This window comes from Salvelinus fontinalis, chromosome 4 (genome assembly GCF_029448725.1).
Source record: "Salvelinus fontinalis isolate EN_2023a chromosome 4, ASM2944872v1, whole genome shotgun sequence".
NCBI lineage: Eukaryota > Metazoa > Chordata > Actinopteri > Salmoniformes > Salmonidae > Salvelinus > Salvelinus fontinalis.
The window spans coordinates 29,634,456-29,706,544 of NC_074668.1; the positions used below are offsets into that span (position 1 = coordinate 29,634,456).

The following is a 72,089-nucleotide window of genomic DNA, read 5'->3' on the forward strand; positions in this document are numbered from 1 at the left end:
TTGGATAGAAACGTAGTTCACACCCCAGATTTTGAAGTCAAAACAGTCGCTACAGTCCAATAGTTTTCTTTGCAGCCTCGTTTGAATGTCGCGATTGCGCACATTTGTACGGAATAGGGTGAGTTTACGTGAACGCCAAAAGACAGCTATCTAGCCAAAAGATTAGACACAATAATGTATATAAACCCTAGATTGTAAATGCTATGTATTGGCCATTGAGAGGCTTTGAAGCCACCGGTTGGCTACATTGGCACTCCCCAGTATGCACTGTACTCCATATGAATACATTGAATTCCACAGTATTTCAATTGAAAGTTTCAAGGACAAAAGTACATGTATTTAAGTATTTTTGTTGTTGTAATGACGACAGTAATCAAAAAAATATATACTTTAAATGAATGTTTAGTGCACATAATATAATGTAACGACCCTGGGTCGCACGCGGATATCGACTCTGCAGCTCGAGCATGCTTTTGGGGCGCTGGAATTCGGGCTAGTAGGTCGAGGGTTCGCGGCCTACACCCTGCTTGTTTCATTACAATAATTTTAAAGTATGCATGTAGTTGTATGAATAAATGTGGCTAACACGAATGTAGATGTTAAGAGAATGCATTTCTACAGCTTCCAAAATATTTTTAATAACGTCAGTTAGTGCCAAGATGGAGGCACGGAGGCTTCAACACAGCGCCCCCTAACAGTCATCTAGTGTAAATAAATAATTGGTTAGACATAATTACACCATCAGCAACAATAACTGGCGACAAATATTTTCAACTTAGTTTATCCACTGACCACCACATTTAGGAGGATAGCTAAGTACTTAAATGTAGTTAGCGAGTTTACTGGCCAGGCAGTACACACTAACTAATCGCGGACGCATTACCTATTCTTTGATACATTTGGGTTAACTTTCTTACATAAAGCAACACATAAAAATAACAATTAGTGTGCTCGTTCTTTTAATGATCGGACAGTTGAGCTAAAATAGATTGGTAGGTAGCTGGTGAGGCTTTTATTTCCAAATTAATTTGGTGATCAAGCTGAAGCTGTGTTTCACAATTGGTCAGTGTGGCGTCATGCACTCAAGTAGGCTCAACCAATCACCCAATCACCCTATGTCGAGACTCATGACTATTCATACTCCCTACCCCGCCTTCTTACGTATCTTCAAGCCCTCCAGGAAGTGTTAAAGAAAATAGTATGGAATATCTTCCTTTTCGACCAATAGCGTATAAGCCTGTTTCCATTCCGGTCAATGGAGCTTCACTAAAATACATTAAGTGGGCGGACTATAGCACAGCAGCTGCACAAAACGCAGATTTGTAAAATGTAGGTGTTAACTGCCTCGTTCGCTTAAACTGGCCGTGGTGTTATGTGACGTCAATCCATCTGTTTACGGTATTCGGGAAAAAGCACAATTTAGATGTTGCGGAACGAATTTAGAGTCACGCGCCAGTGCTTTGACAGGCAGTGTGTGAATGTCAGTTTCATTACTAGTTACCCGAGTAGATATTCGCTCTTCTGAACAATTGATTTTGTGTCATGTCGAGCACAAACTGATAAGATAGGAGGCTAAATGCCAGACGTTGGAAAGTGTGTCATTAATTGAAGGTACAGTATACTACTTCTTAATGTTATTATGCAAATCATAATCATGCTAAAGCTAGTATGCTGGTGTCAGGAAGCACACCAAATTTAGCAAGTGTCTCTCAAACTGAGCTGGGCCACGCTGTTGTAATTTCTCCAACATCTTAACTGTTGCAATTATTGTCATAACGCTTCGTATCATAATCCCGTGTTCATTTTGTTTAGGGTTGACGGTTTCCAGTAAACATCTCAAGTCAACAAGTCAGCTGACGATGGCCAGCAGGGATGCCAGTGAGAACACCCCTCTTTTGGACAGCAGCTCTGTGTACAGGCCTTCGTCAGTGTTCCAGGGCAGAAGACTGGCGTGTGCAACCATTCTGCTTGCAGAATCATTGGAACGAGTTGCATTCTATGGCATCACTTCCAACCTGGTTCTTTTCCTTAACAGTAGCCCATTTTATTGGGAGGGGACTGAGGCCAGCCAGGCCCCCCTGATGTTCATGGGGGTTACATACCTGATCTCACCATTTGGTGGCTGGCTGGCTGATGCATATCTGGGCAAGTTCTGGACCATTGCTGGCAGTTTGATTCTATACTTCCTTGGCATGCTGTTTTTCCCATTTATCACATATGACTACTCCAGGAATGCCCTATGTGGTGAAGAAATTGCATTTCCAGTGCAACCTGCAGAGTGTTTGAGCTCAAACGGTACTCCAAGCAATGTGACCTGCCCCACACGGGCACCTTACTGTGGGCCAGTGATCTACACGGGCCTTGTTCTCATCGCCCTAGGTGTAGGAACAGTAAAGTCTAACATCACTCCATTTGGGGCCGACCAGGTACAGTAAAGCTTATGAATAAGCAAAGCATTCTCTCTCAATTAAGACCTCTTCAGAAGGGCTTCTAAGGTCAAATTAAAACTCAATGACGGCTCAATGTATTGTACTTTACACTGTTGCTAATGCAGTGTTGCTAATGTTATCCCATCTAATGATGTGAGTTTAAGAGAATATATAACAGTCTAATTTATAAAGTCTGAAAGGTTCTGAACATGATCTTACTTTGGTCAACCTTGTATATGGACTGAAATGGTAGTTGTGGAATAGGCTAAATGTTGATCTAGTACGCCTGTCATCTCTCTGCATTTACCATGAGAACTCAATCAGCCAGGCCCCTGCTGGTTTACCCTTTTGTAATTTTCATCATGAAGTTTACATTTGGGTAATGCCATCCATCAGGTCTGGTCAACACACCAGTCATCTAAGGCTGAGAAGACTGCTAGATGAGTAATTGTACATCAATTTAGGAAGTGAAACTCACATCTGTCTCGTTAAGTTTCTCATCAAAATTCCGGATTAGGCCTACCTTTAAGTCCCTTAATGAAAGAGGAAAGCCCATTTCAGTGGGAAATCTCTGATCTAGCTAACCAAGGCTGGCCCATAATGTTTTCAGAGTTGGTGACTGATTAGCATAGATTTCAATCCCATTGTCATTTACCACATGTTTGATGGGTGATTGGTTTAGATTTGTTTCATTTTGATTGCTCAATGTTTCTATGGGATTCACAAAGTAATATTAAGGAAAAAAAGTAAATGCTACTGAGCAGGATTCATAGAAATCTTGTTCACCTGTAAAACATGATTAGATTAGCCTATTCATAAGTTACTAGATATTTTTATTGCTTTTCACAAAGTTACCTCCCCTTCCCATTTTTATTTTTTTTGTCAAGCACGGAATAAAAGGAAGATGTTAACACTGTTTATCACATGGATGTTATGCACTCATTCACTGCCATTGAATGATGAGATATACAATAAAATGTTTAATATAATTAGGGTGTTTATCTTATTAGATAGCAATGTTAGTCCTGAGTTTGATATGATACTACAGTTCTGTTTTGTTTCCTAAAGATGCTCATGGAGAGCAGAATGATGATGATATTATTTGCTATGACAATCCCTTTTGCCTCGCAGGTAAAAGATCGTGGCCCAGAGGCCACTCGCAGGTTCTTCAACTGGTTCTACTGGTGCATCAACCTGGGGGCCATCTTGTCGCTGGGTGGCGTGGCCTACATCCAGCAGAACATCAACTTCCAGTTGGGGTACATCATCCCAGCTGTGTGCCTGGGTGTCTCCTTCCTGGTGTTCCTGCTGGGGCGCACAGTCTTCATCAACAAGCCTGCTGACGGTAGTGCCTTCACTGATATGTTCAAGATCCTGGGTTACGCCTGCTGCACTGCACAGCCCAAAGAGCCCAACCTGCTACGGTAAGAGGGGCCAGGCAGATCACCGCTGTTACTAAAGCCCCGTTTCCATTGGCACATATAATTAGGGCCAAATTCAAGATGGCTCAAATGGAAATCTCAAATTCAAGCTGGGTCGAGGGAAATCCGGGCCAGCACAGCCCAGTTTCACAACTGGTGCCAGCTCGATTAGAATTCTGGCTGGTGACGCCTTTTACTATACAGCCACCAAGCTGATCACTGCTGGATGCTGTCAACATTTTTAGTTAGCTAGCTCATCTGGGCTTGTTGCTGTTAGCTAGCACATGGACAAGCACTACTGCAGTAGTCACACATGATGCAAATTACCACCATAGCTGGATCCTTCATCAATTTTTTCACTACACAAACTTTTATGAGAAAAGTCAGCTCTTGAATTCTAGCTACCCTGTTATGCTAGCAACGGCGCTAACCGTTTACCTAGCTAGCTAATGTCAGCAAGCTACATATATGCCTCTGAGTCTGGCTGGCACTGGCAGGAGTATAAGTAATGTTATTTACTGCGTGGTGAGGGTGAATTAAATTCTTCAAAATCTTGCTAGCTAGTAACATTAGCTAAGCTAGCTGCAGTCACATATTGGTTACCTAGCAAGACGACATCATTTGTAATTTCTGGAGGCAGTGGAAACGAAATAGTTAGCCCAACCTGGGTTTACTTCAAAGTTCCAATGGAAATGTGTCTTTAGTAGTATCAGTATCTATATGTAGGCTAGATAAAAGGTGTGAAAGAGGCTGTGCTCTATCTGATCTCAATGGAAACACAATAATCTTGATTTTGTTGCAAACATGTTCTAATCCACTTTGTAAGTAAAAAAGAAGGCTATGTTGTGACTCTTCTCTAATCCAAGATAGTACCACACCACTAGGTGTTGCTCGTAGCTCTTTATGTTAAACCCTTCTTTGATCCCCAGCCTGTACTTTCTTTTTTGTGGTCTTCTCTGGCATTCATCATCATTCATTCATTGTGGAGGAAGTTATTCTGAAGTGCTGTTGCTTGACTTTGAACCTAAGTAGCACAATCAGTTCAAGAACTTGACATTCAATGTTTTAAATTGGCCAATCCTACAGCGTTTCAAGAATTCCTTATTAAGGCTTTTTCTCAAGAGATGGGGATTATAGGCTTTAGTAGAAAATGCGTCCTTTTGCCAGAAGTGCCATTATTTAAAGGAGAGACATAAACAAAAAAGGCCTGATTTAAGTCTCTTATCTCAGAGTTTAGTTTAATAGTAGCTGCGTTTATGTTTAAGGAATATTTACAGAATTGTACAGCCCCTATCAAAACGTGCAGTAGACACTTTGTACATCTTTTTAAAGTTGTTTAATTGTGTTATTCTTCTCTTGTTAAGGGCTAAGCCAACCATGCTGGATGGAGCTAAGGTGACTTATGGAGGGAGATTCCCTGAGGAGAAAGTGGAGGAGGTGAAAGCACTGCTGAAAATTCTCCCAGTGTTTTTTGCTCTTATCCCATACTGGATTGTGTACTTTCAGGTAAGATATATGTATTAACCTCTTCTCCTTATGGTAACAAAGCAGCTTTAGTTTTCATAGCAACATGACGTAACATCAGCAACGGTGCGTTTGTTCAGTGTTATTGCAGGCAGAATAGCATTACAACTGAAGAAATAGTGATAGTTTGGGGACTTTGAACATGTACACTAGGCCTACGTTGCTACTGTAATTATTTGATTTTCATTGTGCAATAGATGCAGACAACGTATTTCCTCCAGAGCCTACATCTAAGGATTCCTGACACCAGCACAGGCACCAACAGCAGCGCTGGCACCCACCAGGTAAACTCAAACTGAGCCTCGGTTGATTTTTTTCTTATTCTGGAAGGTGTGTTATAAGGCAGCCCCCAGGTGGTAAGGGTAGGCAACACATTGATCCTCAACGCGGGGCCCCTCAAGGGTGCGTGCTTAGTCCCCTCCTGTACTCCCTGTTCACCCACGACTGCATAGCCAAGCATGACTCCAATACCATTAAGTTTGCTGACGACACAACGGTGGTAGGCCTGATCACCAACAACGATGAGACAGCCTATATGGAGGTCAGAGACCAACCTCTCCCTCAATGTGAGCAAGATAAAGGAGCTGATCGTGGACTACAGGAAAAGGAGGGCCAAACATGCCCCCATTCACATTGACGCGGCTGTAGTGGAGCGGGTCGAGAGCTTCAAATTTCTTGGTGTCCACATCACCAACAAACTATCATGATCCAAATGCACCAAGACAGTCGTGAAGAGGGCACGACAACACCTATTCCCCCTCAGGAGACTGAAAAGATTTGGCATGGGCCCTCAGATCTTCAAAGTTCTACAGCATCCTGACCGGTTGCATCACAGCCTGGTTTGGCAACTGCTTGGCATCCGACTTATAGACGGTAGTACGGCCCAATACATTACAGGGGCCAAGCTTCCTGCCATCCGGAATCTCTAGACTAGGCGGTGTCAGAGGAAGACTCAAAAAATTGTCAATGACTCCAGTAGGGCAATTGGTACCGGAGCTCCAAGTCCAGGTCCAAAGCCATAAGACTACTGAACAATTAATCAAATGGCTACCCGGGCTATTTGCTTTTTTTTCTCCACTGCTGCTACTCACTGTTTATCTATGCATCGTCACATTACCCCTACCTACATGTACATATTACCTCGACTAACCTGTACCCCCACACATTGACTCGGTGTTCTCTGTATATAGCCTCGTTATTGTAGTTGTATTGTTACTTTTTTTTAGTTTATTTAGTCAATATTTTCTTAACTGCATTGTTGGTTTAGGGCTTGTAAGTAATCATTTCACATTAAGGTCTACACCTGTTGTATTCGGTGGATGTGGCAAATTTGATTTGACCCGACAAAATGTGAGTAATAGATCTTTCGTTCTCATTGAAAGCACGTCTAAAAAGTGGTAGGTTCTATGTACAGTATTTCTATGCTACTTAAGTTTTTGCGTCTTTTACTTTCGGTTTTGTACAGCTTCAAATAGCTGAATATACAATATTTTTTTGTATTTTTCACAGCGGTTTAGATGGTACAATGATTCTCTACAGTACTTGCTTGTTTTGTCACACAAACTGAAATTAGGCGAACTGTTTCGAATTTTAGCAACCAGGAAATGGCAGAGCAGTTTTCTGTATAGTACATCTTTAAATATTGATAATTTATTTGACTGAGACACGCTCCGACAGAAAGACGCAGATAAAGCATCCGATCGAGCGGAACAGCGTCTCTGTCTCAGTATGTGTAGCCCATGTATCTGATGCTGTCTTGTAAAAAAGATTATGGCATGCCATACTCTTCTTGGCCAGACAGTATCAGATACATGGGCATCATATGGTAAGACAGAGGGTTGCCGTTTCGGTTGCTCAGATGCTTTCTCCGGTCAGATATTTTCAACCATGCGAATTGAAGGAAAGTTGGCGGGTGCACAGTGTACTTTTTGATTGTCCAGAATAATTCCTGCAATCATGCGGAAGTAACCTACGTTTTGAAAATACGTCACGTCCAATAGGATTAACCTTACTGGGGTATGTGGGGCGGTAGCGTCCCACCTCGTCAACAGCCAGTGAAACTGCAGGGCGCTAAATTCAAAACAAATCCCATAATTAAAATTCCTCAAACATACAAGTATTTTACACCATTTTAAAGATACACTTGTTGTAAATCCAGCCAAAGTGTCCGATTTCAAAAAGGTTTTACGACAAAAGCACACCAAACGATTATGTTAGGTTAGAGCCAAGTCACAGAAAAAAGACAGCCATTTTTCCAGCCAAAGAGAGATAAAATGAATCACTAACATTTGATCTTCATCAATGACACTCATAGGACTTCATGTTACACAATACATGTATGTTTTGTTCAGTAAAGTTAATATTTATATCCAAAAATCTGAGTTTAGGCGGGATGCTACTGTCTCACTTGGAAAAAAGCCAGAGAAAATGCAGAGCGCCAAATTCAAAATAATTTCTATAAAAATCAAACTTTCATTAAATCACACATGAAAGATACCAAATTAAAGTTACACTGGTTATGAATCCAACTAACATGTCAGAATTCAAATAGGCTTTTTTTGCGAAAGCAAACGATGCTATTATCTGAGGAAAGCACCATTTGTAAACAAAGAGAGAGGAGCGTATTTCAACCCTGCAGGCGCGACACAAAAAGCAGAAATAAAAATATAATTAATGCCTTTGACGAGCTTCTGTTGTTGGCACTCCAAAATGTCCCATAAACATCACAAATTGTCCTTTTGTTCGATTAATTCTGTCGATTTTATATATCTAAAATGTCCATTTATTTGGTGCGTTTGATCCAGAAAAACACCAGTTCCAAATTGTGAAACGTGACTACAAAATATCTCAAAGGTTACCTGTAAACTTTGCCCAAAAATGTCAAACTACTTTTGTAATACAAATGTAGGTATTTTTTAACGTAAATAATCAATAAAATTGAAGATAGGATGATCTGTGTTCAATACAGGATTAAAACCAACTGTAGCTAGCTTTCTGGTCACGCGCTTCTAACAAACAGGACACTTCGAGTGACCCTCCTTCAAGATGGCCGTACTTCTTCATTACACAAAGGAATTCTCAACCATTTTCTAAAGACTGTTGACATCCAGTGGAAGTGGTAGGAACTGCAAGAAGGTCCCTTTTAGAAATCTGGTTTCCCAATGAAAACTCATTGAAAAGAGAGTGACCTCAAAAAAAAAATCTGAATGGTTTGTCCTCGGGGTTTCGCCTGCTAAATAAGTTCTGTTATACTCACAGACATGATTCAAACCGTTTTAGAAACTTCAGAGTGTTTAATATCCAAATCTACTAATAATATGCATATCTTATCTTCTGGGGATGAGTAGCTGACAGTTTCATTTGGGCATGCTTTTCATCCAAAATTCCGAATGCTGCCCCCTACCCAAGAGAAGTTAAAGCAAATAGAAATTTGCCAAAATGTATATATTTTCTCCTGAAATAAAATCATTCAAAATACTCCATCAGAGAGCTCATAGAGCCACAGAGGATCATGAGCTTATTTTTTTTAAATCACAAGTGCATACAGTGATTTGTCCTTTAAAAGTTGCAGTGTACTACAGCACAGCTTGCATGGTGCGGCAGAATTCTATGGCACGTTATTTAAGTGTCAACCACTGTTACCATTAATGCTAGTTTGACCACCAGAGTGCATCTTTGAGAAGCATTTGATAGCCTTCAATAGTGTCTGTACTAGAGATTTTACAACCTTTTTTTGTAAGAACATAGTGTATGGGACTGATTTTAAGAAATGTTGCCTAATTTGCTTGATATTATGGCGTTTCTATTACAAGAAAAACGAAAAATCCTCGATTTACGTTAGGATGGAACGGAAAATATGGGGCTGTGCAACGTTAGTCAGGAGTAGGCTACAGTACTGGGCTATTTAGCTAAAGAATCCCGTGTCGTGCGGGCACGTGGGAGACCGGGGGTCAATTCCCTGACGGGGAGGAAGGAGTAGGCTGTCCTTTGTAAGTAAGAATTTGTTCTTAACTGACTTGCCTAGTTACACTAAGAGCATAACATTTCTACACCCTAATTGTATAATTGCAGTACCAATACCCAACCAATACCCAAGACCCACACCACTTTTAACAGCACATTACTCAACACTAGTGAGACTCATGTTACCTACGGTAGGCCTACAGTATATGGAAAAATTTGACGTGACTCTCCACCACTAATTACATAGAGGATTCTAAATTTAAAACCAAACGCCGCCTCATGGGTCTCCCGGGGGCGGCCGGCACAGGTATCGAACTTGCATATGTAGCAACGCATTTTGCACTGTGATGCAGCTGCGCCACTCGGGAAGCCCCATCCACAAATTATCAAAATACAGAGAGGTGTTGGTAAAGGTATATTGTCCTGCTAATAGTCCATAATTGGCTATTCTAATACTGTACATGGTGTACAAGTCAGGATAACCAAAACATTTCTTTATTAAAGAAAGAAAGAATGTTGGTACTTATTTATTTTGATCCAAAGCCATGAATGAGTGAGTCACTCAGCTTTATGTAGGTGCCGGGCTATATGACTGTGCCATCAACTTGATAATATAGAACAATATTTTGGAGGTTATTTCGTTTACAATCGCTCACTTTATTTATTTTTTAAAATCTCAATAATGGCCAAAATAATACTTGTGAAGGCCAAAACATTTATTTCTGTTTTTAGAGGGAGAGAAACGCTGGGCCAACTGGGTGTCCCATAGGGCAGCGCACAATCACGGTCGGATGTGATGCATGATAATACTTTTTGTTGTATTTGTTTAGTCTTTTCTGGTGGATTAAACTAAAATTGCAAACAATTAAGGCCAGTTGTGATACAGCCAATCTAACTTAGAAATACATTTGAGGATAGAATTCTCCCCCTACCCTCCTTCTAGGCAAGTCTATTGTCCAGCTACCTGCTAATAGTGACCGTGTGCGTTTGAAAGAGTATTTTCCAGTGAGCATCATTTTGTTTACCTTCATTAGGCAACTTTGTTCCAATATTTCTTTAATTCATTTCTTTAATTCAGTGATATTCGTTATGGATCCATATCTAAATAAACATCGACATTTTGAAAGTGTTTTTATCATAATTTTATTAACGAAAGCATGAAGATGCTGTTTGTTAGGCTACAGCAGAACAGCATAATGGTCCGGACGGCCCTTGCTGTGCCTGGTGAGCAGTTGGTCAAGTTCTGTTGTCAGCAGAGGAATGCAAATGTCAGGTTGAAGCGACGACCTGATGAAACCGCCAGGTATGTTGACTCTGCCTGTCGGAGGTGGTGTTCCAGAGCTCACAGGTGTGCCTGCCATGGATTGTGACTTCATCTCGATCCTCGCCCTCTTCAACGTGTCCACTCCCTTCCCCATGGGCTAGGTCCGTCTTCTGTGCGCAGCTCTGAGGCCCATCCCGTGCCTTGAACCTCGCACGCCCACCACTATTTCAGTAGATACAGCTGGAGAACTGCAAGGCAATCCCATTGGATGCCACTCGGGAGCTATGACCAATATGACATATATATATTGTCCTGCTAAGAACAGGGTTATTAATATATTTGTGAATATCCAAGAGCCCTGTATATAATTCAAAATTAATAATAATCATCGCTTTGTTAAAGAAAAAACTATTTGAGATTTCGTTTTCAAATAACATAAAATGAGCGAGGGGGAAAAAGGCCATTCTTGAACATGGGGTGAGACATTGTTACTAATTTATAAATATATCCAGTTTGTTATTTAGAATGATTTATTTCCGTTTTTAGAGGGAGCGAAACCCAAAATCTACAGTCATTTCGTGAATCTCCCGGTCGAGGCTTGCAAGGGTACACGGGCCCCGTGTGGCTCAGTTGGTAGAGCATGGCGCTTGCAACGCCAGGGTTGTGGGTTCGATTCCCACGGGGGGCCAGTACAGAAAAAAATAAAATAAATAAATAAATATGAATGTATGTACTTGTAAGTCGCTCTGGATAAGAGCGTCTGCTAAATTACTTAAATGTAAAATGTAAATGTATTGAACCAGCATCTGTAGCAACACAGCTTGCACTGCAAAGACGTGTCTTAGACCGTTGCGCAACGAAGGCACTGTACAACGTGTCTGTTTGGGAGTATGCTACAGTACAACAGAGACACAGTAGCATCTTGGGAGCCAAAAGCATAATCAGTGCTCTCAACTCCCCCTTGCGCTCGTCTGGAGCAATGAAGTAGTGACGCATGGTACCATACTAAACCACACATTACCTCTAAATCCCTCAGCATAATCTCAACACTTTTAGTGCAGCAACCACTGTAGGCCTATGCTTATTTGGGAAGCCTGCAATTTGGGCTCTGCAAGTGGCAATAGGCCTAGCTGATTATTGAGTTGTGGCTCTCAGTGAAATGTGTGAAGATATAATAAATAAATTATTAGGTGGCTGCTTATTTGTCCTATTTCGTACATGTATTGTACACGTGTGAATTGGAATTGTGTTTTTTGCGTATCCCAACTCCCCCTGAGACGCCCTCGGAGAGTGGTTTCACTGTCAGGGTCTGCCATTATCAATGGCGAACCTGGAGCAATTGTGGTTAAGATTTTTTTTACCTTGTCGGCTTCGGTATTTGAATTAAAGTTTTCGGTTACTGACCCAACGCTCATCGTTAGGCTACCTGCGTCTTGAGTGTCATTTAAAATGTTGAGACAAGAAGAAGGGGAGGATTGTGTGGCGGAGGTATAGGCGTGTCTCTCCATAATACATGCGCTCATCTCTCCAGAATGCCTCAGGTGTCTCCCACCAGTTCTTGCGCTTTCATTATGTGAATTGTTTGTATTTTGATTGTATTCTTTTTTTATGAATTAAAAATTTCCCATTCCATGTGTCACCAGTAGTAAATGTACCGTTAATTCCCGTCAATTGGTTACAATAATGCGTAACACTTTACTTGACACCCAGCATCATAACATATTATGACACGGTCATAACAGCTGACATGACACTGTCATGACACATATATTTAGACCTGTTGTGACAGTTATTTGATGGCCAGTTATGACACCTACATAAGTGACAGCCCAGTTTTCAACAGAATGTTTAACGTTTTTTGTAATTGACCATATTCAATTTATCATTGTACTTGCGCACACATTGATATCACATGCACCTCCTACCCCAATGCTCTGTTGCTGATGACTGGGACAAATGCAGGAGCAGATTTCAGGAGCAGGACAAGACGCCCTCTTTTTGACTGATGACTGATATAAGGGCACGTACAGTTGAAGTTGGAAGTTTACATACACTTAGGTTGCAATCATTAAAACTTGTTTTGCAACCACTCCACAAATTTCTTGTTAACAAACTATAGTTTTGGCAAGTCAGCTAGGACATCTGCTTTGCATGACACAAGTAATTTTTCCAACAACTGTTTACAGACAGATTATTTCACTTATAATTAACTATATCACAATTCCAGTGGGTCAGAAGTTTACATACACTAAGTTGACTGTGCCTTTAAACAGCTTGGAAAATTCCAGAAAATGATGTCATTGTAGACCTCCACAAGTCTGGTTCATCCTTGGGAGCAATTTCCAAATGCCTGAAGGTACCACGTTCATCTGTACAAACAATAGTACGCAAGTATAAACACCATGGGACCACGCAGCCGTCATACCGCTCAGGAAGGAGACGCGTTCACCTAGAGATGAACGTACTTTGGTGCGAAAAGTGCAGATCAATCCCAGAACAACAGCAAAGGACCTTGTGAAGATGCTGGAGGAAACGGGTACAAAAGTATCTATATCCACAGTAAAACGTGTCCTATATCGACATAACCTGAAAGGCCGCTCAGCAAGGAAGAAGCCACTGCTCCAAAACAGCCATAAAAAAGCCAGACTACGGTTTGCAACTGCACATGGGGACAAAGATTGTACTTTTTGGAGAAATGTCCTCTGGTCTGATGAAACAAAAATAAAACTGTTTGGCCACAATGACCATCAATATGTTTGGAGGAAAAAGTGGAGAAAAACAAATTGTGAAAAACAGAGTTTAAATGTATTTGGCTAAGGTGTATGTAAACTTCCGACTTCAACTGTATGTGATAGGCCTATTTGGCTTATATGATTATGATGGTCATAATGCTTCTTGACAGTGTCATAAAGCGTGTTTTCTTAGTCCAAGGGTGTATTCGGAAATTCGATCTGGATTGCCAGAGTGCGCTCTGGGTGTTCGTAAATTCAGAGTGTTGTGAGATTGTCTGTTCGTAAATTGGAGCGTTCAGAGCGCACTGGACGCTCTGGCCGAGGAGTAGGGTCTATACAAGCTTTCTGACCTCACAACTGCAGTCAAGCACCCAAGCTAACTGGCTAATCTGTTTTTCAAACTAGACACTCTTAATGTACTTGTCCTCTTGCTCAGTTGTGCACCGGGGCCTCCCACTCTTTCTATTCTGGTTAGTGCCAGTTTGCGCTGTACTGTGAAGGGAGTAGTAAACAGCGTTGTACGATATCTTCAGTTTCTTGGCAATTTCTCGCGTGAAATAGCCATCAGTTCTCAGATCAAGAATGGACTGACGAGTTTCAGAAAAAAGTTATTTGTTTCTGGCCATTTTGAGCCTGTAATCGAACCCACAAATGCTGACGCTCCAGATACTCAACTAGTCTAAAGAAGGCCAGTTATATTGCTGCTGCTTTCAGCACAACAGTTTTCAGCTGTGCTAACATAATTGCAGAAGGGTTTTCTAATGATCAATTAACCTTTTAAAAATGATAAACTTGGATTAGCTAACACAACATGCCATTGGAACACAGGAGTGATGGTTGCTGATAATGGGCCTCTGTAAGTCGACAATAGTCATTTACAACATTAACAATGGCTACACTGTATTTATGATCAATTTGATGTTATTTTAATGGACAAAAATGTGCTTTTCATAAAAATCGAATAAAAACATTTCTAAGTGACTTTTGAACGGTAGTGTATACCTAGTTGATATTGGCTGCTAATAACTTTCAGCTCCAAATGCAGGTGTAAAATGCATTTTGAAAATGCATCACCGTTTATGGCTGTAATGACAGGCTACATTTGTGCATAGATTGTGTACATGTGCATTTGCGTGCGCGGGAGTCACACGTTTTCTACCATTCCTTTTTGTGGGTCGCGGTCAAAGTTTGGAAACCACCGGGTTACATGATAGTGGAATGGATTTGGATTATAGTAAATCAAATCAAAATCAAATCAAGTTTATTTATATAGCCCTTCGTACATCAGCTAATATCTCAAAGTGCTGTACAGAAACCCAGCCTAAAACCCCAAACAGCAAGCAATGCAGGTGTAGAAGCACGGTGGCTAGGAAAAACTCCCTAGAAAGGCCAAAACCTAGGAAGAAACCTAGAGAGGAACCAGGCTATGAGGGGTGGCCAGTCCTTTTCTGGCTGTGCCGGGTGGAGATTATAACAGGTAATGGTAGGCTACAGTATTTCTTGTCATCTTCTATTTCGACTGGAATTGTATTGGTCATTGTTGTGAAGCATTTATTCCAGTTCATAATAGTTTTGCAAAATACTCATCAGATTGGGCTGCTTTCCCTTGTTCTTGTAATAATTGCTCAATAAGTCTTGTGGGTGCCCTTTATTTGAATTTTTAGTTCTATCTTTTTTTTTTTGAGCACATACATGCCACCCAAAATGTCTGTGTGTGGCACTGATTACAACAATATCAAAACTTAAGAAACAAATTTTCAAACAAAAGGAAACTTCTTGGTAGGGACACTAAACAATTGACTAAATGTGGGTTTCGACTCTTATGTAGGTGTGATAACTAACCATAAAATAACGCAATATACTGTATCTCACAACAGGTATAAATGTGTCATGAGTGTTGTGACTATTATGACAGGTTGACAGCTGTTATGACTGTGCCATAATGTGTTGTGACACTGGGTGTCAAGTAAAGTGTAACCAAATAATGCATGTATTAATTTGTCGTTTACCGTTCTCATTCTCAGGGTGGAAACGTTTGCGGAGTTCACAACCAGCTACACTTGCGAGAAACAAGTTATGGTTTATTTCATAACCATAATTTACGAGTTTAGTCAATTTTTTTCTTTGTCTTTTGTTTGGAGTGTTCCATGTGAGAAATGAGCATGTCTGGTTTCTCTGTCCTGTTAATGTTGAGGGAGTGCGCATGCCTGTGCACGCATAGAAGTACCTGTCCTGCTGTACGCAAATGTAGGAAAGTGCCCATTTTGGGGATGTGTGATTTCTGATTGTTTTCACTCACCACTTCCAGCACTAATAAGCTGAGCTTCTCAGTAATTGTTTCTGCACCTCGCACAGTATGTCAATGAAGTCTTAAAAAAAAGAAAAGTACATCCATTGTGAATAATAATAGTTTCTCAATCCTCACCGTATTCGTAAAAATACTCTTCCCCCTCGATAATCACCAAGCCTCGTTGTGAAAAGTACACTGGTGTGGGAAAGTCTTAGGGGGCCAGGAATTGGCTAATTGATACAATGTTGCATGTTTGCACCTCTTCCAGATGTACCCAGCTGATTTGATACAATGTTACACTTCATTAGCGATAGACTTAGTTCAAGTCATGATGGATAGAAAGGGAGGCAGACAGGCGAAGTAGAGAGATGGATGTGATTTTTACAGAACGTACATTTTCGTCTACTATTTTTATTTGTTGGCTTTATGTATTTTTTTACACAGTTTACAATGGAAGTTATAGGCCTACTGCTCATTGGCTGACAACATGGTAACGACTGGACCGGAAACGACTACGAGTAATGAGAGCACAGCACAAGAGAACACCACAGCAACTGTCACAAGTTCCGCTGCAACAGCGGGCCACAAACAGATGCAGGTATGTGTCTGTGGTTGGAGGAAAGTTACATCACACCATGGGTTGAGGATCCACCAGGGGAAGAAGGGGTGCTTTCTGCGAAAGCGATCAAATCAGTCGAATGAAGCACAGCAACTGGACGCAAACCACAGTTTGCAGTGCATCAGTACCACTGTCATGGAGGGCGTAAACTCAAGCACCGAAGTAACAACTGAGGTGGATCCAACAACAGGAGTGGAACTCACCCAGCCTCCCAGACCTGCAGTCGAGAGGAGACTACCAGGGCACAGACCGTATGTGAAGTGGCCTGGCGCCAGTGACAAGAAGTTGTGGGAAGCAGTAAATACTGACCTTACCTTGACCCTCGAGAAACTTCGAGGCACAGTGGAGAAGAAGTTGGAGAGGATGGGGGACATCATCTATGAGTACGGGGCAGAAAGCTTTGGAGTGCAAGAGGTAAAAGGCGGGAGAAAGGTTCCAACCCCACCAGTTTCCAGGAGGCAACAAGAAATCAAGCGCCTCGTTCAAGAAAGGAGACCGCTTAAGAAACAGTGGAAGAAGGCCTCGGAAGTGGAAAAGGAGGGCATAGAGGCACTTCAGGCTGACATTAAAACCCGGTTGGCATCCCTCCGTAGAGCAGAGAACCTACGGAAACGCAGAAGGAAGAAAGAACAAACTAGAACTCGATTCTATAAAGATCCCTTCAAGTTCCTTAAAAGTCTCTTCACGAAGGAAAAAAGTGGAGCTCTAAAAACAACAAAGAAAGACCTAGAGGAGCACCTGATAACAACAAACTTTGACTCAAAGCGACATGAACATCTGGCCATCCCATCAGATATCCCACCCATTGAACCCCCGGAACGTCATATTGAGACCAGCCCTCCGACATGGAAAGAGGTGGAAAACACAGTTCGACGGGCAAGAACAGCATCAGCCCCGGGGCCAAATGGAGTCCCGTACAAAGTGTATAGGAACGCACCAGACGTCCTGAGGGTCCTCTGGAGGCTTATGAGAACAGCTTGGCAGAAGAAGATAATACCCAAAGTGTGGCGTAGGGCAGGTGGGGTCCTGATCCCTAAGGAGAAGGATGCAGTGAACATCAGCCAATTCCGCCCAATCTCCTTACTGAATGTCGAGGGTAAAATCTTCTTTAGGGTCATTGCCCAGAGGATGTCCGAGTACCTGCAAAGGAATGCGTACGTCGATACATCTGTACAGAAGGCAGGCATATCAGGGTTCTCTGGCTGCTTGGAACACTCCAGCATGATCTGGCACCAGATCCAAATGGCCAAGGTGGAGAAAAGGGACCTCCACGTAGTCTTCCTCGACCTCGCCAATGCATTTGGCTCTGTGCCCCATGAACTCCTGTGGTCTGCCTTCAGATTTTTCCACATACCGGACACCATCACAATGCTGGTGAAGTCGTACTTCAAGGATCTGCAGTTCTGCTTCACCACCTCAGAGTTCACCACCTCATGGCAGTGCCTGAATGTAGGTATAATGGCGGGATGTAGCATTTCTCCGTTGGCATTCATAATGGCAATGGAGGTTATCATCAGATCCTCAAAATGGGTTGCTGGTGGACAGCGAGTCGACTCTGGTTTCCGCCTCCCTCCACTCAGAGCCTACATGGACGACATTACAACATTGACCACCACTGTCCCATGCACCAGGAGACTGCTCAGAAAACTCGAGGAGAACATCAGCTGGGCCCGTATGAAGATTAAACCATCCAAGTCACGCAGCATCTCGATTGTGAAGGGAGTACTCTCTGACCTGAAATTCTTCATCGCAGATGACCAAATCCCAACAGTATCTGAGCAGCCGGTAAAAAGCCTTGGAAGGTGGTATGATGCAAGCCTGAAGGACAAAGACCAGGTGCAACAGCTGCGCAAAGACATCAGTAGTAGCCTACAGTCCATCGACAACACCCAGCTACCTGGAAAGTTAAAGGCCTGGTGTCTGCAGTTTGGTCTCCTACCCCGGGTGTTGTGGCCCCTAGCAGTGTATGAGGTTCCAATCTCAACAGTGGAGAAGATGGAAAGAGGAGTCACAGGCTACTTAAAGAAGTGGCTCGGAGTTCCACGATGCCTTACCACCATAGGCCTCTATGGAGATGGTGTCCTCAAGCTGCCCCTCACCAGTCTAACAGAGGAATTCAAGTGTGCAAAAACCAGGCTCCAGATGACACTGAATGAATCTCGAGACCCAGTGGTGAGCAACAACGCGCCGACCTTGGCAACTGGGCGCAAATGGAGGCCAGGAAAAGCAGTCCAGGAGGCAACAGCAGCCCTCAGACATGCTGACATTGTGGGTCATGTTCAGCAAGGGAGAGGAGGCCTTGGGCTAACTAGCCGTGCTGCTTGGAGTAAGGCCACTACACCAGAGCGGCGGAAGATGGTAGTGCAGGAAGTACGCCATCAGGAGGAGGCTGCAAGGTGGGCCAAGGCAGTCTCTCTTGCCAAACAGGGACAGTGGACTCGATGGGACAGTGTGGAGAAGAGGATCTGTGGGCCATGGAAGCGAGGCGGTTGAGCTTTTCCATCAGAGCAACATATGACGTCCTTCCAACACCAGTTAATCTTCACCAATGGTATGGTGAAGATCCGGACTGTGCCCTCTGTTCCATGCCAGCCAACCTCAGGCACATTCTCACAGGGTGTAAAACAAGCCTCACCCAAGGACGCTACACTTGGCGTCACAACCAAGTCCTAAAAAACCTTGCGTCCGCCCTGGAGGACAAGCAAGCTGCCACCAACTCCCTACCACCCCCAGCAGCATCACAACCCTTACGGACGACCTTTGTCCGCGAAGGGGCTAAACCACCGAAGAGCGGCTCTACACCATTAGAGCGAGATCAGCTGCGCTTGGCCCGCGACTGGAAAATGCTAGCTGACATTGGCCGGCAACTTGTGTTTCCTCCGGAGATCGCAACCACCACCCTAAGACCTGACATGGTGCACTGGTCCCATTCGCTCAAGAAGGTCTTCATCATTGAGCTCAGAGTACCCTGGGAGGACTCAGTAGATGAGGCTTATGAGCGGAAACATCTGCGCTATGCCGATCTAGCTGCCGAAGCACGGCATCATGGCTGGAACACAGAAGTCCGACCAGTGGAGGTGGGCTGCAGAGGTTTTGTGGCAACATCTACAACCAGACTGCTTAGAGACCTAGGAATTAAGGGCCAGAGCCAGCGTTCGGCAATCAAAGCTGTATCAGAGGCGGCAGAAGGCAGCAGTCAATGGCTCTGGATGAAGAGGAAAGACCCCAGCTGGGCCCCGAAGTGAGAGGGCCAGGAGGTATGCGGTCAACAATGCTTGACTCAGGGAGGAAGACGCCCCTGCCATGCATAGTCCCATGGGATGTTGGCTATCAACAACAAGGCAACTCCTATAACTAATTGGGAATGGGACGCAAGCGTAGGATTGATCACCCTGTCGCTGGCCGCCTTTGGGGAGGGTGTATAGTGTGAAAGGCCGAAACACCTTAGGAACCAAAGGTACACTACTGACGATGCGCTCCCCAAATTTCACCAGTCTCACTGTTCATGAACTCTTGGAAGTGCTTGCACAAAGGATAGTAACATCTCATCCTGTGTTCTTGGAATCTGCTTTGGCCTCTAGGCCAGGGTTCCCCAACTGGCAGCCTGCAGGCTGAATTTGGGGTGGTTTTATTTGGCCCCCAAGTTTTCTGAGCCATTAAAAACAGATAATACTTTTTTGGGGGTGGGGGCCTTCTTGCAGTCTACAAATGATTTGCAATTATGTTCCGGCACCCCAACCATACGCTCTAGAAAAAAGCGGCACGCGGCTGAATCTAGTTGATGATCCCTGCTCTAGATTATCTCCTGAGTTCCATGCATGCACTCATTTATTTAGCTGCCGATGGTTCACTGTATTTCAGTGTCCATATGGCAGAGACTGGTATATAGACACATTAGTTGAATTTGAACTTTTAGATCATTTTAATTCAGATTTTTATGATAAACCAAGTCACAATGATTTTGAGAAACGTGCATTCGAAAATCATAACTGGCACGCAGAGCGGAGAGATAAGACATAAATTGTAAGCTTTGGGAAAGCTTTATTAGTATTTAAAAAAAAAAAAAAACTTTTACCCCTTTTCCAATTGGTAATAGTTAGTCTTGTCCCATCGCTGCAACTCCTGGAGAGGCAAAGGTTGAGAGCCATCCTCTCAACCCTGCCACAGCACAGCACTGCTTCTTGACACACTGCTCGCTTAACCTGGAAGCCAACCGCACCAATGTGTTGGAGGAAACACCGTACAACTGGCGACTGAAGTCAGCTTGCAGGCGCCCAGCCCGCCACAAGGAGTGGCTAGATTGCGATGGGACAAAGATGGGCCGGCCAAACCCTCCCCAATGCTGGGCCAATTGTGCGCCGCCTCATGGGTGTCCTGGTCATGGCTGGCTGTGACACAGCCTGGAATTGAACCCGGGTCTGTAGTGACACCTCAAACACTGCGATGCAGTGCCTTAGAGCACTGCGCCACTCGGGAGGCCATGCCGCCTATGAAGTGATTTGTTTAACAATGACATGACAACATCATGACTGGTTGTTCAGGCCACATTAAAAGGTAATACATTTTTACAGTTAAATTACATGTCTTTACTATAAAACCCATTTAAAAGGTCCCGTTAAAAATGTGCACCCCCTATAGAACACAGCAGGGCCAGCTGATTGCTATCTGAATGTGTGCCAGCATTTGTGCTATGATGATGGTGACTGTTGCTTTGAATAAATTCTAGATAGTCTCACATTTTGGCCAATACTTTAATTTGAAGGTTAAATATTACAGTTGTCTGTCCTGATTCAGAATGGGAAGGATTAGTTTCCCTGTAGAGATGAGCCAGTAGGTCAGTGATAATGCATCAGAGGCAACAGTTGGAAGCAGTCAAGGTTGCTAAAGCCCAGAGGATTAAATCAAAAGTTTGACCTAATCACATAAGCAATCTGGTTTTTATTGTATCTCTTGTGCTTCTGTCAGACATAATGTTCCTGGGTGATGCCTCTTGACTAGACTAGACTAGGCCAGTCCATCTGTTGTAGTGTGTGCCCCCGTTTCTCCCAGGGAGTAGCCTATTTGAGGTGTTTGGCTAATCCACAATAGTATATGCATACTGTATGATTTACAAGGAGAGACAAGCACCTGTTAAAGAGTGGTTTGGTTTGGGTTTGATGCTACTTGATACTTTTAGATTCAGTTGTCTCTCTGGCGTTTGGTAAGGGAAGTGTAGAGTAAAATGTGAACTGAAACACTTGCTCTTTAACCACACATTCTAGCATGCTAAAACATCTATCTTTAAGTCCTAAAAGAGCAAAAGCATTCCACTTATTCAGATTTCCATTTGTATGTCAATACTATCTTTCAAAACAGCTTTCAGGTGAAATTAACATTGCTCAGATAGTGATTTTTATGAAAAGGTCTTAACATTTTCAAGTGTCATTTAAACTGGAAATGTAATTACTTATTTTCATTCTCAGCATGCAATATCTGTTTCCAAAAAAAGGAACTGCTTTCACCCTATTCTAAGCAGTCCTTAAAATGAAAAGGGAAGTGAGATTAGATATCTTTACCATAGCAATGTTGTGCTCCTTAGATTCTGAGGACACATTTGAGCTGTATCTTAGAGTTGTGGTTTTGTTTTTCCAGCAAACTCCTATCAAAGGTCAGGAAAAACCAAAAATATGAATGCGTCATTAGTCTTCCAAAGTGCAGAGACTTCTTGAATAAAAAGCCACATTTTCCAGACTTTTGTGCACCTGTGTTTTTAAGATGTCTTCTCTGCATACTCAGTCCAAGGGAAGAGTAGCTGTTCTCGTCTGGGCTGTTTTTCTGCCTAACATTTACCCATGTTAAAGTGTGCTTACTGGGGCACCTCTGCCTCTCAAACTAGATTCACCCGGGTGCAAATACTTATCCAAAACATGAAAGTGTGCTATGACAAACTCATACCGCAAAGGCACAATGTTTAAATTACCAGCAGTTAGTCTAAGAAATGTAAATTCAGTCGGGCAATAAACAGGACCATCAGATGTTTAGAACTAAAGATGTTTTGGGAGTTCAGGAGGCACTTGACATTTGAATTTCAAAATAAATCAGGCCTATGCAGTTTGCTGTAGCATTGTTTCTCATTCTAGCAGAAATTACTGAGTTGACGGCTACGTTTCGAGATATATAAAAATGTTTTCCCATATTGATTTAATTTATCTAAGAATTTCATGTGAATAATTACGAAGAGTATTCTGTCAATGGACATCTAGATCTATAGCTATATTATAATAATAGTGTGCGCTCCATCTATGGTCATTTGCTAATGCTAATTGCAATTATCTATTTCCCATTACACCCTAACACACTTGCTGCTGGGACATGTTAACAAACCTACAGTACATAGCTTTGAGGAATTCTGAATTATCCTGGTCAATGATTAATTGTTCTTTTGATTGGTAGGATTCATCTTTGTATTTATAATTTAGTGAAATGTAAAGGATACTTTCATAACTATTTTGAATGTAACTTTAACTTCAGTTCAGTTTTAGTTCTGTCCACCTGAGGGCGCCAATACAGTGTTGAGGCCATCAGAACGTCCCCTCTCACCCCTGAAGCACTGGGCTGTAGTGCACTGACACTCTTTCTATTGTTTTTCATGCTTTGCACTTCTTGTACATATTCTCTTGTTTTTTTCCCTCCTCTGAATTCTCGGCAGATCACGTTCCGCTTCCCTGCCGCCTGGCTGACAATGTTCGACGCAGTGCTTATTCTCATGCTGATCCCTCTTAAGGACAAAGTGGTGGATCCCATCCTCAAACGCAGAGGCCTGCTGCCCTCCTCCCTCAAGAGGATCGCAGTGGGGATGTTCTTCGTTATGTGTTCAGCTGTGGCGGCTGGTGAGTGGAGTACACTGAGTGCAACAGCTAACCCTTACTTATTCCGTGGCATGTCTAGAAAGACTTTAATTGTAGTTCATGCTAGTAAATCTTCCATTTAAACCACCCAACATCCTCTTCAAGCCACAATTTCATCATTTCATACTGTTCACCATGATATGTCCCACATTTAAAGTGCCACATGTTAGGGAAAAACCCTGCTCCTTGATCTCGCATCTCTCAATGATCTGTGTTGCGGTTCCTTATTCTGTGGGGGACATTACCGGTAGATGTCAGGACCAATGATATGTATCAACCCTAGATCACTGACAGGGTGCGCTGTTTGAAGCCACTGCACAGCCATTTTGCGCTCTCTTCCATTGTAAAAAAAATATATTGGAAGCTATAGAAATGCATTTATTAATGTCTATTCATTTTTGACAAGTATATTCTATTAGACACCTTAATGCATGCTTGAAAAATTATACGTTGAACAGCGCGACTATAAGCTCAATGTTAAATTCAAATCTCCTTACTATCATATTTGAGCTAATATTTTAAGTGTATATTAAACATGAATATAAAACGTAATAAAAGCATATATTTTTGTACTAAAGTTACTTTCCCTACTACAACAAAGAAATATGTAAATGCATGTAATTTTGTTCTTAACATTTTATTGAAATACTGTAGAATTCCATTAATTCCTATGGAGGACTGCTCCTTCTGGGAAATGCCAATATGGCACTGTCGTTGGCCATTACATAACATCAGCAATCCAGGGTTTATATACATCATTGGTCATGATTCATGCGGCAAACAGGACAAGCAAGCCTATAGAGCCCCACAGTGAAGATGTCATAATACCAGGCACTGTAGATAAAAAAAAAAAAATGTAATCGACCAGCCACTCTGTTTTTTTACCAGGCGAAAAACATTTTTGCTGCTAAAATTACACCAACAAAACACAAAAAACGGATGAGTGTGCTTTGTAATTTTTGTAAAACAATACATGTATTACTAGTAAAAAGTAACTGATGTGGTATATTGATTGATTACATTTGTGACCTGAGTCTTTTAACCAAAGTATCACAGATGAAACAAAAATGTTCACCTGCCCCTTTAAAGGCGGGAGATTACGTGGTAGTGCGACGCTGTTTGTGCCTGTGAGATTCTGACTAATAGCAGCGTTGTATTCTCTTCCCTAGCTGTTGAAATTCAAACATAGAAAAACAACCTAGCTTGTGAACAAAACAATGTGAATAGCCAAGAAACGCAAGGACAGTCTCACTTCAGTAGGCGTTAGTTTCAAGTAAATTAGACCAACTTTTATGCATGTGTTCAGCGCTTCTAAAAATGAATATTTTACTCCATTCTTCACATGTGCACAGCCCCCAGCCAGGTAATGTTGCAGCGTGAGGTGGAATAGGCTATATAGGATTCGTAGTTCTTTGACTGTGCGATTTTTAATTTACCAGCTTTGAAACAAAACTGCGGAAATACTTTGAAAACAGCTACTGCAGCATTTATTTTACTATAAATGTGATCATACATAACAATTTTTATTCACAAATGCGAGTACTATGGAGCCCTGACCACCCGCTAATGTGGATGGTGAAATAGACATCTTACCCATCAATTCCAAAATCATCCCGCAGGTGTTAATTTTTGACCCTGGTTACCCTGAAAAACGATTGTAACCATTTCCCTGTTTGACCACTAGGTTTTATGGGTATTATGACTCATACTGTGGTACTCTGTTGCTTGGCTTTATTATAGCAGTATGTGGATCATGTTTCAACATGTTTAAGGAGGTAAAGGGCAGACAGCCAGGGATCATTTCGCAAAAATCCTAAACATTCATAGACCAGACAACTGGGGGGTGTTTATTAAGTCTTGCAATGAAAACCGTTTACCATTTTAAGAACCAAACGGAAGCAAACAGAGCAAACGAAACAGGGAAGGGACCTACTTAATAGAAACTTGTTTTCGTTGTAAAATGTTTACTGTTTGGAGTAAACGGTTTCTGTTGCATAACGGACTGTGGATTATCTTTTGAAATAAAGTCTAATCAAATTAATTTGAATTGACAGTTTGACATTTCAATTTGGAATAAAACCATTTAAAAAAAAAAATTCTGTGCAGATTGAATAGCATGTATTCAGGCAAAAACATTTTAAGTGAGACGAGCCTGAAGGCAGCGAAAATAGCTTTTCTCAAATCAGTGGCACGCTTGAGAACCAAATGCACATTTTATTTTTCGCTCCAGCATAATGAGCACTTTAAATGTGTTGGTGTCCACTATGACATTTGGGATATTGAATTCCTTCTTCACAGCTGAATGCTGTTAACACCCATTTGTAGAGGATAATTAATATCTAGTGTGGCGTAAATATTTCATTTACAGTAGCATTAAACAACACCCCCACAAACACAGTCCTGGTAGTCATTGCTTTGTTCTTGTAGTTATCACATTTCTATTCTGCTGTATTTCTGTGTGATAGTGGATAGAGGGTTAGTGATCCAGAGGCTTTATCTCGCTGGTACCCCGTGTGGGGATGTCATCAGAGCCTAATGAAAGCCCCAGACAAACAGCCCCTCCTCACCGGAGACAGAGCGGCTTGGCTGGAACCCACTCACTACTGCAGCATCGTCATTAATAAACCACAGCCAACCACAGGCACTCTGCTGGAGGATCTACTTACTAACTTTGTGTGTGTGTGTGTGTGTGTGTGTGTGTGTGTGTGTGTGTGTGTGTGTGTGTGTGTGTGTGTGTGTGTGTGCGTGCGCACAAGGTTTTGTAGGTAGACAAGAAAGATATTTATTTTAGCCTGTCTGATGAGACATAACTTCAACAGCGCCAGTAGAAAAAGTGTTTGTTTTGTTTGCCATTGTAAAGTTATATTAACCACTTTTAATTAGGCTATTCTTTGGAGACAGTGCTGTCTAGATGCTCACTATGTCATTTACTATTGCGAAGAGGAAATGTATTGAGTATATACAGTGAGCTCAAAGTATTGGGACAGTGACAAATGGTTTGTTGTTTTGGCTCTGTACTCCAGCACTTTGGATTTGAATGATACAATGACTGGGATTAAAGTGCAGTGTGTCAGCTTTAATTTAACAGTATTTTCATCCATATTGGGTGAACTGTTTAGAAATTACAGCACTTTTTGTACATAGTCTCCCCATTTTAGGGGGCCAAAAGTATTGGGCCGAATTCACTAATGTGTATTAAAGTAGTCAAAAGTTTAGTATTATGTCCCATATTCCTAGCATGCAATGATTACATCAAGCTTGTGACTTTATGGACTTGTTGGATGCTTTTTCTGTTTGTTTTGGTTGTGTTCGATTATTTTGTGCCCAATAGAAAAGTGGTGTAATTTCTAAACGGTTCACCCGAGACAGATGTGAATACCCTCAAATTAAAGCTGACAGTGTGCACTTTAACCTCAGGGTATTGTATCATTTCAAATCCAAAGTGCTGGAGTACAGAGCCAAAACAACAAAACAATTGTCACTGTCCCACTACATTTGGAGCTCACTATATTTATTTCAGATGTTGGAAGGCTTTTTTCCGGCCTTTTATTTACCATAAGAACATTTTAAAAGGAAATCGCATAACTTGAAAGTAGAGCGAAGAAAAAGCTTGAATATTTCAGAAACAATTTGGTTTATGGCAGCGCACCATCATCTACTGTGGCCATTGGTCACACAGAGGACATGGAAGTGGTGAACTCCTTTACAACTCCTTTACTATACCCTGCATGTTCCCACCTCTTCATACTGCATCACTGTGGTCAGACAGTACTCCCACTGGCGTATCTATGAAATACTCTCTTTTAACGTATATGGCAGCAAATCACAGAGACATTATAGTATATTCATTACTTTTGGAAACACTTATTTATGTCCTGTACTTTTCATTGTCTGTAACATGCTATGTTCCCCTTCGGAGAGGGCTTTTATAATTCTATTGAAGGTTGGTATTCTGTTACTCCTGCTAACCATTATCTTAAAGAAGCCTTCGTCCTCTGCTTCCAGTAACTCATCTCCTAGTGTATAGATGGGGAACACTGTAGGATAACTGACCTCATGATGTAACTGTATAGGGAACACACACCATAGGACACAGACAGATGTGCAGCTGTGCATCAGCCGTAATGGTATCTGTTGCCCCGGGCACAGCTAGCATCAACACTGCCTTGCACACCTGCCATCATTCGTTCACTGGGTTGGCATCTATCGCTATGCCAACTTGCCCTTGTTGAGTTGTGAACCACAACGCTGGCCCTCACCACATGGTGTGGGAAACATGCCAAAGAAGCTTTGACATTGAATTTTGAAGGCCAATGACATTGCCTTTTTTATCACTTTCAACAATCTGTTTAGCTAGTATTGAATATGTTCTATATTAGATGTCCAAAAGTAGCTCTAGTTTTTTTTTAAATAACACCAAGGGATAGGGCTCAAATGCCTTATATGATGTTAAAAAAGCAGTATATGTGTGTGTGTAAGAAGTTGCTCTGGGCAGGGCAGCAACCGCCTTGCTTTGGATGGACAAGCAGTATTATAGCCTAGATAGATTATAAGGCCCCATCCCCTCTCAAATACAGCATTAAGTGTGGGGCGACGATAGGAGGATGTCTCTGGGAGTTATCTAGAAATAGCTGCTGCTTCCATGATAATGGTTATCGAATAAAGCTTTTAGGAATCAGCGGCTGCAGATGACAACTGCTAGGAGTGTTATTGTTGAGTTGATGGCTCTCTCTTCCATTACGCACTTCTGTAATCACTGAGTGTGAGCGTGCAAATGTGATCTTAATGAAGCACTGGTTTTGATTTGACACTTAAGCCCTAATGGATTGTCAGATCCCCCTAACTCCTGCAACAGAATATGTTTGGTTGTCTGTGTCTCTTAATTTAGAACGCTTAGGACTTTTAACAAGTATTCTGTTTTTATGACCGTTGTATTTTGAGGGCAGGCATTTTTCGATCTGCCCTGTTTACAGTGTGAATGCATCTGCCATTTTTATTACTTGTTGGGGCTTGAGAAAGTGGTGCATCTCGGCAAAGAAAGTTTTTAAAAGCTGTATCAGTCCAAGTTAATATCAGCAAAGGGGATAGCCATTGCTTTCTTTCGTAGTGTTTTCTTTTCCCTCAATAGTTATGTAAAAGTATTTAAATATTTTAATAATCCAGAATAGAGAGTTCCGAAAGACGGGAACACGTTTTTGTTTCCATCTGTGTCTTATATATGCAGTGACATAATTCAAACATCTCGACCTAAATACGTTTTGTGCCTCCACCCCTACAGGTATACTGGAGACAAAACGACTTGAGATCATCAAGTCTAATGGCACATTCGACCAGGTCTTTGGCGATGTCATCTACTACGCAGCAGATCTGCCTATATGGTGGCAGGTACCTCAGTATGTGCTCATCGGAATCAGCGAAATCTTTGCCAGCATCGCAGGTGAGTAGAAAGCTGTTCTGTTGCCCAGTGGATATAGAAATGGTTCAAGGATGCTTATTTTGCATATATACCATTATAAAGAGATACAGAGATCTGATAATGACGATGATAATTGTCTAACAGATTTGGTAAACAATTATAATTTGGTCTTACAGTCAATACTAGATTGTAGATGGTTAGCATTCCTATCTTGATTACAGCACTACCATTGTCCAGTAGGCAATAATGGCAGGCTTTGTTAAAGGGCAAGTTGAAGTGCAGTAGTCAATGTAAAAGTAAAGTAGTCTTTAGCGTGCGTTGTGATGAATAGTCTTCCTCTCCTCCAGCCTTTGAACAACCTGACATTGATGTTTCCTCTGTTCATTCTTAAGACTCCAATCAATGGTTATTTTCTAAAACACAAAAACCCTTCCTGCATCCTTACATTTGTGTAGCAGCCGTTGTCTGAGCTATTGTTGAAATTGCTAGGTAAGGAGGGAGCGATCAATCAGTGGGGATTGATTTTGCCCAGGGCCTAAAATTAACACCCGCCAACTGCGGGTAGATTTTGGCATTGGTGGGTAAGATGACTTTCACCAGCCACGTTGGCAGGTGGTCAGGGCTCCACAGTGTGAGCATTTCACTCGCATTTGTGAATACAAATAGTCAGCTATGATTACATTTTACAGTATACTGTAGCAAAATAAATGCAGTAGATGGTAAATGAATTGCACTAAGTCAAATAACTGCGAATCCGATAGCATATCCCACCTCACGCTGCTACACTGCCTGTCTGGGCCCAGTTTTTCTATGTTTGAGTTTCAACTGGTAGCATAGCTGCGGGAAGTAGGGTACTAAGGGTGCCTGAAAAATCGGAATTAAATTATTTTTATATATATATTTTTTTAATTCACAAAGGTAGTGCACTGGGCCTTTACTAGTATTAGCTGACCGATATAGACATCTGTAGCACCAGCAAAACCATTATTTTCCAGCCTCTGTTTTGGGAAAAAAGGCAGTTGTATAATCAAGTACAGTATCTTGCAGGGTTCAATAGTTGTTGCCATGTCTCCTTCTCTGTGATTTGTCATTCTAATGAAATCCATAAATAACAAAACCCTGTCCTCAAACATTTACATGAAAAGGTGCAAAGTTATGAGCAAAGACAAATATTTTTTATCAAGTAACATGGAAAACAACCACTTTTTGTACAGTATTAATTTAACCCCTTAATGTAAATGTACATAGGCTGGTAATCTAGGTTTGTTCCTGTAGACTTTCCATCACCATGGAGAAAAACGATGCACAATACAGTAATTGAGGTCATTGAGACATGTGGTTTGTGATGATGTGGCTCAGTTGGTAGAGCATGGTGCTTGCAAAGCTAGGGTTGTGGGTTCGATTCCCATGGGGGACCAGTATGAAAATGTATGAAAATGTATGCACTCACTACTGTAAATTACTCTGGATATAAGCATCTACTAAAATGTCAAAGGAATGAATAGACCTTTTCAGTTTACCCGTAGAAATAAGTTGCATTTGTAAAGTATTTCAAGAAACTGGAAAACCTATATCAAGCAAGTATTTTTATATTCCACAAGTATTATCAGATTAACTGTTTTGTTCAGATAATTATCAGACTCAAGTTACAAATGCTGGTAAACATTCAAATATAAATGCATTTAGTGAAAAAAAATCAACAGCAACCCCACCCCCAAACTACTTCCTGCGGCTATGACTGTTGGGTAGAGAAGACAACTCGGCTACTAGTCAGACTCAATCTCACAGGCACAAACATGATTCGAGTTGCGTCACCATGGTAACCTCCCACCCTTAAAGGGGCAGGTGAAATTTTGTCTCATTTGTGATATTTTGTTAGACTTGGGTCACAAATGAAATTAAGCAATATACCACATTTACACTACCATTCAAAAGTTTGGGATCAGTTAGAAATGTATTAGTTTTTGAAAGAAGCACATTTTGTCCATTAAAATAACATCAAATTGATCAGATATACAGTGTAGACATTGTTAATGTTGTAAATTACTATTGTAGCTGGAAACGGCAGATTTTTTTATTTTTTATTAAAAAAATAAAGGAATATCTGATAGGCGTACAGAGGCCCATTATCAGCAACCATCACTCCTGTGTTTCAATGGCACGTTGTGTTAGCTAATCCAAGTTTATCAGAATAAATGGCTAATTCATCATTAGAAAACCCTTTTGCAATTATGTTAGCACAGTTGAAAACTGTTGTTCTGATTAACCTTTCTGAACCACCCATCCCGGTATCGGGATAATTGTCATCAGCAACGCTGAATAGCATAGCGCCACAGTCAAATAATATTACTAGAAAATATTCATATTCATGAAATCACAAGTGCAATATTGCAAAACACAGCTTAGCCTTTTGTTAATCCACCTGTGGTCTCAGATTTTTAAATTATGCTTTACAGCGAAAGCAATACAAGCGTTTGTGTAAGTTTATCGATCGCTTGACAAAACATTAAGTACACTTAGCATTAGGTAACTTGGTCACGAAAATCAGAAAAGCAATCAAATTAATCGTTTACCTTTGATGATCTTCGGATGTTTTCACTCACGAGACTCCCAGTTAGACAACAAATGTTCCTTTTGTTCCATAAAGATATTTTTATATCCAAATACCTCCGTTCGTTTGGCGCGTTATGCTCAGAAATCCACAGGAAAAAGCGGTCACGACAACGCAGACAAAAATTACAGATAATATCCATAATGTCCACAGAAACATGTCAAACGTTTTTTATAATCAATCCTCATGTAGTTTTTCAAATATCTATTCGATAATATATCAACCGGGAGTGTTGGTTTTTCAATAGGACCGGGAGTAACAATGGCCGCCTTTCTCTGTTGCGCAAAACTCACTCAGAGCACCCACCTATCTACTTACGCAATGTGATCGTTCTCGCTCATTTTTCAAAATAAAAGCCTGAAACTATGTCTAAAGGCTGTTGACACCTTAGGGAAACCATAGAAAATGTTATCTGGTTGATATCCCTTTAAATGGGTGATAGGGATGCATAAGAACAGAGAGGTTTCAAAAACAGAGGCACTTCCTAATTGGATTTTCCTCAGGTTTTAGCCTGCAATATCAGTTCTGTTGAACTCAGACAAAAATTTGACAGTTTTGGAAACTTTACAGTGTTTTCTATCCTAATCTGATAATTATATGCATATTCTAGTTTCGATGGGGCTGAGAAATAGGCAGTTTCAAATGGGTACGTTTTTTAGCCAAAAACGAAAATACTGCCCCCTATACTTAAGAGGTTTTAACCTGTCTAGGATGAGGCACCCCCCCCCCCCCCCCACATTCCACTGAAAAGGCAGAGCGCGAAATTCAAAAAAAATATATTTTTTAAATATTTAACTTTCACACATTAAAGTCCAATACAGCTAATGAAAGACACAGATCTTGTGAATTCAGCCAACATGTCCGATTTTTAAAATGTTTTACAGGGAAGACACAATATGTAAAGATGTAAATCTATTACCTAAAAACACATTAGCATAATCCACCATATTTTATTTGTCCACCAACACCAGTAGCTATCACCAATTCGGCTAAACTAAGATATTTATAGCCCCTAACCAAGAAAAAAACTCATCAGATGACAGTCTGATAACATATTTATGGTATGGGATAGGTTTTGTTAGAAAAATGTGCATATTTCAGGTAGCTGGCATAGTTTACAATTGCACCCACCGTCACAAATGGACTAGAATAATTACAATGAGCAACGTGTTTACCTAACTACTAATCATCAAACATTTCGTAAAAATACACAGCATACACTAATCGAAAGACACAGATCCTGTGAATACAGACAATATTTCAGATTTTCTAAGTGTCTTACAGCGAAAACACAATAAATCGTTATATTAGCATAGCACATGTGCAAACATTACCCCAGCATTGATTCTAGCCAAAGAGAGCGATAACGTAAACATCGCCAAAATATATTATTTTTTTCACTAACCTTCTCAGAATTCTTCAGATGACACCCCTGTAACATCACATTACAACATACATATACAGTTTGTTCGAAAATTTGCATATTTAGCCACCAAAATCATGGTTAGACAATGAAAAATGTAGCCCAGCTGGTGAGAAAATGTCCGTGCGCCATATTAGACAGTGATCTACTCGTATACATAAATACTCATAAACGTGACTAAAAAATATAGGGTGGACAGCGATTGATAGACAATTTAATTCTTAATACAATCGCGGAATTACATTTTTTAAATTATCCTTACTTTTCAATACAGTTTGCGCCAAGCGAAGCTACGTCAAAAAACATGGCGTCCTAAGCCACTAACATTTTTCGACAGAAACACGATTTATAATAATAAAAATTTCCTACTTTGAGCTGTTCTTCCATCAGTATCTTGGGCAAAGGATCCTTTCTTGGGTCTAATCGTCTTTTGGTGGAAAGCTGTCCTCTTGCCATGTGGAAATGCCAACTGCGTTCGGGATGAACTGGAAGCGTGCCCAGAGATTCACAGCGTCTCAGAAATAAATGTCCCAAAATCGCACTAAACGGATATAAATTGCTATAAAACGCTTTAAATTAACTACCTTATGATGTTTTTAACTCCTATAACGAGTCTTAACATGACCGGAGAAAGATTACTCCCAACACTAATGCTTGGAACAGGTGCGGGTCGGTGTCCACGCGCATGACGCAGCTGCAAAAGAGTTACTAGCTACAGGTTTTTTTTATTTATAGTGCCTGTGATTGCGCAATCGACCCCATTCAAATCGTCATCACGTAAAGGCATCCAGGGGAAGACGTAAGCAGTGTCCGTATACTCATAGGAATAACATTGGCTTTAAAACTGACTCCAGAACAGTGGCCAAAATTTCTGAAATCTGACTCCATGTCAGGGAAATTGCTGTAGAATGGGTTCTGTTCCACTTAGAGACAAAATTTCAACTCCTATAGAAACTATAGACTGTTTTCTATCCAATAATAATAATATGCATATTGTACGATCAAAATTTTTGTAGGAAGCCGTTTCAAAAATTACACGATTACCATAAATAGTGACAACAGCGCCCCCAGCTTTAACAGGTTAAAGAAGCAATAACACTGGCCGCCTTTTGATTAGTTGAGTATCTGGAGCATCAGCATTTGTGTTTTTTTTTACAGGCTCAAAATGGCCAGAAACTAAGAACTTTTTTCTGCAACTTGTCAGTCCATGTGAGAAATTGCCAAGAAACTGAAGATATCGTACAACGCTGTGTACTACTCCCTTCACAGAACAGCGGCTCTAACCAGAATAGAAAGAGTGGGAGGCCCCGGTGCACAACTGAACAAGAGGACAAGTACATTAGTGTACACGTGGTCCCGTGTGGCTCAGTTGGTAGAGCATGGCGCTTGCAACGCCAGGGTTGTGGGTTCATTCCCCACGGGGGGACCAAAATGAAAATGTATGAACTTTCCAATTTTGTAAGTCGCTCTGGATAAGAGCGTCTGCTAAATGACTTAAATGTAAATGTAAATGTAGTTTGAGAAACAGACGCCTCACAAGTCCTCAACTGGCAGCTTCATTAAATAGTACCCGCAAAACACCAGTCTCAACGTCAACAGTGAAGAGGCGACTCCGGGATGCTGGCCTTCTAGGCAATAAAACTGGCCTTCTTTTTGTAATGATCAGTTATCATTGGAACACAGGAGTGATGGTTGCTGATAATGGGCCTCTGTATGCCTACAATAGTAATTTACAACATTAAAAATGTCTACACTCTATTTCTGATAAATTTGATGTTATTTTAACGGACAAGAAATGTGCTTTTCTTTCAAAAACAAGGACATTTCAAAATGGCCCCAAACTTTTGAATGGTAGTGTATATACATTTTAGCAAAAATGTATAACCTGTTTTTGCTTTGTCATTATGGGGTAGGTGGGGTAGGTTCATAAGGGGGGGGACAAGTTAATCCATGTTCGAATAAAGCTGTAACGTAACAGAATTTGGAGAAAGTCAAGGGGTCTGAAGACTTGATGCTACAATATGGATCTATAGAGAATTATTATGCCAACAATCATATGTTTGAAAGTTGTGCAGAAATCCTTTGCATGTCAAACTTTGTCATTCCTGTGTGTGGTGACACACTTTTCAACTGCAGAGCCTGCAAGCATAAAATGACAGGCTAGGCTATTTTCTTCCTCTTGCCCTTGATTGAACAACTGTTGCTCCTAGATAGATGTTGGCGTCGTCATTTCATTGTCATCACCATAGCGATCGACTGAACAACAGCTTTACTGTTCACTTAAGAACTTCTATTCACATGAGGAGCAAATCTTACAATCTGTCCTCCCTCATATCTTTGAAGGTTGAGGTATTGTTAGATGTAGATATTACATAAGCTGCCCATTTTGGCTCTACAAGCAGAGTGCCATTGAAATCAATAGAATCCTACCTCATTATTTTCTTTCTATTTCTCCTGAAATCATGATCATTACCAGGCTCAGGCTTCAGTTTCAGACAGATTTCAATTACCTGGATGACTGGGGTTGTTGACACCTCTCTCCATGCATGCGTCATCCTTCCATCTGTCTATTCGGTGCACTGTCATTGCAGTCACTTCGTCACTATATGTGTTTTTACATTGCATAGTTTCAAAAAATAAGTCCACAAGGTCTATTGTATCAAATAAGAGGATTTTATTTTTTCATTTTCTTCAACATGTCTTTCATACATAATCTCTATCATGTGTTAGTTATTGCTAGTTGTTTCTGGAGATTGTGTTTATTCTCTTCCTTAGCCCAAAAATGGCATCTCCACAAAGGAGACCTTTAGTGACTCAGTGTTTAGTCTTTGTATTGTGCCTCGCGGGGTAGACTGAAATGTGAGCCTGACGGCTGAGTGGTCTGCCAAAGCATTCAACACTGTCTTGAGTGAAGCCCCCTGCATCCAGTCATCCACTTTCTTCTGACACCCATAGACTGACTCAGTCTAAAGAAGTAACTGTGACTGTCATGGCCAAGGGCTCTGTGGATCCCCTAGATGCCATTACAAAGGCCAACCATGTTGGTTGTTGTGGAGGGATTGGTGTCAATGGCAGCTCTGCCACCCTATGGCCCTTGGAAGCATTACTGCTTACAACTTCAACTAGGCCTAGTCCTAACCAGGGGACAAAGACACAGTAGGTAGATAGTGTGTGCCTGAGGGCGGATGAAAAGACATTGCACAGATACAAAGAAAATGAACTAACCGGATTAATTAAATTGAACATGATTAAGTTATGTTTGGTACAGCGTACACACATTGGTTTGCCCGAGGTGTCTATTAAAAAACCACTGGCAGTCACACTTTACTCCAATATCAGAATGCCCATGAAATTGAAATACAGACAGAAGAAAGCTGTGGGGAGCCCTAAAATAAACTTCCCCCACTGGGGATATCTTCAAGGAAAATTGGTTGACTGAATTGTGACATATGTCTGGGAAAACAGTTTCCCCTTGGTCTTATTCTGTTTGAATAAATCCTTTTATTACATCTAGGTTCCCACCTCCCCCACTACAATTCCTTCAGCCTCAGAGGGACTAGTGTAATTCTGTGCTTATACACCACCCGCAGTTCTCCTGCTTTCAGGCACTAAGAATATACGAAAACTTTGCAAAATGATCCCCTCTGGGATTTTTAATTATGTATTGCTCTTTTGAAAATGTTAAAGGCTAATGTTATTTTCCAAGAAAGAAAAATCACCCCTGCAACACAGCCCTCGGGAGAAAGCTTAATAAAATATTTTAACTTTCTGGTTCCCTTTTGAATAATTCCGCCTCTTGGTGCAAGAAGGTCAGGCTGTTTTGTTTTGCGTATGGTTGGGAAGCGGACATCATTATTATTCCATCTCGACTTATTGTATCCATCTCCACATAGACAAGTAGGGAATTCATTGAAAATTGTCCTGCAAATACCTCTTTTCACTACAGATCCCATTGTACTGCTGTGCATTGTCCGAGAAACCTCATGCATTTCCCCTATGATATGTAGGCTATTACAGCTTTTTTCATTTGCTGTGAAAAGGTTACCCGAGGATACAAATAAAGAAATGTTTTCAGGTGGAAACAAATGGAAAGGTCAGGTATGTTGTGGCAGAGCAGTTGACAGTGTAATAAAGTGTTCACGCCACATTCTTTTTTTCTATTAGTAACGTTTATATTGTTTCACTCCTCCCTCTGTATTGTAACAAGCTACGTTAGTCCCAGTCCAGGTAACTGTGAGAGGAGTCATGTATTGTAATAAGCTACGTTAGTCCCAGTCCAGGTGAGAGGAGTCATGTGTTGTAACAAGCTACGTTAGTCCCAGTCCAGGTAACTGTGAGAGGAGTCATGTATTGTAACAAGCTACGTTAGTCCCAGTCCAGGTGAGAGGAGTCATGTGTTGTAACAAGCTACGTTAGTCCCAGTCCAGGTAACTGTGAGAGGAGTCATGTATCGTAACAAGCTACGTTAGTCCCAGTCCAGGTGAGAGGAGTCATGTGTTGTAACAAGCTACGTTAGTCCCAGTCCAGGTAACTGTGAGAGGAGTCATGTATTGTAACAAGCTACGTTAGTCCCAGTCCAGGTGAGAGGAGTCATGTGTTGTAACAAGCTACGTTAGTCCCAGTCCAGGTAACTGTGAGAGGAGTCATGTATCGTAACAAGCTACGTTAGTCCCAGTCCAGGTAACTGTGAGAGGAGTCATGTGTCGCATGCATTTTTTGGTAATTTTTCCCACAGAGGAAGGTATGAAAAGGCATTCTTAAAACCCTATCAGGTTCTGAGACTCCATCAAAAATCAACTTCTCATGTATCTGACTTTCATTTATTTGCATGTCCAGCCCTTATTTATCTTCACAATTAAGTATTTTACCATTTTATTTTCAGGGCAACCAGAGCTATAAGTAGAACACAAAATAATTTTGACACAGCTGGTTGCGTTCATTAGTTGTACTGACAAAAAAAAGGTCAGCCAAAGCAAAACCTTGATAAATGAATTTATATAAATGCTGTAAGTAAAATTTTTGCTCACTGGGAAATTAATATCCAACTAGTCAGAGACAAATGTGTGGCATTTGGAGTTTGACAGCCACTATGAGCTTATTATAGTATCCTGTGATTTCCTATAGTCTATGTGGAAGAACCCTTTACCTTCTAACGACTTTTGTGTAGCTTGTGAGTGTCAAAACATTTTATACTTACATGTTCCTGTGAATCTCAGCTTTTCATAGATAGCTTTTAACAATTTGCACTCTACAGACATCCTTGTCTCAAAACCAGCTTTAGCTCAGCCCCCGTTATTCACACAGACTAATGGTTGATATCTACGGATGAAGAAGAAAGACTAATCCAATGGTAGATAAACGCGCCAACGTTGCAGTGGGACTCATTGGGTAACAGAGGCTCCCTAATCTCTCCTGACAGCTGCAGTTATAGGACCTAATTTGAAAAATCACAGGTTTGACGCGACATGAAATTATCAATGTCAGCTAGCAGGCAGGCAACTCTCATGGCAAAAGAAAAACTATTTGATCCCCTCTCTTGCTCTCCCTCCCTCCCCCTCAATCCCCTCCTCTGTCTCACGACACAAAATATTGAGGGACTTTTCCAGAAACAATAGCAGCTGAATAGGTGCTTCAGACTGGTAGCCTGCTGGGGGGAGAACAGCTTTACGTTTCACTGATATTTAGCAGTCAAACAACGTTGCAGTGGGCCAAAGCCTCTATCTCATGTATATACATTTGTCAAGTTGTTATGGATGAAAGGCCTGTTATTCTAATGTAAATCTAATCTCTAAATTGGAGCTCTACAGTGATTCATTGGAGTTGATTCCGTAGTGATTGTCCCTTGGCTACTGTGTCAAGGTGGGACCCATGGGTAATGAGTCATACTCACTGTGACACACAGTCTGCTGCTGCTGACCACTATACTACAGCCACATTCACACATGGCCAATGGGCTGTCCTCTGCCAAAGTCATCGAAAAAACACTTTGAACTGTTCATCACCCCCAGCCAGGGTACAAATATGGATGTTGTTTGCCCAGAGTCTAGAAATGTGTTTGGATCAATGTTAGCACCAGTCAATGTTTACTCTGTATGGCCAGATGTACTGCATGAGGGTTTACTTGTTAGAATTTATAGTTTATTCGATGAGTTAAGTGTCTCCGTCTCCTCTTCCAGGTCTGGAGTTTGCCTACTTAGCTGCCCCCAGGTCCATGCAGAGTGCCATCATGGGGCTGTTCTTCTTCTTCTCTGGGATTGGCTCCTTCGTGGGTTCCGCCCTACTGTCCATAGTCTCCCTCAAGGGGATTGGCTGGATGTCCTCCCACAAGGATTTTGGTAAGAGAGCAAACACACAGCCAATACAAGCTTTTAAAGCAGGTTCTTATGAAACAATGTTCATTACTCATGTTAGAGGAGGTGGACAGGCTCTTCAGAGAGAAGCAATGTGATTGAGAATGATGGTGCATTGTATCGACTCAGCCTGCATAATGATCTGTATACGGACTCTAGGGAAACCTGTCGGCGCAATGGGCCTTAAACATAGCCTCTGAACTGCTATCAACACACTGGTCATTGATCTTCATGAACACAGTTTTCCGGGGATGAGGAAAAGTATGATATTATGCTTCTCATGCACAATGTCTTGTGTTTTTATAGATGTTACTGTGAAATTGGTTTGACAGAACATCATCAGCAGAACACCGTATTGACACTTGGATTACTTCAGCAGTATTTAGTCTCACAACGTCAACATAAATGTATTTCCTGGGGGGCAAGAACTTTCATGTCTCGTCCTGATTTTAAAATCTACTCAAGGAGTTAGTAAATTAGTTGATCCGGAAAGGAAAAATTACCAGATTAAATTCTCTTGTTTTAACAGCGTTTTCCGTAATAAATAGAGATGTCAGACTAACAACAAAATGTTTGTGTAACTCTGTCGTAGTGCTAGAATAAATGGCATGGCGCTGGCAGCAAATGGATGTATTCCCTGGTGAGAGAAGCCTCCTGGCCCAAATGGATGTGTTCCCTGGTGAGAGAAGCCTCCTGGCCCAAATGCACCTTCCTGGTAGTGTGCGGGAAATAAGACCGCACTGTAAATTGTTTACCCATAAACACCTAATAGCTCATTTAATACAGTGTGCCGACAGGTTGGGAGGTATTTTTGATGATGTAAGCACTTGGAGATGCTTGGCATGGCTTCCTAAATCCATCCCTCGCCTTTCCTAGGGGCCGTTTGTTTAGTAAGCATCATTTGATTGTTAAACGAGACCCCAGTTTGCCTGCGAGCTTTCTTTCTCTCGCTCACTCTCCTTTTTGAAAAAGTAATTTAAAGAGAGACCGAACAGCGTAAGGCGGTCGATCAAACAGATAAACATCCAGGTGGCCAAAGCTTTAGCCTCAAAGCCTGTCAGAAATCAGTTTGTTGTGCTGTTGTCTTTTCCACTTACTTTGCTGGGCTTTACCGGTCTCTACCCCCCCCCCCCCCCCCCCTCCCTTCACACTCCTGTGACTCAGCGCTCTTATTTACATGGCTGAGGGGTGTGTGATGCGGAGGCGGAGCGAAGTGGAGTGAAGCATGGATTACTCAGCTCACCAAGCTCCTGTTTAGAGTGGTGCAGGCTTGGGGACAGACGCCCAGTATTAATCACAGGCTGGGGGCCTGATTACACAGCCCACTCCTCTTAAGTAAAGCTGTCACTGGGGCACACCAAAGAGCTGGCAAACTAGCTAGCTACCTCCTTGGCATGCTGGAGGCTACTACTCACCTCTCTGTCACACTACACCACCTCCTCTCTTCTAATCCACACAAACTAGCAGCAGACATGCACAGGTAGAGAAGCAAAGTTAGATACATTGATACAGACAAAATCTGTCCAAATGTAAAAGCATATGCTTTTGGTAACTAGTATTTGTATTATGTATTCGACTTGGTGACGCCGCATACTGTATGACTGGTCATTATCACATTCCTTTATGTGGTCCTAGAAAAGGCAGCCATCGTCTCCTCTGAGGGAGACTGCCATGTGCTCAGTTAACCCCACGGGTAAAGTCAACGAAAGGTCAACCTTCTGCCTACCTAAAGATGGTTTATTCTGCTGAAATGGGTGCTCCTTTCAGTTGTTGCCCAATGCATTTATTCATACATCATTGACTTTTAGGAACACAACGCATGATGCTCTGAGTATGTAGCTGCAGTCAAGACCAGGAAATGGCCTTTTATTTTTATTGTACCGCGTTCAAGTCCTGACTGATCCAGGATCAGATGTCAGGGGATTTTGGACATTCACAGTTTGGGTTGAGACCCTCACATCCTGCTCACGGACCATTGGGTGACGCTTAGTGAAATGTCAGTGTTTTAATGGGGGAGCAAAGGTTTCAGAAAATGAGAAATGCTCAGAGCTATTCATCTTTCAAGAACTCTTGAGATTACAGCTACAGTATCAGGTATTCTTAATAATATGATACACTATGTATGTGGACAACTATTTGTCAAACATTTCACTCCAAAATCATGGGCATTAATATGGAGTTGGTCCCCCCTTTGCTTCTATAACAGCCTCCACTCTTCTGGGAAGGTGTTCCACTAGATGTTGGAACATTGCCGCGGGGACTTGCTTCCATTCAGCCACAAGCATTAGTGAGGTCGGGCACTGATGTTGGGCGATTAGGCCTGGCTCGCAGTCGGCGTTTGTAAGGGCTGTCGTTGATGAGGAGAGGAGAGAAGGATCAGTAGACCAAAACGCAGCATTTGGGAAATAAGCCATCTTTTATTTGACACGATGGCAACACGAAAACAAACACTTTCAAAATTACAAAACAAGAAAACGACGTAGACGAAAAAACCTGAACATGAACTTACATAACTAACGTAAAACTCACGGACAGGAACAGACTACATCAAAACGAAACGAACAACCGAACAGTCCCGTATGGTGCAAAACATAACACAGATACGGAAGACAATCACCCACAAACAAACAGTGAGAACACCCTACCTAAATATGACTCTTAATTAGAGGAAAACGCAAAACACCTGCCTCTAATTAAGAGCCATACCAGGCAACCAAAACCAACATAGAAACAGAAAACATAGACTGCACCGGGATAAGGGGCAGCACCGGGATAAGGGGCAGCACCGGGACAAGGGGCAGGTCCCGGCTGATGTCCTCAGGCAGATCCTGACTGAACGGCTCTTGACGCTCATGGCTGACTGACGGCTCTCGACGCTCATGGCTGGCTGACGGCTCTCGACGCTCATGGCAGGCTGACGGCTCTCGACGCTCATGGCAGGCTGACGGCTCTCGACGCTCATGGCAGGCTGACGGCTCTCGACGCTCATGGCAGGCTGACGGCTCTCGACGCTCATTGCAGGCTGACGGCTCTCGACGCTCATGGCAGGCTGACGGCTCTCGACGCTCATGGCAGGCTGACGGCTCTCGACGCTCATGGCAGGCTGACGGCTCTCGACGCTCATGGCAGGCTGACGGCTCTCGACGCTCATGGCAGGCTGACGGCTCTCGACGCTCATGGCAGGCTGACGGCTCTCGACGCTCATGGCAGGCTGACGGCTCTCGACGCTCATGGCAGGCTGACGGCTCTCGACGCTCATGGCTCTCTGACGGCTCTGGCTGCTCATGGCTCGCTGGCGGCTCTGGCAGATCCTGTCTGGTTGGCGGCTCTGGCAGATCCTGTCTGGTAGGCGGCTCTGGCAGATCCTGTCTGGTTGGCGGCTCTGGCAGATCCTGTCTGGCGGGCGGCTCTAGCGGCTCCTGTCTGGCGTGCGGCCCTAGCGGCTCCTGTCTGGCAGACGGCTCTGTAGGCTCATGGCAGACGGGCGGCTTAGCAGGCTCATGGCAGACGGGCGGCTTTGCAGGCTCATTGCAGACGGATGGCTCAGACGGCGCTGGGGAGACGGATGGCTCAGCCGGCGCTGGGGAGACGGATGGCTCAGATGGCGCTGGGGAGACGGATGGCTCAGATGGCGCTGGGGAGACGGATGGCTCAGATGGCGCTGGGGAGACGGATGGCTCAGATGGCACTGGGGAGACGGATGGCTCTGGGCGGATACGGCGCACTGTAGGCCTGGTGCGTGGTTCCGGAACTGGAGGCACCGGGCTAAGGATAAGCACCTTCCTACTAGTGCGGGGAGCAGGGACAGGGCACACTGTACTCTCAAAGCCCACTCTATACCTGATGCGAGGTACCGGCACTGGTGACACCGGGCTGAGGACAAGCACATCAGGATTAGTAGGGGGAGAAGATACAGTGTGTACAGGGCTCTGGAGACGCACAGGAGGCTTAGTGCGTGGTGCCGGAACTGGAGGCACCGGGCTAGATACACGCACTACAGGGAGAGTGCGTGGAGGAGGAACAGGGCTCAGGAGACGCACTGGTAGCCTAGTGCGTAGTGTAGGCACTGTAGGTACTAGGCTGGGGCGGGGAGGTGGCGCCGGAAATACCGGACCGTGGAGGCGTACTGGCACTCTTGAGCATTGAGCCTGCCCAACCTTACCTGGTTGAATGCTCCCGGTCACCCAACCAGTGCGGGGAGGTGGAATAACCCGCACCGGCCTATGTAGGCGAACCGGGGAAACCATGCATAAGGCAGGTGCCATGTATGCCGGCCCGAGGAGACGCACTGGAGACCAGACGCGTTGAGCCGGCCTCATGACACCTGGCTCAATACCCAATCTAGCCCTACCAGTGCGGGGAGGTGGAATAACCCGCACTGGCCTATGCACTCGTACAGGAGACACCGTGCGCTCTACTGCGTAACACGGCGCCTGCCCGTACTCCCGCTCTCCACGGTAAGCCTGGGAAGTGGGCGCAGGTCTCCTACCTGCCCTTGGCCCACTACCTCTTAGCCCCCCCCCCCAAGAAATTTTTGGGTGTTACTTACGGGCTTTTTGGGCTTCCGTGCCAGACGCGTTCCCTCATAACTCCTGTTCCTCTCTCCGGTAGCCTCTGCTCTCCTCAGTGCCTCCAGCTGTTCCCATGGGAGGCGATCCCTACCAGCCAGGATCTCCTCCAATGTGTAGCAACCTTTTCCGTCCAAGATATCGTCCCAAGTCCATTGCTCCTTCTTTTCCTGTCCCTTACTCCGTTGAGTTTTCCCTTGCCGCTTGGTCCTAGCGTGGTGGGTGATTCTGTAAGGGCTGTCGTTCTCCTCATCCTCGGATGAGGAGAGGAGAGAAGGATCAGTAGACCAAAACGCAGCATTTGGGAAATAAGCCATCTTTTATTTGACACGATGGCAACACGAAAACAAACACTTTCAAAATTACAAAACAAGAAAACGACGTAGACGAAAAAACCTGAACATGAACTTACATAACTAACGTAAAACTCACGGACAGGAACAGACTACATCAAAACGAAACGAACAACCGAACAGTCCCGTATGGTGCAAAACATAACACAGATACGGAAGACAATCACCCACAAACAAAGTGAGAACACCCTACCTAAATATGACTCTTAATTAGAGGAAAACGCAAAACACCTGCCTCTAATTAAGAGCCATACTAGGCAACCAAAACCAACATAGAAACAGAAAACATAGACTGCCCACCCAAAACTCACGCCCTGACCATATACACATACAAAAACAACATAAAACAGGTCAGGAACGTTACAGCGTTCCAATTCATCCCAAACGTGTTCGATGGGGTTGAGGTCAGGGCTCTGTGCAGGCCAGTCAAGTTCTTCCACACTGATCTCGACAAATGGACCTTGCTTTTGTGATCAGGGGCATTGTCATGCTGAAACAGGAAAGGGCCTTTCCCAAACTGTTGCCACACGGTTGGAAACACAGAATTGTCTAGAATGTCATTGTATGCTGTAGCATTTACATTTCCTTTCACTGGAATTAAGGGGCCTAGCCCAAACCATGAAAAACAGCCCCAAACCATTATTCCTCCTCCACCACATTTTTACAGTTGGCATTATGCATTCGGGTAGGTACAGTGGTTCCTCCTTTAAAAGTTGCAGCGTACTGCAGCGCAGCTTGTATGGTGCCACAGAATTCTATGGCGCGTTATTTAAGTGTGAACCACTGGTACCATTAATGCTAGTTAGTGCTAGTTTGACCACCAGAGGGCATCTTTGAGAAGCATTTGGTAGCCTTCAATAATGGTATAATTTGGTAGCTTTTAATAATTTGATTAATATTATGGTGTTTCTATTCCAAGTAAAACGAAAAACCCTCTGGGTTTCCGTTAGGATGTAACGGAAAATATGGCGCTGTACAACGTGACAATCAGGAGTACAGTACTGGTCTATTTAGCTAAAGAATCCAGTGTCTTGCGGGCACGTGGAAGACTGGGGTTCATTTCCCGACGGGGAGGAAGGAGTAGGCTGTCCTTGTAAATAAGAATTTGTTCTTAAAACTTCTTATGGCTGCAATCCCACTAACGGGATCAATATGCCAGTGAAAGTGCAGGGCGCCAAATTCAAACAACAGAAATCTCATAATTAAAATTCCTCAAACATACATGTGTCTTATATCATTTTAAAGGTAATCTTGTTGTTAATCCTACCAAAGTGTCCGATTTCAAATATGCTTTTCAGCGAAAGCACTACAAACGATTGTTAGGTCACCACCAAACCACAACAAGCACAGCCATTTTTCCAGCGAAAGATAGCAGTCACAAAAAGCGGAAATAGAGATCAAATTAATCACTAACCTTTGATGATCTTCATCAGATGGCACTCATAGGACTTCACGTTACACAATACATGCATGTTTTTTTGATAAAGTTCATATTTATATAAAAGAATCTGAGTTTACATTGGCGCGTTACATTCACTAGTTCCAAAAACATCAAGTGATTTTGCATAGCCACATCGTTTCAACAGAAATACTCATCATAAATGTAGATGATAATACAAGTTATACACATGGAATTATAGATATACCTCTCCTTGATGCAACCGCTGTGTCAGATTTCAAAAAAACTTTACGGAAACAGCAAACCATGCAATAATCTGAGACGGCACTCAGAACAATAGCCAAATTAGCCGCCATGTTGGAGTCAACAGAAACCAGAAAATACATGATAAATGTTTCCTTACCTTTGATGAATTCATCAGAATATAGACCTATGAATCCCAGGTCCACAATAAATGCTTGATTTATTCGATAATGTCCGTTATTTATGTCCAATTAGCTACTTTGGTTAGTGCGTTTGGTAAACAATTCCAAAGTCACAAAGCGCATCCACTATAACGTGACGAAATGTCCAAAAGTTCAGTAACAGTCAGTAGAAACATGCGTGGTCACCTCATGGCAGTGATTACTCATTCCTGCCTCCTTCGGCCCTCCTTCACATTAGAGTCATCAGACAAAGTTCTATTGACTGTTGACATCTAGTGGAAGCCGTAGGAAGTAAAAACTCATCCATATCTCGCTGTAATTTCATTGGGAGCTTGGTTGAAAATCTAGCAGCCTCAGAAAAAATCCAAACAGGAAGTGGAACTTCTCAGGTTTTTGCCTGCCATATGAGTTCTGTTATACTCACAGACATAATTCAAACAGTTTTAGAAACTTCAGAGTGTTTTCTATCCAATACTAATAATAATATGCATATATTAGCAACTATGACTGAGGAGCAGGCCGTTTACTCTGGGCACCTCTGTGCACCTTTCATCCAAGCTACTCAATACTGCCCCTGTAGCCATAAGAAGTTAACTGACTTGCCTAGGTAAATAAAGGTTACACTAAGAGCATAACATTTAAACACCCTAATTTTCTAATTCTAGTTTAGTCTAACTAATACCCAAACAGAGAATTTAGTGAAAATAAAAATCTCATTGATTTTATCAAGACCAGTCCCCATGCTTGTCTCAGAGCAGTGCGAAACGGTGCTAAAATAGTTTTAGGCTATTGCTTCAAATCCTTCTAACTTCAATATGCTCTTTAAATAAATAAGACCTACACCACTTTTAACAGCACATTACTGAACACTAGTGAGACTCCTGTTGCCTACGGTAGACCTACAGTATTTTGAAAAACATGACGTGACTCTCCGCCAATAATTACATAGAGAATTGGAGGATATTTCTGTAATTCAGTGATATTTATTCCCATAGTAATTCATTATGGATCCATAATAAACATTGGCATTTTGAAAGAGTATTTTTATCATTTTATTAATGAAAGCATAAAGATGCCATTATTAGTTACTTTGTTTTAGTTTGAACCTGCAGACTGGCACTAAGAACAGAACAGCGGCAACGTTTCCCTAGTCTGCGCCATTATTAGTGCAATGCCCCTTAAAGTGTTGCCATTATGGCGGGGTGGGGGTCCACCCCTTCCCCCTTCCTCCTCCTCCCTTCCCCATGGGATAGGTCGGTCTTCTGTGCACGGCTCTGTGCTGTCTACATTTTTTTTTCTGGGGTCTTGGCTGATTTCTTTTGATTTTCCCATGATGTCAAGCAAAGAGGCGATGAGTTTGAAGGTAGGCCTTGAAATACATCCACAGGTACACCTCCAATTGACTCAAATGAAGTCAATTAGCCTATTAGAAGCTGCTAAAGCCATGACATAATTTTCTGGAATTGTCCAAGCTGTTTAAAGGCACAGTCAACTTCTGACCCACTGGACCCACTGGAATTGTGATACAGTGAATTATAAGTGAAATAATCTGTCTGTAAACAATTGTTGGAAAAATTACTTGTGTCATGCGCAAAGTAGATGTCCTAACCGACTTGCCAAAACTATAACTTGTGGAGTGGTTGAAAAACGAGTTTAAATGACTCCAACCTAAGTGTATGTAAACTTCCAACTTCAACTGTACATGTAAATACTACAGCAAAATGTCTCCCTTTGAAAGGAAAAAAAATCAGAGTTTTTTTTAATGCTGTAAATGCCATCTGATCAACTCTCAATAACTATGAATCTAACAGCAGAAGCCTGTTATTTAATGGTGTCAGAGTTCTGCATAATGAGTTCTCTATAGATAAGCTAATAATGGTATTGATAGATACAATTATCAATGTATTTACAATTACCGATACTCATGATTGCTCTACTGAATCCATTTAGTCTAGTCAACCTAGAAGTTTTGCAGCAGAATATGTTCAGGCACCGTTGAAAACATAACCTGCATTGATCCCCTTCACTAAATTAATTTTGTACCAGAAAATGGTATTGAATGCCTTGTAGTGTGAAACTGTTGGAACATTGCATTGAGAGCTTAAATGTATTGATCAATTTCAAAAACCTTAAATTGATATTGACATGATCCATCTCTGCACAACATGACTTGCTCAAATACAGTACAACAGCCCAGCCATACAGTGGCGTGGTTATTGCCACACACACTGTAAAAAAGACCCTTGGGCCACACAGCTATGGCTGAAGACCATCTCAGGGGTCTGTGTTATTATTATTATTGCATAATGAACTCATCGTGGTGGCTAGAATCATATTCAGAGGCAAACAGACACAGAAATTCCCTTCAGCGTCTCAACTCTGGGTAGCGCTGCGTTCCTCCTACATATCGATTGAGTTGCACTTTTCCCTCCCCTACTCAGCATTTGTCTGTTTTAAATATTTGGAAAATATTTATGTGATTCGTTAATGGTTTATACATGTTTTTTCTTTTGCTGCCGTAATTACCACACTTTTGAAAGTGCTTAGCAGCCAAGTGGGCTCTGGGGGGGGGGGGGGGGGGGGGGGCATGGGCGTGCGGGAGAGAGGGAGGCAGACCAATGAAATTCGGTAAGTACCATTACAAAAACATGTAAACCTTGCATAATTTTTCAAACACACCCCATAAACACGTTTTTCGCTAATCAGTCGTCCCCTGATATTCCACCGGAGCCAGTTATATTACTTATTCTCCAGTGATGTTTATTGAATCTATAAAACACTACACAATTAAGGTCAATGAATGGGGTGCTCTTTCACCTCAACATGTATTTATTCAGCTGCAAGGATATGCATATTCTTGGTACCATTTGAAAGGAAACACTTTGAAGTTTGTGGAAATGTGAATTGAATGTAGGAGAATATAACACAATAGATCTGGTAGAAGAAATTACAAAGAAAAAAACAACCGGTCTTTTTCTACCACCATCTTTGAAATGCAAGAGAAAGGTCATAGTTCTAGCCATCACTCTGGTTGTAATTCCGATAGTGTCCACAAGATGGCAGCAGTGTATATGCAACGTTTCAGATGGATAACTTGAAGAATGACTGACCGACAAGACTTTTAGTTTTAAGTCCCCAGAGACATTTGGGCAAATGGCATATTCCATTTTTCTGCAAGAATATCGTCAAATCTGTGCACTTGGACGATATACTTAGCTTTCTAAGTATTAGTAGCCATATTATAAGTTCAACATTTGCAAAACAACCAGTTTTCATAACTTCATAACTCTGAATATCCTTAAAATTTTTGTCCAAAATTAAAAGGCATGCTGTCGTACAAGGTTAGAACCTACATTTTACAACATATACGTGGTTTCCGGATACTCCCGTAAAGCCCAGCTCATTGGCTATCTAGCTAGCTTTGTTTGACCCCGATTTGACAACGATACAGCCGTTCAAGTGATAGCGTGCCATGAAGGCGTCGCTCTCTGACCAAATATGGTGTCCTACAGGATGTACTACACCCCTAATGAAATAGTGAAGTCTTGTTACCTTCTAGGATCTCTGAGGAATAGATAGGAATGTGATTTGACTCGTTCAAACAACGTTTAGGGTGAGATTTTCACAGATTCCTTTCTTTGCAAATTGAACGAGTGGTAATACAAAATAAATCGTGTGTGCTATATGGACCTTTTTTAGGATATGAAAAATGATTTTATCTAACAAAACGACACTTCATGTTATCTCTGGGACCCTTTGGTTGATAAATCAAAGCAAGATTTCAGAATGTAAGTACACGTTTCACCTTCAGAGGTGAATATTTCAAACCTATCGTGTTGAAAAAGTGTTTTGTTGTTAGGCGCTCTCCTCAAACAATAGCATGGCATTTTTTCGCAGTAATAGCTACTGTAAATTGGACAGTGCAGTTATATTAACACGATATAAGACACTTATATGTACCAACGTGTTGTTTCTCTAAAATCTGCGATCTTGACATAACGCGCTGAATGATTTACATCTGTCCCATTGACGGAACGCCGATCCTTAAGTTAAGGTCAATGAATGGGGTGTTCTTTCCCCTCAACATGTTTTTATTCAGCTGCAGTTCTGCCTTGGCCTCTCTGCTCTCCCAGTCCCCTTAAAGCCATCACCCCTGTTTAATTAAAGCTGTGCTTGCAGACTCTTGAGTGTCAGCTATCGATTTGAAATACAAGCAGCAGACTCTCTGCCAGTATACCCATACCCCCTGTGCTAGCTTGCTGTGCTTACTGTTTTATTCCCTATGAATTATTCAACATTACGTCGGAATCTATTCTTTGGTCTTTTACTTACATTTTAAACATGTCCCAGCTTGAGTGAGGCGGGGAGCATAAAAAAAAGGCCTGAGATGGAAAAAGATTTAGTGTTTGGCTCCTCCATGCTATTTCTACACTGATACACTGGTGGACCTTTACCTGTTGTAGAATCACAAAATGACTGTCGCCAGTCTAATCAGGAGAGATATTTCCTGTCCTTTTGAATGTTAGATGAAATGTTTTCAATTAGTGAAATTACATTCACATAGATGGGCAGCGCTGTTCAATCGTATGTCATTTCTAACAACATGGTTTAAGGTCCAATGCAGACGTTTTTATCTCAATATCAAATCATTTCCGCATAGCAATTAAGTACCTTACTGTCATTTGTTTTCAGTTAAGATGGTCAAAAAGAAACAAATAGCTTCTTATCCAAGATAAATTTCTCATGCAAGAAATTTACTAGGACTGTCTGGGAGTGGTCTGAGGCGGAGAACTGAAAATGTGCTGTTATTGGCAGAGGTTTGGAACAGCCGTCAAATGAATAGCTGTGATTTGCATTAGAAGTGCTTCTGGCTGAACAGCAAGGCCAGTAAACCAGACTGCCAGGGGTGGAAAGCTTCTCTAATGCCAACAAAATTGTCAGACAATGTTCCGTTTAAGTTTCAAAATGGAGGATTTAGTGCAGCTGTCGGCTTTTCCCTTCATGTCAAACTATAGCGGGGGAAAAACAAGATTTTGTTTAGAATTCCCCTCCAGTGTTTGTTTGAATAGGGACAACTAATTAGCAGTGCCAACATTCAGAAGTAAATACTGCAATAGCTGGGTGCAAAAATAAACCTTGGAAAGAGGCTTCTTAGTAATGATCCACTGCTGAAACTGGAGCCTGGTGATATTTAACTGAGAAAGAAGGGTGCCAATTTATCTTATTAAGACCGAAAGGGTAATATTGTCTTGGACAATTTGAATTCTATAGTACTACAGATACAAGGTGGTGAGTTGCTGAGTTGCTCTAACGAGGGTCTATGTAGGAGAGATGTCAACCAGTCGGTTTGTACTGAAAATGGTCAGATTTTCTATGACATGCTGCGCCAGTGTCTCCAATACACACACACAGCTCCTATTTCAATCCCACTAAGCCAGAGTGAAGGTCAAACAAGGAAGTGAGCATCATTGTGATTATAGCTTTTTATTGCATCTGTTCCTCTGAGGAAACAGTCCTTTAATAGTGTTGAGACCCTGCCTCGCCTTACAGCTGAGGGTCCAGACTGTTCTGTTATTTCTCAAGCTTAAATCCCAGATCCTCAATAATACCCTCCATATGATGATTCAAGTTTGGGGTCAAACTGCGTCGAACATCTCAAAAGTAAATAAGACCAGACGCAAGCAGCTTCCCTCTGCACTTTGACAGAGCTGTTTCTTCTCGTGCACAAGCCACTGCAGACAGATCTCCTTTCATTTATCTCGAAAGAGCGAGCTAAACATGGAAACAGAACAACTTTTGTTGCCATGTGACATTGCCAGGTTATGCCCATGCAGATGTAGGGTCTTAAGTTGCTAACTTTTGTTGCTGTGGTGTATTTGTAGTGTATTTGAGTTTTACAAATGCTTCTAAAGTTTGTAATTTCCACTTACCAATTTGACTTGATTTGCCCTAACCAAAAATGTATCAACCCCTACAAAAATGGCCATTCCATTATAATCCACATAATAATACACTTCCTGTTGCTGCAGGATTATTTTCCTGCTGTAGCAAACTGGCTCAAATTAAGATCCTACATCTGTATGCCTGAATGAACAATATGTATCCCTTTAATGTGGTACACTGCTTTGTGATGTTGCGGTCATGCTCCCATCCATCTGACTCTTTCTCCCTCTCTGCAGGTTGCATCAACCACTGCTGTTTGTCATGTTTTGCTCTTTCAATACCCCTTATTTATTGTGACTCACGATTTATGACATCTGCATCATACCCTCTTCTCTTTCCATCTCTTCCTCTCTGCAGGTTCTTGTGGTGTATCTTTCTGAGATGTTGCACTGATTTCTGTCATAATGCCCTGTGCCTCAACCTCTCTCCCTCCCTCTAGGTAACATCAATGACTCCCAGCTCAACTACTACTTCTTCCTGCTAGCGGGGATCCAGGGCCTCACCCTGCTGGTCTTCCTCATCGTGTCGGTCAAGTACGACAAACAGAAGAATAGTAGAGCAGGAAGTCAGAGGCAGGGTATCACTTCGTCTTGGTCCCATGACTGACCCCTGTCCATCTGACCTCACCCTACCTGCCTTAGTTTGTAGTAGTTAGTGCCAGAACACCTGCCTGATTTGGTACTGGACTCCCTAAAAACATGCCACTTCAATACAGATATGACCAGAAGTTACTTTTCGAAGCAGGTTAAGAGAGCATTTTATCCAACTCTAACCCTTTTCCTAACCTTAACCTAATTCTTCTAACCTGTTAGGTTAATTTTCCTAACCCTTTACGAAAAAGTCCCCTTCCGGTCGTAGCTGTATCAAAGTGACGTGTTTTTAGGGAATCTCGATTTGGTACCGGATAGAGTTTGTTCTTTTTACTTAATGGGTTTGTAAGACTATTACATTTTCAAAGCAAAAATATATTTTTACTGTACACTCGCACATCCCTCACATGAGATCAAGTTCATGTTAATGTATATTTATTGTACAGTACCTTATTTAAAACATCATTACTGTGTTTGATCAGGGTTCCCTTGAATATGAATGGTGTAATTTTCAATAATTTAAACCAATTATTTAACGTAAGCTGATCAAATTAATTACAAATAGCTCACTCCTATTGTCAGATGAGTAAGCATTACACGAATGTGGCCTTTTCACTGGTGCCATAGATCAATGAACAATTTAAAACAAGGCACACCATTTTGAAAAACTTTTGAGGCTTCATCAACTGACTGATCAGGTTTGTACTCTTGCTTGTTTTCTCTTAAATCCTTTCTTTGATAATTTGCACTAGAGGAATTGTGCCATTTTCACACTGTATTGAACATTATTCAATTGTGATTAGGGGCTTGGTGTTTGCTATATTACTTGTATAAACTTGTTTATGATTGGCATGTAAAGGTTAAATAGAAAAGTTATTTACATTTTTTTGCTAACCATTATTTTCACCTACTGTATGTGTTTTCAATATGGAGCTATGTTTTCAGTCTTTAATTTTTTTGTCATACTGTTGCTTATACACTGAGTGTACAAAACATTAGGAACACCTTCCAAATATTGAGTTGCACCCCCTTTTGCCCTCAGAACAGCCTCAATTCTGGACTCTACAAGGTGTCGAAAGTGTGCCACATGTTGACTCCAATACTTCCCACAGTTGTCAAGTTCGCTGGATGTCATTTGGGAGGTGGACCATTCTTGACACACAGGGAACTGTATCAAACACAAACCGGGGCGCCTGGCACCTACTATCATACCCGTTCAAAGGCAATTTTGTCTTGCCCATTCACCCTCTGAATGGCTCGCATACACAATCAATGTCTCAATTGTCTCTATGCTTAAAAATCATTCTTTAACCTGTCTCCTCCCCTTCATCTACACCTGATTTTGAAGTGAATTTAACAAGTGACATCAATAAGGGATCCTGGTCAGTCTGTCATGGAAAAAGCAGGTGTTCCACATTTTTTGTACACTGTGTATACATATACTTTGTGTCTTAGGCGTTGATCTAGAGTTACTTAAATATCAAAGGTATTTCTTTAATTAAATTTACCTGCTAAATCCATGAATAAGGTTTAGACTACTACTTTTCGACTATGCAATGGTTTAATCAAACAAAAGAAATTACAAAAAAAATGTATGACATTAAATGTATATATTGCCAGTTGGTTCAACTTGAAAACCATTTTGGTATATTTACCATCATCATTTACTCGGACTAATCATCCCTAGCCAGCAATGACACAATATCGTGTTGCTGAAACGGGATATTCTGTGATTGCTGCAGCAGAAAACGATGTGAATTGTATCGTGAAAGTAAATGTTTTCATTAAGTTGACATTAGTTCAGACTGAACCACAATTTTACAGTTACCAGTTTCTTTATGCAATTGGGGTAAAGGTTAAAATGAAAATGTTAATTTGCAGTATTAGTCTGACTGTTGACAATGTCTAGCCTCAGATTTGGATGTGTTAATAAATGTCTGTAGTCAGCACATGGTGTCCTTATGGATAGACTGCACTTTTACATACTGTAGCTTTTGGGGGTTGTGACTAATGTATACTTATCATATGGTAGACAATGTTCAGAGCCTCACTCTATGTAATCCCTCTCATGTAGTTGGTATATTTCACCCCAGTCAAAGCTCTTTAATCGTTGACTCTGGCACTACAAAACTATGTATGTTCTGTTAAATAGCAAGATCCACAATGTTTTTTCCCTTTTACCCGACAAGTGATTGTTTAGCAGCAATCTGCATGTTTGCTTTACCTACAGTAGACCTAAGTGCAAAAAGTTAAAGCTGAAAGTAAGGTATTTTACAAACCAAAATCTACTCAGGGTGGAAGGGAGGTAGAATAATTGAATTATTAAAGAATACCAATACAATTGTTATGAAGAGTTAGTAAACTGTCTTTGAGATGTCTTGAAGTATAGTTGTTTACATATTCTCAGGTTGGTGGCTTGAATTGACCTTTTTAGCTAACACATTGAAACCATTTACTAACTCATTGACAATGGCTGAAAACATTTTTGGCTGTTTTATTATAGTGTTTGTTGGATGAATGGTGGTTCTTTTTTGTGTCAACTTAACAGCTTTTGAAGAAACATTTTCTGAAAATGTATTCTGTTTTAATGATGCTGCAGCATTGGTATTTAGAATGTTTTTTGTGGGGTTATTTTTGCTAATAAAATATTAAAATCGTTCTTTCCTACATTCGATTCTCTAAAGGAAACACTTTGTTTGAGATTGCTTATCCTTTAGGACTTGTAATGATTGACGTCTATTTTAAAGATGGGTAAATGCCAAACCATAAGCATTTTAGTCATATTGATGCTGTATGTTTTACAATTGTATGTTAACTGTTATGGTAGCATTAGCATATATTTGCCATAATCAGGGTTATATTATTTATCGATTACGGTAAGCCTCTTCCAGTCCTTTGTTACCCTATTATTCCTCTTAGACATGGGAGACACCCACTGGCAGGTTGGCATAGAATAGTTTGCATAACACAGAGCTCTTATTGTGACTCATGGGTGAAATTGAGCATTTCCAGTGAGGCGAATGCATGTTTCATCAGACTGGGATTGAAATTGGCACGTCCCCACAAATCATGTGTTAATGCTTAGGCCTTACAGCCGAGGCAACAACTCTGGGCTGTTTCCTGTATAGTAAATTAGATGGAGTCTGGTGGTTGGATTCAGACCACACAAGCGTGTCAACAGACAGCTTGATGTTTGAACTTAACACAATGCCTCCAGGTTATAGCTGTGTGGCCGCTTCTTTCTCACAAGATTACTTTTTAGCAGATATGAGTGGTTATGGAGGAAGTCTTGAAGGGCAATAACATTGAAAAATACTGAATAATAGAGATATTGCTTTTGAGGTTCTGGGTTTAGGTCAGATTTATAGACCAGGCTTTACAAAGCAGTGGAGTTGGAGTGCTGTAAGCTATTTATGAGTCAATTTTTTCTAATGTATTTCTATTCATTTATCTAGACCAGGTATTCCCAAACTGGGGCACGCGCAATGACGTCGGGCGTACGCCAAATAAAAATGCGATTCACATTTAAAAAACATTTACATATTTGTTTTCTTCACATTTTCAAAGAGTCCGTTTACATATTGTGGTTGTTGTGGATGTCTGTCACAAATCGAAATGTGTATTGGAACCCAATAATGGTTGAATTCAAGAAGTTTAAGCTGCCTATCAATCATTGTTTTTGAAACCAATATATAGCCAGTGAAAAATGTGCTCTTGCAACAGCTGCATAGTGCGGATCCAAGCCTATGGAATAAAAGTGGGGCTTTTATTGCTCCATCTATTTCATGCTGATATTTTTTTTTCTTCTTTGACCTAATGGACACATGCTCAAACTTGCACACTTTTGATAGACTTAAAGTAGCAATCTTGTCATGGATCCCTCCGGAACTTTAATTACGCACACCTGTCCCCTATTCCCACAGATTAGTATTTGTATTAAGTGTGTCCTTCGGTTTCCATTGGGCTGTCCATTATTGTTACAATGTCCGTTGGTGTGTGTGAGTACCTGTGCTGTGTGTTTTGGCTTTTGTGCCATTGTGGTTTGCGCAGATGACTACGGGTCTCGTCCCGTATGTTAATAATTGTGCGCAAGTGTTATTTATTCGAGGTACTCCTCGCTCTTTTATTTGGGTTTCAACCCTGTGTTTTGTTACGTGTTTGTTTGGTTTTTGTCCACATGCCCTTACACGGCACACCATAATTTGGGTGTAATAAAAACGCATATTACGCATTCCTGCACCTGTCTCCCAAATCATTTTTGCCAGCGTGACAAATCTGTAGTTACTACATCTACTTTTGTACTTATACATTGTATATACAGTACCAGTCAGAAGGTTGGACACACCTACTCATTCAAGGGTTTTTCTTTATTTTTACTATTTTCTACATTGTGGAATAATAGTGAAAACATGAACTATGAAATAACACATATCATGTAGTAACCAAAAAAGTTACAAATCTAAATATTTTTTATATTTGAGAATCTTCAAAGTAGCTACCCTTTGCCTTGATGACAGATTTGCACACTCTTGGCATTCTCTCAACCAGCTCCATGTGGAATGCTTTTCCAATAGTCTTGAAGGAGTTCCCACGTGCTGAGCACTTGCTGCTTTTCCTTCACTCTGCGGTCCAACTCATCCCAAACCATCTCATTTGGGTTGAGGTCGGGTGATCGTGGAGGCCAGGTCATCTGATGCAGCACTCCATTATTTTTGGTCAAATAGCCCTTCCACAGCCTGGAGGTGTGTTGGGTCACTGTCTTGTTGAAAAACAAATGATAGTCCCGCTAAGCGCAAACCAGATGGGATGGTGTACCGCTGCAGAATGCTGTCGTAGCCTTGCTGGTTAAGTGTGTCTTGAATTATAAATAAATCAGACAGCGTCACCAGCAAAGCACCCCCACACCATTACACCGGCGGTTGGAACCAAAACCCTCAAATTTGGACTCATCAGACCAAAGGACAGATTTCCACCGGTCTAACGTCCATTGCTTGTGTTTCTTGCCCCAAACAAGTCTCTTCTTATTATTGGTGTCCTTTTAGTAGTGGTTACTTTTCAGAAACTTGACCATGAAGGTCTGATTCATGCAGTCTCCTTTGAACAGTTGATGTTGAGATGTCTGTTACTTGAACTCTGTGAGATGCAATCTGAGGTGCAGTTGATTGCTGATTTCCGAGGCTGGTAATGCTAATGGACTCATCCTCTGACGCAGACGTAACTCTGGGTCTTCCTTTCCTGTGGCAGTCCTCATGAGAACCAGTTTTGTCATAGCGCTGGATGGGTTTTGCGACTGCACTTGAAGAAACTTTCAAAGTTCTTGACATTTTCCACATTGACTGACCTTCATGTCTTAAAGTAAAGATGGACTGTCATTTCTCTTTGTTTATTTGAGCTGTTCTTGCCTTAATATGGACTTGGTCTTTTACCAAATATTGCTATCTTCTGTATACCACCCCTACATTGTCACAACACAACTGATTGGCTCAAACGCATTAAGAAGGAAAGAAATCACACAAATTTACATTTAACAAGGCCCACCTGTTAATTGAAATCCATTCCAGGTGACTACCTCATGAAGCTGGTTGAGAAAATGCCAAGTGTGTGCAAAGCTGTCATCAAGGTAAAGGCTGGCTATTTTGATGAATCTCAACACTTTTTTGGTTACAGCATGATTCCATGTGTGTTATTTCATAGTTTTGATATATGCACTATTGTTCTACAATGTAGAAAATGGTAAAAATAAAGAAAAACTCTTGAATGAGTAGGTGTGTCCAAACTTTTGGACACACCTACTCATTCAAGATTCTATGTGTTTTACCTGAGCATGACCCCAAAACTAAGGACTTATTAGCCAGCCCTACTCTGTTGTTTATGAATTCCAGTCATTTATTGGAATGAGTGGAATTCTGATAGACTTTGGTTTTTAATGTAAAGATATAATTTAATCATATTATTATTTGTAGTAGAAAGCAATGGGTTAGAAGAAGCCTACATAACCAACCCATAAAGTAAAGTTTAACATCCATATATGGCCAGCTATGTAAACTTTAACATGATTTATCCTGCAATAGATGTCGTTCAATTGGTAACATACATTTTTGCCTTCTTCTAATGCCTCTTAAAGGGAAACGGAATGTAATCTCATTACTGAGTTTGGGTAATCCAAAAGTTACGTTACTGATTGCAATTTTGGACAGGTAACTAGTAACTGTAACGGATTATATTTAGAAAGTACCCTGTTATCAAACACCCTCAATAACGATAATTGAGTCTTGCAGTTGTAATTATTGAGTAAGATGGTATTATCTCACATTTTCTCACATGTTGTTCATTAAGATAGGCTATTGGAACCATTAAAACCCTTTAATTGCTTGAGCCTTAAAGGCTGTGTTTACACACGCATTCTAATTCTGGTCTTTTTTCCACTAATTGGTCTTTTGACCAATCACATCAGATCTTTTTCTGGGCTGATCTAATTGGTCAAAAGAATAATACACTAGTCAGTAGTGTTTATACCAATGATTTATATACATCATTGGTTTATACGCTGAGTGTAACGAATATTGAGTTGCACCCCCTTTTGCCCTGCGAACAGCCTCAATTCATTGGGGCATGGACTCTACAAGGTGTCGAAAGTGTTCCACAGGGATGCTGGCCCATGCTGATTCCAATGCTTCCCACAGTTATGTCAAGTTGGCTGGATACTACCATACCCCGTTCTAAGGCACTTAAGTATTTTCTCCTGCCCATTCACCCTCTAAATGGCACACATACACAATCCATGTCTCAAGGCTTAAACATCCTTCTTTAACCTGTTATTATTATTCACGTATCTATTGTTCAGTACAACAGCATGTCCGGTCACTGTCAGTGCCGGTTTCCATAGCACCGGGGTGTGTGGCAGGGGACCATTAAGGTATGCCACATTAGTTTGGCCAGACATGTGAACAGATAACTAGAAAAACAGATTTGCAGGTATGTTGAATGTACCAGGATGTATTGCTAAGATTTGTGTCATTATCTGCCGGGGTTGTTTATGTAGGGATACAGCCAGAGTCCCATCAAAATATAAAAATACATCTTCCTCAGCCTTGACAAAGCTTGCTGCTATCATCAGCTGTATATCGGTCTGGCCTTGTGACCTTCACTTGTTTTCAAACAGGTTTAAAAATGTCCCACCAGGTCTTGGAGTGGTACATTTTCCAACCAGCCTCACTATATATCTATATGACATGGTTGGGTGCACCCCTCATCTTACAGCTGGAGGCTTTTTGCCAGCCAATCTTTCATTGCCGTTGGGTGTTTGAGTCATCACTGCTATTTTCTGTAGTGGATCCGGGGGTGGGGAGCGGGGGGAATGTTGTTGTTTGTCATCCCACTGAGGTGCACAGGTCAGGCGGGAGACTTTGTTTACAAGGCACAGCTACTTGGCTCAGGCAACAGGGTTGTGTTTTTTAACAATGTTGTCTGCAGTTCCCTGTGGCTCCATCTGTAAAAAAAATAAATGGTTAGACTGGAATGGCAAGCTGAACTTGACAGCTGCACTTTTGCTTTTATTTAACCTTTATTTTAACAGGGAGTCAATGCTCAGACCAAGGTCTCTTTTTCAGATGAGCTCTGTATAACACAACGCTACATATCAAAATACACATTAAACTGCACATCCAGATAGACATTAAAATACACGTTATTATACACAACAATACATGAAAAGCAAAACACAATCATAAACAGACGCATTCTTCAGTAAAAAGATTCCCAAACAGCAGATCTACCCAACTCGTGGAGATCACAGGAGGTTGGTGGCACTTTAATTGGGGAGAACGGGCTCGTGGTAATGACTGGAATGGTATTAAATACATTCCATTTTCACATTCTTTTTTTATTTATCCTTTATTTAACTAGGCAAGTCAGTTAAGAACAAATTCTTATTTTCATTGACAGCCTAGGAAAAGTGGGTTAACTGCCTTTTCAAGGGCAGAACGACATATTGTATCTTGTCAGCTCGGGGATTCGAACTTGCAACCTTTTGGTTACTAGTCCAACGCTCTAACCACTATGCTACCCTGCCGCCCCATGAGCTGTTCTCCCCTGAGCAGACTCCTGTGGTGGAAATTGAAGAGATCTCCAGAGTTAGCCAACCCTGAGACCAGGTCTGGTATCTCCTACAAGTTAACAATGAATTAAGGTATGGCAGAAGTTTATGCAGGAGGGCTTTCGAAACGTAGAGTGCAATGCATTGATCTACCTTTGTGGAGAGGGAGCACATGGGCCTCCTTCCAGAGGAGGAGGGGATAGCACCCGAGATAATCGTCAGATAAAAAAATGTGTCAATAGCTAGGTTTCTGTCCAATTGGGGACATATTTTCATGTGAATATTCTAAAATCTGCATTTTCCCACAAGATGTGTGTTACCATCTAATTTAATTGTTGATAAAAGCTGTGCATGATGGCGTAGTGCACATACAAATAATGTACCTTGTGCGGTTAAATTCCCATGTACCAAAAAAAAAAAAAAATGTAGATGGGTTTCCATCACATTTTCAACTCTAGTGATGGTTTTCTCAAATGTGTGCGATATATAGCGTGTGCCGACTCTGGTATTGACAGGTTGGCTAGAGCGCATGTATAGCCTACATGATGAGATTGTTTTTATTTGTCAAACGGCAGCCAAGCGTCGATGATAATGTCAACAGAATAAGCCCCTTGATATTTATTGGAAAGAAGAATCATGCATCCCCTTGCACTTTCACCATCCTATGAAGTTCATAACTTATATTTTTTCTTAAACTGTAGCATAATAAACTGCATGCTTTCCTGACAAGCAGTAGTTGGAGGATTACACAACCTCGCGTGACTCCCAAGTTTACTTCGATACGATGGTTATTATAAATATTTGCGCATAAAAGGGTTTCTCGAATAATTCATTTTACCGACATAAAAAGATCCCACCTTGTCTAGCGTGTTTAGTTTTGTCGACATTTGGAAAGTTTAACGAAAAATCTTCTGTTTCCATCAGGCCTGTCATGACATTTTGTATCCGACATGCACTTTACTCATGAAAAGGTTGGATGGAAACCTGGTTATTGACTCCACAATCGGGAGCAGAAATCTGCATCAAGAAAGGATCAAGCAAATCAGCCCCAGTGGATTTTTTTTTACATCTTAAGGAAGGCATCTAGCGCATCACAAGTAGAAAATTGATCAAGATTTGCTATAAATTGACTGATCTTCCAATGAGCCAACTGGAGGGTGGGAGAGTGGAGAGCAGTTGACTGATTGAACAGGGTTAATGAAACCACAATTTCTTTCAAATAAAAAACCTGCAGAGATAAAATGCTGATTAAAAGCATCACTTATCTTATTTTTCTCAGTAATGATGCCAGAGTCTGACACAACTTGTTTAGGCAGGGAAGGAGAGGAATTTCCATGCTTCAGTGCATTTATTGTTTTCCAAAATGTAGAAGGATCACCAGCAGAGTCTGAGAACTCTACCTCAAATTATGTGTGCGTGTGTGTAAATGCTTGAGTCTGTGTGTGTTAGTATAGCGCACTTTTCTTTACAAAAAAAATACAAAATAAAACAATAAGCTATATAAGTCAATCAGTGAATTTCGAGAGAGTAAGCACAGAGAGTGTACATCACTACCATGGGGAGAAAAGAACAGCTCATAATTTACTGTGAGGGTACTGCTGATCTCATGATCAATTAAATTAAGTCTATCCAAGTGGAGTCCTATGGGAGGTTTATTTCTGTTTGCCTGGACCAAGCAAGCATGTATTATATCTTTAATGTCATGTAGGTATACCTATTTCTAAACACAGAGACTGAACCCTGTGCTGCTGCTTGTCTCTACGTAAAAAGGACAAAGCTACCACTGGGCAAAGAAACAGAGTGTTAGTGGTGTGTTAATTACAGAGGGCCCTCCATCAGTCATGTTAAATTCCTCCAAAGCCTAGCTGGCTTTCTGCGCCCTTCACAGTCCACAGTACACAGCGTTCACAGTCCCAGCGCACTGATCTGCACTGCACACAGCCCCCACATCAATCCCCCTCCACTCCACTGATAGAGCCACAGCACAGGTCAAATCACACAGGGGAAGAAAAAGAGCAGAGAAAAAATAAATAATCATTCATCAGGACAGGGGAGAAACAGAGACAAAGAAGCAGAGGAGACAGAGGGAAAGACAGAAGGAGGAAGAGAGAAACAGATATAGAAGGGAGGTTTTCATTCACCACAGAGCATAGGATCAATAGAGGAACCGCAGGAGCAGCAGGGAATCATGTAGACAAGCTACTTGAACTAAAGGATTGAGGAGGGTCCCTATCAGTGCACAGGAGCTTTCAGGAGAGCACTATTCAACAGGCCTTGTAGACAACAGCTAGTTTAACTCAGCAGTGGAAAGGATATTGCTGTAATTTGCTGGCTCAGCTGTTTACTTTAGAGGAGTGTTTGCTCACTGTCTGTCTCTGTGTGTCTGTCTGTCTGTCTGTCTGTCTGTCTGTCTAGTGTCTACTCCCTAGCAGTAGATATTGTAACAAAAGTTATATTGATTATTGATGTCAAGTTGATATTATGGCTGTGCTGGTTAGCTAAATGACTCATATTTGAAGTAACTCCAGCGGAAATGTTTCCCCATCCTCTTTCCCGTGTACAGTAGAAGGCTTCGCCTATTTATTAGGGTTGATGATGGGAATTTTTCATTTCAAAAGAAATCCTATTCCACTTTGTCCTCACCGAGCGTTTCTGCAGGCTCAGAGACGGGTTCATTTGACCATAATTGGCATTTTAATGTGAGGGGTTGTAGAGGAAATGTCACATTGACATGTAGTACAATCAGTATTCATGAGGTAGGCGTCATGTTATTGTAGAGAATCACTCTAATAGTTGCTGGTAGAATAATTGGTGACATCTTCATCCTTTATCCAAATCCAGCTGTTGTGCTCCCAAGCTTAATGGATTGGTCTAATATACAGTTGAGTTAAGTATGTTTGGCTAAATTCTGAAAATAGAAGAGCAGCAAATTACTTACAGTTGCCTAATGGGTAAATCGTTTTCTTCACCAAGGAAATGTAGCCTTTGTGAAATGATTCCATTACTGGTAATTACTGTAGTCGATTACAACTCCTACACCATATTAACTATACTGTGTGGCTTATATGAAGACATAACTTGGAAAAGCACTAATCTCCAGTCATTGAAGATAGTGGGCAGAAAAGAGAAATTAGTGTGGGCGTGTTTAATGTATTTCCATGTGGTTGGTGGATAGAAGTGGACACGCATACTCTACATTGTTGAATATTCTTTAAATGATGATAGATATGAAAATACAATATACAGAGCAACAATACAATGGCTTGTAGGAGGACTGTTCAGTATATACATAACCGTTTCTCTGTGTCTTCTGGGAAAGGTGAGGATGAACCTACAATTTGTGCCTTTATTTCAAACCACATGCAGGATGTTCTGAAGACTAACTCTGGTCTATTCTGGGAGACCAGACACTTATAAAAAAAGAAATAAATAAAAAAACGACATGGAATAGGAAATCAATATTCAAAATGCTACAAAACTTCCAAAACCTTTCAATGAGTACTTTATATACATCTTAAATATTTATTCATATTACATTCTTAAATCTACATATCATCTGCGTAACATTTCATAGTTTTGTCAGTAATGCAGAGCTAGTCTGGGAACATGGTTTAAGTCTACCTACAAAATAACCATAATGAAATAATGATAAAAAGGTAGGAAGATATTAAGAGAGAAACAAATTATCAAAAAATAAACAGACATCCTAATTTCTTTCAAGTTAATGATTTGCCATTATTCCTGTGTGGTATCATTACTATTTTGTCCCCTTAAATTAATTTTCCAGATTTCAACCTCCTCTGGGTTTAGCATTAGGTGCTGTCCAGGCCAACTTCACTGTGAAAGGCATAAGGGTGAGTTCGCTATAAGTGCACTGAGCACACAGACTACGCCACCTCTTTTAAAGCACTGTCATTTAACCTCTCCATGTAGTTCCAGGGCTCCTTGGAGTCCCCTAGCTCTACGTCTTGACACACCCACTTAATGTCCTGGCTGTGGCCCATGCTCAGTGTGCTGACAGTGGGGCAACCATTGTCCGGCAGGATGGTGGTGAACGTGGTGAACTTCACACGCTTCCTCTTTGTGGTCGGCGAGTCTCCTTTGCTATCCTTGGCTGTGCAGCCCCCCGTGTCTGCTGCCCGGTGCACCTGGCCCTGCACGTTCTTATGGACAGAAGCCCCGTTGAGCAGGTGACTGCCCTCTTCCAACCCTGCGGTGCAGTCCACCATGGAGGTGAGCTCGTCCTGCTGGGGGGACAGACTAACTTGACTCTCCAGCAGCTCCGCCTCATTCCCCAGCCACACCCAGTCATGGGCATGGTTCATGCTCTCCTGGCCCTCGATGGACATCTCCTTGTGGCGATACTTGAGGGTGTAGGAGATGCAGTTGATGAGGAAGACCAGGATGGCCAGGCAGAAAACCCCTAGCAGGGCGTACATGCCAATCTCCAGGTCAGTGAGGCCCCGGGCTGTCTGGATCAGATCATCGTCCATGTTGCGGCTGCGAGGGAGGTCCACATGAGCAGGGAATTCAGAGAAGTCTGGCATGTTCTGGACCTGGTTCCCATCGTCTGACAGCTTGTCTCCATTGGGCCTCCTGACGATGGTACTCGTGGTGGTGGTGACCCTCCTCATGACCCCGTTGTCCATGTCAGAGATGGAGCTGCCGTAGTAGTGGCCCTCCAGACCAGTCCTGTCCTGGGAGGGGGACTGCTGTCTGCGGTCGCTGGCCCTGTTCTCTAGCTCCTCGCCCTCCGGACCGTAGTCACTGCCTCTGGAGGTGCTGCTGTCGCTCTGGCCAAACTTCACCCTGACGTTGCAGTTCCCTGCAGCCAGCACGCTGCGGCGCTTGAACTTCTGGCAGAGCTCACAGACAGTCATCTCCACCCTGACCAGCAGGCCCTGGCCCTCTGACTCGGTTACGATCACAGGCCACTTCCAGGAGGGGTCCTGCTGCACCGTCACCACCTCCTCATCCAGAGACGTGGCCGTCAGGACAAAGTAGTCTGGGTTGTACATGTCCAGAGGAGCCATGGAGCCATCACTGAACTGCAGCCACGCGCTGATCAGGGCCTCCTGGACAAACACACACATACACACAGTGAGTAGGTAACACACACAGAACCAAACACAGACATGACTACTTACAATGAACAAGAGCAACAAATATATATATTTTTTCTAATATAACACTGACAGTGACCTCACACAGGTCACATTATCACATTTTGAAGAGCTACAGCAACCTCAACATAAGTAGAGAATAATGAAGGCTTCAAAAATACAGATTTAAAATTAATTTAAAATTTCTGCATTTTTCCTGCGCTATTATTTCATTAGGCAAGCTAATTGTATACAGCACCTTGTAGAGTAATTGTTAGGCAGGTAGCCTAGTGGTTAGAGTGTTGGACTATTAACTGAAAGGTTGAAAGATTGAATCCCCGAGCTGATAAGGTAAAATATCTGTCTTTCTGCCCCTGAACAAGGCAGTTAACCCACTGTTCCTAGGCTGTCATTGAAAATAAGAATGTGTTCTTAACTGACTTGCCTAGTTAAATAAATGTTTAAAAAAAGGCAAAATAAAACAAATTAAACCATTTCCATGAGGAACAAGAAAGCAAAGATGCCTGACTACTCAACACTTCAACAGGACAAGGTTCAAAAGATCAGAATGTAAAGAAACAACAAAATGTACTATTTCTGGTACTACTTTTAGAGATGTAGCCCTACACCATTGGGAGTCATACAGACTCATATACTATAATAGTAGGAATGGGGAGGTAGAGGATAGCTCACTAAGACCCGCTGTTTCGCTAACTCAGCTGCTGTGCTCTGAGAGCCGAGGGCACACAGAATAAAAGATAGGGAAAAGAACAGTCAGTCACATTAAAGACAGTTCATGCAAATGGGGATTTAACACATACAAGCATCTTGGCCACAGGACAAATCCCCGGGAGCAGGGGTGGAGATCCCTTCAGTAGTCCGCCATTGCTCTCTAATTACAGATCCGCAAGGGAATTACTGGCCGCTTATCTCCGCACGGACATCCTCCCTACAGAGATTGGACTGATAAAACTAGCCTGTCCTCCATTCTATCCCTCACTAGAAAGAGAAAGATGGAGGGTGTGTTGGCGAGCTGATGGACAGATCAAAGAGGTCACGAGAGAAGGAGAGCGAGGGAGAAAGGGAGGCGAAAGACGATAGGACAGCTAGGGCAGTGTTGCTTTTACACGCTCTGAGATGAAGCTTCCCTTTCTGTTAGATGCCTAAGGAAACACATTCTGTCACGCTGCCTTTCAAGAGTTGGAATTAAGAGGGTTAGGAATGCAGTGGAACAAATAAATACACACAACCAACCGCGCGCGCGCACACACACACACACACACACACACACACACACACACACACACACACACACAGTTTGCAGTACTTAGTAAATGTTTACATTAAAGGACTGCAATTGTGTAAAATGGGATGAAAACAGTCATGGCTCACATGAAATAAACTACAGTAATTAACATTGTCACTGTTGCATCACCGTGGTAAAATCCCTCTTACTCAAAGGGACTGCTAACCAAGTAGGACAGTAGTTTCTGAAGATATACAGAATGTTGAACAGACCTGTTTGGGGCTCTGCAACACTTCCTGTGTGGTTGCCGTGGCGAGGATGGCCCTGTTGCTTCCTGGGCTGAGCTGCAGGGACAGAGCCAGGCCGGTGACCAGCTGCACCCCCAGTTCTGTGATGGTCACTTTGTCATCCACCACCGTCACAGTCTTCTCTGCCAGGATGGAGTCAGACAGGGGGGACAGCACCTGGGCCAGTACACATGAGCGAGAGAGAGACCATTGGGATCCAGATTATGGGCGGGACATGAAAAGTATTCTCGTTGAAAGAAACAAGTTACTTGTGAGGACAAATTATTTACTTAAACATCATCAAACCTGAACTATTTTGATATACAGGGGATGTGAGGTGAGCTGGTATTTCAACGCATTTCATTAGATACAGTTCATTCAGAAAGTATTCAGACCTCTTCCCCTTTTCCACATTTTGTTACGTGACAGCCTTATTCTAAAAATGTTTTTCTTTTTTATTGCATCAATCTACACACAATAACCCATAATGACAAAGTGAAAACAGGTTTTTAGAACTTTTTGCAAATGTATTAAAAATAAAAAACAGAAATACCTTATTTACATATGTATTCAGACCCTTTCCTATGACACTTGAAATTGAGCTCCTGTTTCCATTGATCATCCTTGATAACTTTCAAGAACTTGTTTATAGTCTACCTGTGGTAAATTCAATTGATTGGACATGATTTGGAAAGGCACACACCTGTCTATATAAGGGTCCCACAGTTGACAGTGCATGTCAGAGCAAAAACCAAGCCATGAGATTGAAGGAATTGTTTGTAGTGCTCAGAGAGAGGATTGTGTCGAGGCACAGATCTGGGGAAGGGTACCAAAAAATGTCTGCAGCATTGAAGGTCCCCAAGAACACAGTGGCCTCCATCATTATTAAATGGAAGAAGTTTGGAACCACCAAGACTCGTTCTAGAGCTGGCCACTTGACCAAACTGAGCAATCGGGGGAGAAGAGGCTTCATCAGGGAGGTGACCAAGAACACGATGGTCACTCTGTCAGAGCTCCAGAGTTCCTCTTTGGAGATGGGAGAACCTTCCAGAAGGACAACCATCTCTGCAGCACTCCACCATCATGCCTTTATTTTAGAGTGGCCAGACGGAAGCCACTCCTCAGTAAAAGGCTCATGACAGCCCGCTTGGAGTTTGCCAAAAGGCACCTAAAGGACAAGTTCTCTGGTCAAATTCTCTGGTCTGATGAAACCAAGATTGAACTCTTTGGCCTGAATGCCAAACGTCACGTCTGGAGAAAACCTGGCATATCCCTACGGTGAAGCATGGTGGTGGCAGCATCATGCTTTGGGGATGTCTTTCAGTGGCAGGGACTGGGAGACTACCCAGAATCGAGGGAAAGATAAACGGAGCAAAGTACATAGAGATCCTTGATGAAAACCTGCTCCAGAGCGCTCAGGACCTCAGACTGGGGGTGAAGGTTCACCATCTAACAGGACAACGACCCTAAGCACACAGCCAAGACAATGCAGGTGTGGCTTCGGGACAAGTCTCTAAATGTCCTTGAGTGGTCCAGCCAGGACTTAATCGAACATCTCTGGAGAGACCTGAAGATAGCTGTGCAGCAATGCTCTCCATCCAACCAGACAGCGCTTGAGAGGATATGCAGAAACTCCTCAAATACAGGTGTGCCAAGCTTGTAGCGTCATACCCAACAAGACTCAAGGCTGTAATCGCTGCCAAAGGTGCTTCAACAAAGTACTGAGTAAAGGGTCTGAATACTTATGTAAATGTGATATTTCAGTTTTTTGTATTTTATACATTTACAAACATTTCTAAAAACCTGTTTTTTCTTTGTCATTATGGATTATTGTGTGAGATTGATGAGTGTTTTTTTTAACAATAAGGCTGTAACAACAAAATGTGGAAAAAGTCAAGGAGTCTGAACACTTTCCGAATGCACTGTATATAAAAGGCTGGTATACCCCAGAGTATAATGCCACACACTCATTCATATTCATGTGCTCTTGGCTGAGTGGACATCAAACATCACCTTCACTGTTGTCACGCAACCACATTACCTTGTTTAGGTAGGGAGCCTGTTATGACATTATTTTAGGATGCTCTGTAAATCCTGCAGTGATTCTCAGCTCTGACCTTGATGCCTTCCAGCATTATGCTGGCTTCCAATTACAATGATGAGTATATAGATTGAGTTATTTGTCAGTAATTGGGGTGACCTGAACAAGACCTTCCAGTATTCACTGTTAGGTGTTTGTTCATAAAACGTTCATCAAATGTTGATGTGGACAGAAAACCACCATCATTCACACGGAGGTAGGCAAGGGCCAATCAAGTGCTAATTTCAGCTGTTAATGGAATTTTCCTGGTAATCTAATTAGTGCAAATCTAATTTCATTAATGTCATTTTGAAAATAAATTAGATCTTTCACAGAAACCCATTACCAGCTCTCTGTGAGGTAGTCGGTGTGACAGACAAACAGAAAGTTATTCAGAGTTTTGTCTCATCTCGTGCTGTTTTCCACTGTTGGGCTGGAGGGTGTTTTCCTCTGTGCCAAGCCTAACGGGAGGCGGGAGCCAGGGGACGGGTATGGATGAGTGTGGAGATGAAGGCACGTCTGCCTGCAGACAGATGGATGAGTCCACACTGTCAGGCTGCTGATCAGTCTCACACAGACGTCATTAACTGACTGCTATTTATCCAGTTAGCCAGCGGAGGCTGACAAATGAAGGGGCCCTGCTAGTGAGAGATGACATCCATCCTTTCTGCAACAGGGTGAGGCCCCATTTACTGTCACCACAGCCTAAAGCTGGGGACATGGGACCATTGATAACAACCTGCCTGGCTGACTGTACAAGGTGATAAGGAAAATGTTGGTGAAACAAAAATATAGATATTATCTCCTCCCATCCCATTGTTATAACTTATAACTGACTTAAGATGACTGTTATAAGGTATTTTTCAGCCCTATTATTAAAACAGGGATGTTTTATGGTTATATTTCAAATTCCTTCCACCCCCCCCTCATTCCTAACTCACTTGCTCGGCCATTGAATGGAAACTGCTGATTATAACACACATGCACAGATATACAGCATACCTGGATGGTGGTCATCCCCATGTCCAGTCCCACCAGTACACGTCTGTCCTGTAGCTTAGCTATCTGGGGGTTCTCCACCTTCAGGAAGTCCCACACCAGCCCAGTGATGTCCACCTGCCAATCACTTCCTAGCATGAAGGCAGGCTGACCACGTGGGTTGGTGGATTCGGCAACAAAGTGTGTCAAAACTCGAACCATGGCATTCTGGTACTGTAATGTGCAGCTCCTCCCTCTCCGGTCTTCATCATCCTCATCATCACTGTCCCGCGCAGACCTGCCATCACAAACAGAGGCAGTCTTATAACATGAAAGCCTAAACTAACCCCAACACTGGACATGTCTAAGATGAACATACTAAGTGTAACATGAACATCTAACACCCACCCACTGACAGCAAATCCTGTTCAAGTTGCTATAGGCAACCAGTCATCTTCTCAAAGAATGGACTGTGTCTCAATGAGAATATTTATTGCAATGTGAAAACAAGGCTTACAAGTTTACAATGTTGCTTTCGTGGAATTCACCTGTAAAGTTGCTTTAAACAAGTAATTGTATGTCATAGATACACAGAACACTTCTAGTGAGATAAATAAACTCAGCAAAAAAAGAAATGTCACTTTTTCAGGACACTGTCTTTCAAAGATAATTAGGAAAAATCTAAATAACTTCACAGATTTTCATTGTAAAGGGTTTAAACACTGTTTCCCATGCTTGTTCAATGAACCATAAACAATTAATGAACATGCACCTGTGGAATGGTTGTTAATTACAGACGGTAGGCAATTAAAGTCACAGTTATGAAAACTTAGGACACTAAAGAGGCCTTTCTACTGACTCTGAAAAACATCAAAAGAAAGATGCCCAGGGTCCCTGCTCATCTGCGTGAACGTGCCTTAGGCATGCTGCAAGGAGGCATGAAGACTGCAGATGTGACTAGGGAAATAAATTGCAATGCCCGTACTGTGAGACGCCTAAGACAGCACTACAGGGAGACAGGACGGACAGCTGACCTCACCAGACATCACCAGCAACAACGTAGCCTGTGGGCACAAACCCACAGGTCGCTGGACCAGACAGGACTGGCAAAAAGTGCTCTTCACTGACAAGTCACGGTTTTGTCTCACCAGGGGTGATGGTCGGATCCGCGTTTATCGCCGAAGGAATGAGCATTACACCGAGGCCTGTACTCTGGAGCGGGATTGATTTGGAGGTGGAGGGTCCGTCATGGTCTGGGGCGGTGTGTCACAGCATCCTCGGACTGAGCTTGTTGTCATTGCAGGCAATCTCAACCCTGTGCATTACAGGGAAGACATCCACCTCCCTGATGTGGTACCCTTCCTGCAGGCTCATCCTCACATGACCCTCCAGCATGACAATGCCACCAGCCATACTGCTGGTTCTGTGCGTGATTTCCTGCAAGACAGGAATGTCAGTGTTCTGCCATGGCCAGCGAAGAGCCCGGATCTCAATCCCATTGAGCACGTCTGGGACCTGTTGGATCGGAGGGTGAGGGCTAGGGCCATTCCCCCCAGAAATATCCAGGAGCTTGCAGGTGCCTTGGTGGAAGAGTGGGGTAACATCTCACAGCAAGAATGTGATTCGTCAACAGTGTAATAATCACAGGGCTTCGCCTGTCCTGCTGCCTCATCACCTAATCACCTCATGTCTGGCCATAAACACACACACACACATGCACGGACACACACATGCACGCAAACACACATGCACACACACACAAGGTTTGATATCATGATGGGAGAGAAAAGAGTGAAGTTATTCACTTGAAATGTTATTCTTGTGATTATCCTCTCCCATTGTCTCTATTTTCCTCTCCAACACCCTTAATAAGTATCCCTCCATGTGTGGCAGAATAGGGTCTGGCAATGAAGACGCTAGCTAAGAGTGTTAGAGATTAGCCTTGGGTAGTAGAGTTAAGGCACAGGACTTCCACTGACAAGATAAGAGGGATTTCTGGACGAGGGTTATTTCACAAGCACTCAAATCAAGGAATTAGTCTTCAATAAGAAATAATACAAAAAGGAAAGTGAATAAAGAACTGCAAAATCCTGT

General features: G+C 42.0%; 2 protein-coding genes and 1 non-coding gene across 4 annotated transcripts in view; 2 read left to right on the plus strand and 1 right to left on the minus strand.

The window, feature by feature from the left end:
* Window positions 1-1,156: 1,156 nt before the first annotated feature.
* On the plus strand, window positions 1,157-56,444 carry LOC129853491 (solute carrier family 15 member 4-like). Its single transcript, XM_055919597.1, has 9 exons — window positions 1,157-1,611; window positions 1,813-2,426; window positions 3,561-3,853; window positions 5,215-5,356; window positions 5,572-5,658; window positions 22,931-23,111; window positions 28,408-28,566; window positions 38,756-38,914; window positions 52,057-56,444. Exons 2-9 carry the CDS (start codon window positions 1,860-1,862, stop codon window positions 52,221-52,223), a joined length of 1,755 nt encoding a protein of 584 aa, XP_055775572.1. The 5' UTR covers window positions 1,157-1,611; window positions 1,813-1,859; the 3' UTR covers window positions 52,224-56,444.
* trnaa-ugc (transfer RNA alanine (anticodon UGC)) lies at window positions 11,215-11,290 on the plus strand. Its single transcript has one exon. It is a non-coding gene; the product is annotated as a tRNA-Ala (tRNA).
* A 7,053-nt stretch (window positions 56,445-63,497) lies between the features above and the next one.
* The window catches only part of LOC129853492 (transmembrane protein 132C-like), a 211,449-nt gene continuing 202,857 nt past the window's right edge, over window positions 63,498-72,089 (minus strand). For both annotated transcript variants that reach the window (XM_055919598.1, XM_055919599.1), the window contains 3 exons: window positions 70,020-70,293; window positions 66,923-67,114; window positions 63,498-65,377 (listed from right to left, as the gene is read on the minus strand). In XM_055919598.1, coding sequence (XP_055775573.1) covers window positions 64,190-65,377; window positions 66,923-67,114; window positions 70,020-70,293 — 1,654 coding nt within the window. In that variant the 3' untranslated portion in view covers window positions 63,498-64,189. The remainder of the gene's footprint in view (window positions 65,378-66,922; window positions 67,115-70,019; window positions 70,294-72,089) is intronic.

Bases quoted from the DNA above. Each gene is read 5' to 3' on its own strand.
- LOC129853491 (XM_055919597.1), top strand. From the start codon at position 1,860: ATGGCCAGCAGGGATGCCAGTGAGAACACCCCTCTTTTGGACAGCAGC. The intron at 5,659-22,930 runs GTAAACTCAAAC...AATTCTCGGCAG, and splicing joins GCAGCGCTGGCACCCACCAG to ATCACGTTCCGCTTCCCTGC. The intron at 23,112-28,407 runs GTGAGTGGAGTA...CCACCCCTACAG, and splicing joins GTGTTCAGCTGTGGCGGCTG to GTATACTGGAGACAAAACGA.